This window comes from Lynx canadensis, chromosome B3, assembly GCF_007474595.2.
Source record: "Lynx canadensis isolate LIC74 chromosome B3, mLynCan4.pri.v2, whole genome shotgun sequence".
Lineage (NCBI taxonomy): Eukaryota > Metazoa > Chordata > Mammalia > Carnivora > Felidae > Lynx > Lynx canadensis.
Genome location: NC_044308.2, coordinates 144,008,433 through 144,077,466, shown reverse-complemented (window position 1 = coordinate 144,077,466; position 69,034 = coordinate 144,008,433). Strand labels below are relative to the sequence as shown.

At 55.8% G+C, this 69,034-nt stretch overlaps 2 protein-coding genes across 6 annotated transcripts; both read right to left on the bottom strand.

Moving 5' to 3' along the window:
• Positions 1–33,075: 33,075 nt before the first annotated feature.
• TNFAIP2 (TNF alpha induced protein 2) lies at positions 33,076–46,912 on the bottom strand. 3 transcript variants are annotated; one of them, XM_030320058.2, is made up of 12 exons: positions 46,879–46,912; positions 43,631–43,997; positions 42,754–43,411; positions 40,696–40,810; positions 40,413–40,535; positions 40,116–40,216; positions 39,419–39,517; positions 38,771–38,891; positions 37,766–37,888; positions 37,368–37,523; positions 37,061–37,182; positions 33,076–34,492 (listed from the first exon to the last, which is right to left on the bottom strand). In XM_030320058.2, the coding sequence occupies exons 2-12, from the start codon at positions 43,980–43,982 to the stop codon at positions 34,351–34,353; spliced, it is 2,112 nt and encodes a 703-aa protein (XP_030175918.1). In that variant the 5' UTR covers positions 43,983–43,997; positions 46,879–46,912; the 3' UTR covers positions 33,076–34,350. The 3 variants fall into 3 exon arrangements, with proteins under 3 accessions (XP_030175918.1, XP_030175920.1, XP_030175919.1); XM_030320060.2 differs by lacking the exon at positions 46,879–46,912 and adding an exon at positions 46,371–46,525; XM_030320059.2 differs by lacking the exon at positions 46,879–46,912 and adding an exon at positions 45,881–46,085.
• Positions 46,913–55,867: 8,955 nt separating this feature from the next.
• EXOC3L4 (exocyst complex component 3 like 4) lies at positions 55,868–69,001 on the bottom strand. 3 transcript variants are annotated; one of them, XM_032593463.1, is made up of 12 exons: positions 68,357–69,001; positions 64,477–64,883; positions 62,909–63,560; positions 62,036–62,147; positions 61,642–61,764; positions 61,177–61,277; positions 60,856–60,936; positions 59,228–59,342; positions 58,550–58,669; positions 58,305–58,457; positions 57,597–57,718; positions 55,868–56,450 (listed from the first exon to the last, which is right to left on the bottom strand). In XM_032593463.1, the coding sequence occupies exons 2-12, from the start codon at positions 64,865–64,867 to the stop codon at positions 56,258–56,260; spliced, it is 2,163 nt and encodes a 720-aa protein (XP_032449354.1). In that variant the 5' UTR covers positions 64,868–64,883; positions 68,357–69,001; the 3' UTR covers positions 55,868–56,257. The 3 variants fall into 3 exon arrangements, with proteins under 3 accessions (XP_032449354.1, XP_030175914.1, XP_030175913.1); XM_030320054.1 differs by lacking the exon at positions 68,357–69,001 and adding an exon at positions 65,390–65,881 and having other exon boundaries at positions 64,477–64,938; XM_030320053.1 differs by lacking the exon at positions 68,357–69,001 and adding an exon at positions 65,390–65,881.
• Positions 69,002–69,034: the final 33 nt, after the last annotated feature.

Sequence of the window (69,034 nt, the reverse complement as noted above, 5' to 3'; positions counted from 1 at the left end):
CAGCCAGGTCACGATCTCGCGGTCCGTGAGTTCGAGCCCCGCGTCGGGCTCTGGGCTGATGGCTCGGAGCCTGGCGCCTGTTTCCGATTCTGTGTCTCCCTCTCTCTCTGCCCCTCCCCCGTTCATGCTCTGTCTCTCTCTGTCCCCAAAAAAATAAATAAACGTTGAAAAAAAAATTTAAAAAAAAAATGGGCAAAAGACGTACAAAGGTGACAAGTAAGCACAGGAAACGATGCTTCATGTCTCACTTCATTAGGGAAATAGAAATTCAAACACTACGAGGGGCGCCCGGGGGGCTCAGTCAGTTGAGCATCCGACTGCGTCTCAGGTCATGATCTCATGGTTTGTGGGTTCAGGCCCCGTGTCGGGCTCTCTGCTGATGTCATGGAACCTGCCTGGGACTCTCTGTCCCCCTCTCCTTCTGTCCCTCCCCCGTTCTCACTTTCTCTCTCAAAACAAATAATCACAAAAAAAAAAAAAAAGAAAGAAAAGAAAATGGCTAACTCATCCCAGAGCTATTTCCACAGAGTAGTTCACAGTCTGTAAAGCTATTTCCGTACAAAGGAAAAGAAAAGAAAATATCTCTGGAATTCTACAGGAGTGGGGAGTCACCGGCTCAACACTGAGGGGAGACAGGGCCCAGTGGGCTCGGCCAGGACAAGAGGCAGGAGAGCATGAGGGTTCCGGGTGAATCAGAACCATGATTTTGATTGCCTCTTGGTTTAGGGACACGAGCCCCTGCCTGCCCAAGGTGGGCGTCCAAGGGGACCCCCTCCACGCTGTACTGTGCTGACACAGGGCCTCACCCTTAGGGTGTCACCCAGATAGACCCAAACCCGGCAGTGCACTCAGTGGTCGGTTCAATCAGAAGGACTCTGGGCAGGGCCTGGCAGAACCACATGTCAATCCTGTTCGGGGAGGCGCCCTCACCGTCGGCCTCGAATCCTCGCTGCCAATTCTTCTCAAGGACACCAAGGTCACCAAGCCCCATGACAGAAGCCAGGACAGAAGCCCCACAGACAACAGAACTGACTGGCCATAGTCTGTTCATAGTCAGACATAGTCTGTTCTCTTGTGCATTCAAGACATAAAAGAAATGTTTGCAAGTATGTGCAGAGGAGAGAAAGCTGTAAAAAGTCACCCAGAAATTCCACCTCCAATATCAGTTATTAGTGACGATACTTTTTAACTTAAAAAAATAATGTTGGGGCGCCTGGGTGGCGCAGTCGGTTAAGCGTCCGACTTCAGCCAGGTCACGATCTCGCGGTCCGTGAGTTCGAGCCCCGCGTCGGGCTCCGGGCTGATGGCTCGGAGCCTGGAGCCTGTTTCCGATTCTGTGTCTCTCTCTCTCTCTGCCCCTCGCCCGTTCGTGCTCTGTCTCTCTCTGTCCCAAAAATAAATAAACATCGAAAAAAAAATTAAAAAAAAATGTTTATTTTTGAGAGAGAGAGCGTGAGTGAACAGGGGAGGGGCAGAGAGAGAGGGAGACAGAGGATCCGAAGCAGGATCAGAGCTGTGAGCACAGAGCCCGACGCAGGGCTCGAACTCACAAGCTATAAGATCATGACCTGAGCTGAAGTCGGACGCTTAACCGACGGGGCCATCCGGGGGCCCGGAAACTTTCTGTAAATAGAATCCCAGTGCATGTCTGGGTTGTGTCTGGTGTTTTGTTCAACATTTTGCTTGTGGGATTCATCCACGTCATTGGGGGTAAATTGTTGTTTTACGGTCACTCGTGTGGCGTTCCGCTGTGTCGATTTGCCACGAGGCCTTCATTGGGAAGGGCATCTGGCTGTTGTCATGCTCTGGCCGTCATGAGTGGGACTGCTGGACCCCTCTATGACAGATCTCTTAGTGAGCGTCCTTCAGAGTAGGTCCCTTCCGGTCAGACCAGGCTGGCCCTGAACATTCTCTGTGCTCCTCAATTGGCAGAAGGGCCGAGGGGCACAGAGAATGTTCTGGGTTCCCTGTTCTGGGGCATTGATTCCCCATCTGTGAGGATTTTGCATTCAGTCCTCAACAGACAGCCATTGAGACGTAGCTTGTAGGGCACACAGCTCCCAAGAAGAGGGTCTGCACCAGGGGTCAGGAAACACAGGGTCAGTCACGAGCAGAGGGGGAGGGGAGACTTGGGCAGGATCTCACCAGAGGTTTCCACCAGAGGGAATGGGCATGGCGGGTCAGTGGGTTTAGAATTGGCTAGTTCGAATCTTTTTGGTGGGTTCTGGGGGCATGGCGACTGTCCCTAGTTGTCTGGAACCTGGCTCCGGGGTGACTAGGGCAGGAAATGGTGGCCCAGAGTGAGGGGGCCTGGTAGAGGCGGTGGTTGGGGTGCCAGCTCTGGAACCCAAGATGTGTTCCCAGGGGACTGCTTTCTTGACCCTGGGAGAGGCAGTCCCTCCAAGGTCAGGTGGGACCCTAGATGTCGAAGCATCAAATGTAGAATCTGGAAGGCCTGGTCATGACACGTCCTCAGGCCCCTCCCTTGTATTACAGCCTGAGGTTTCTGAGACAACACATGGTGGGAGTCTGAGCCACAGGCCAACATGAAGGGTCCCTGGTTTCCGAGCCTTTCTGTCCATCTAAAGCTCAGGCCAAGACAAACATCTTCCGAGAAATGTTCCTTTCATTAGGAAACCAACTAAGAATTAAAGCACTTTTGTTATATTTCATCCAAAATGTCTAAGCATTCTGAATTTTGGAGGTTTTGTGGGGACTCCCATCCATCCGAATTCTGGAAAGACAAGAGGCATCTCTTTGGGGTTTTTTTGGTTGGTTGGTTGGGTTTCTTTTTGTTTAAGCCTTTACGGTTTTAGAGCGGTTTTAGGTTCCCAACATAATTGAAAGCAGAGTAGAGATTTGTCACCCGTCTCCTGCTCCTGCAAACGTGTGGCTTCCCCTGCCAGAGGGGTGCATTTGTCCCCAACAGTGAGCCTACACTGACCCGTCATTGTCACCCAAAGCCCAAAGTTTACCTTAGAGTTCACTCTGGGTGTCGCGCATTCTATGGGTTCGGATAAAGGTGTGGTGACATAAGTCCATCATCATAATGTCATACAGAGCAAAATCCCCTGCCTGCTTGTCCCCTCCTGCCCCCAGCCCCTGGCAACCACTGATCATTCCACCGTCTCCATAGTTTTGCCTTTTCCAGAATGTTCTGTAGTTGGAATAACAGCCTTTTCAGACTGGCTTCTTTCAGTCATTCGTATGCTGCCTGACTGGCTTTATGTTTCCTCCCTGGCTTCTCACTGGCATCTGCTTTGCAACGGATGCTGCACGCACCCTATCCAGGACCGAGAGGATCTGACAGCCCATGGTGTCCCCGTCGCTAACGGTCACCGGAACCCGGCCGCCTGCACTTTCTCTCTGCAAATGCCGGCAGCTCCCTTGTTCGCTCTCCCCTGGATGGGAGTCTGAAGAATTTCGGGAATGTGCTACAAGCCACGTCTGCTTGGTAGACTAACACGGCCCCAGCCGGGATGCGACCTGGTGACTTTCCCCCGTGGTTTCCGGGACCCCAGGTAGTTCTTGTGAGCTCACCGGTCAGAGAACTCACCCGTTAGAGGAGTCTTTGGTGGAGGCTGTAACTGCTGTAGACCAGCAGTGAGCGGGGTGCAGGTGCTGGGGGACTTCTGTCGTGGTCTGGAGTCAGGGACTTAGCCTCTGAGGTCTCTGGGCTTCATGCCTGATCCATCATAGACTCACCGTGGGCAGGGCCAGGGTGTGAAAACAAGGTCCTGCTTCCCCGGCAGGGCTGTTCTGATTTCGGGGGCTGGGCCCAGGTGCTGGGCTCTGGGGGAGCCCCGGGGCGGGGGGATGCCTGCCTCAGCCGGCAGGCGGGTGTCCGGGAGGCTTCCAGGGGCTAAGGGTGCAGCCAAAGCGGATGGAGTTTTGCTCTAAGTGGTCTTTTCGAAGTGGTCTCCCAGACTCCCGGCCCCCAGAGAAGAGCTTGGCTTTGCAAATCTCCCCAGAACCGCGCACACCTCCCGCCACGTGACAGGTGAGGGAGTCTCGGTTCTCTGTGACTGTTCTCAGAGCCATCAAACCTGAAGGAATGGGCCGGAGCCAACCTCTCACTGTTGCTGCGGGAGTCACCAATGATTTCTGCCAATTCAGAGCTGGGCAGACTCAATTCAGATTTTAAAATCAGGCTCCCAGACTCCGCTTAAAAACATGCAAAAGGCCTTCCGGTTCTGGTCAAATGGAACAACAAGAACCAGGTTTCCCCTCTGACCTAAACACCTAAAAACCTGACAGAAATACACGGGAGGACAGTGGTCAAGACCCCGCTCCCTGTCCGTGGGCTTCAGGCAATGCCAGACCGTGGGAACAAGTGAGGGGGCCTGTGTTCCCTGCTGCGCGTTGTCTGGAGCGCTTCCAGGACACGAGGCGGCGGGGGGTGGGGGGACCCAGCGTCTCCCGAGTGCAGTCCAGGGAACCCACAGGGTTAGAGCCCGCGGGGCAGAGTACCGAAGGGCACACGCAGAGAGTGCTAGAGCCCTGCAGAGGGTCTCCCTGCCGTATCCAGCTGAGAACCGGCACACGCAGGGAAACCTCCCTCCGCGGGGCAGGAACTGCCCACGGGGACCGGACACGGCAGGGACAGTTGTCCGTTCCCGTCCGCCAGAATGGGAAACTCATCCTTCACGTGACAGTGTAAGGGTGCTAACGGGGTCTTAGCGCAGGAGTAGGGAAAATTAACCCTAGACCATGTGCTTCTTGGGTCCCACCCAGTAACGGCTGCACCCCAAAACAAAGAGGGGGAATATTTACAGATACAGAAATAGCCGGTACCGGAAAGGTAATCTTCGCATCGTCTGATTTCCCATTAAAAGCACCAGGTGTGCAGGGGAAAGGAAATAGACCCGATACCAAGGAGAAAAATCAATCAAGACGGACCCACAATGGCACAGATGAAAAGCACCAGGAGATAGAACACAGTGTAACCGGGGGACACATATTTCAGAAGGTAGATGGAACCAATGTCGGAGACGATGCCATCGGAGGGTGCTGGGCAGCTTTCTATAGACAAGAAAGGAAAGAAAAAGAGCCCAATTGACATCCCATTCACCACTCTGCAGAAATATCCTTCAGAAACAGAGGCACAGGGGCGCCTGAGCGGCTCAGTCGGTTAAGGGTCCAACTCCCAGTTTCGGCTCAGGTCATGCCGTGGTTTGTGAGTTCGAGCCCCGCAACGGGCTCACTGCTGTCAGCCTGTCGTTGGTGCAGAGCCTGCTTCGGACCCTCCGTCCTCCGCTCTCTCTGCTCCTTCCCTGTTGTGCTCTCTCTCTTTGAATAAATAAATAAATAAATAAATAAGGGGTGCCTGGGTGGCTCAGTCGGTTAAGCGTCAGACTTCAACTCAGGTCATGATCTCATGGCTTGTGGGTTCAGGCCCCAAATCAGGCTCTGTGCTGATGGCTCGGCGCCTGGAGCCTGCTTCGGATTCTGTGTCTCCCTCTCTCTCTGCCCTTCCCCTGCTTGTACTCTCTGGCTCTCAAAAAATAAACATTAAAAAAAAATTTTAGTAAGTAAATAAACAAAACATAAATAGTCTAAACTCCTCCACGAAAAGGCAGAAATGGTCACATTGTTAAAAAAAAAAAAAAAAAAACCAGCAAGACACAACTATATGCTGCCTACGAGAAACACTTCAACTATAAAGACAGTAGCTTAAAAGCAAGAGGCTGGGCAAAGATATGCTGTGTTAAATCAAAGAAAGCCGGAGTATCTCTGAAAACATCAGACAAGATAGATTTCGGAGGAAAGAATAAACAGGGCAAAGGGGGTCAATTAATCAAGAGCATAACAACTCTAAATGTATATGCACCTAATAAGAAAGCTTCAAAATAAATGAAACAAAGTCTGATCGAACTACCAGGAGAAGCAGACCGCATCCACACATAAGGATAGCTGGAGAATTCTACACCCCTCTAATGCACGTGGGCGGAAATTCAGGAAGGAAACAGACTTAGACATCGCTATCAACAAACCTGACCTAACTGACATTTATAGAACACTTCACCCGACAACAACCCAGAAGGCATGTATTTGTGAGTGCACACAAAACATTTGCCAAGACAAACCATATTCTGGGCCATAAGGCAAGTCTCAGTGAATTTAAAAGTCAGACAAGTATTCAAGTCATACAAAGTATGTTTTCTAACCTCAGTGGAATTAAATTAGCAAACAATGATAGAAAGCTCTCTGAAAAAAAAATCCTCAAATATTTAGAAATGAAAACCACACTTCTAAGTAACACGTGGGTCAAAGAAGGGCTCTCAATGGAAATGTAAGAGTATTTTATTTTTCTTTAATTACTTTAAAAAATCAGAGTATGGTTGGCATACAATATTATGTTAGTTTCAGGTGTACAACGTAGTGATTCAACATTTATATACATTATGAAATGTTCGCCACAAGAAGTCTAGTTACCACCTGTCACCATACAAAGTTGTTACAATACTGCTGACTATATTCTCTAAGCTGTACTTTTCATCCCAGCGCCTTATGTATTTTGTAACTGGAAGGCTGTACCTCTTAACCTCCTTCACCTGTTTCAACCACCCTCCTCCCCACCCCACTCTGGCAATCGCCAGTTTGTTCTCTGTATTTATGAGTGTGTCTGTCTTGTCTTATTTGCTCATTTATTTTTCAGATCCCACTTTTAAATGAAAGCATACAGTGTTTGTCTCCCTCTTTCTTATTTCACCCAGCATCACACCCTCTAGTCCATCCACGGTGCTGTTCTTTTTATGACCCAGTAATATTCCATTGTGCGTCTCGACCACATCGCTTTTCTCTTTGAAATTAGCTAGTGTCTGGGGGTTAACACTTTTTTACATCTTGCAAATACGCTGTTTCTCAACAATTTCACCAAGTGCCTTTAGCGTCCTTTGGTAGATCATCGTTCTCACTTCTTTACCCCCTTCCCAGTTTTAGAATGACACCTCCATTTCCCTTGCCATGTGACTTCACAGTATCTCTCACTGGAGTACAGGAAATATATTTCCCCTTCCCATGGATCCTGGGCTCGGCCATGCGACCTACTTTAGCTAATTTAATGTTAGCAGACAGGACACGGGCAGACAGCACACAGGTAGGGGTGCCTGGGTGGTGTAGTCAGTTGAGCACCTGACTTGGGCTCTGGTCACGATTTCGAAGTTCGTGGGTTTGAGCCCTGCATCAGGCTCTCTGCTGTCAGTGCGGAGCCCGCTTCAGATCCTCTGTCCCCCTCTCTCTGCCCCTCCCCCACTTGCTCTCTCTCAAAAATAAATAAGCAAATAAAAGAGCTTGAATTAAAAAAAAAAACATGCTCGGGGCACCTGGGTGGCTCAGTCGGTTAAGCGTCCAACTTCAGCTCAGGCCATGATCTCATGGTTCGTGCATTTGAGCCCCACGTCGGGCTCTGTGTTGACAGCTGGGAGCCTGGAGCCTGCTTTTGATTCTGTGTCTCCCTCTCTTTCTCTGCCCCTCCCCTGCTCACGCTCTGTCTCTCTCTCAAAAATAAACGAACATTAAAATTTTTTAAATTAAAATATGCTTGTGAACTTGGGTTGGGCTCATGTCCCAGGGGGAGGCTGGTCCATGGAGAATAAAGAGACAAAACCGAACTTAACCCACAGCCTGGAGATGAGCCCAGCGCACAAGCATCCGTGAGAATTGCAAACCTGTGAATGAGAACCAGACGCTTCTTGTTTGGAGGCGAGGTTGCTTGCTCTGTAGCAGCCCCATCGGTGCTGTTACAGAAACCCGACGGCACATGCTCTGTGCCACAGTCGATCCTCTCATGGGAGGCTGCAGAAATGGTGATTTCGTAATCCTTACATTACTTCTGCCCACACTAGCTGGCATCCTTCCAAAACGATAAACATTCTCTGCTTTCCTTTTTACTTTTTCAGCATAACTATCAAGTCGTGGGTTTTATTTAGTGAATGGTTTACAATTGATTACAGCTGTGATTCCTTCTGACTCTAAAATAATCCTACAGCTTACTAGTAAGAGCCTTATTCAGACTAATGTCCTTTTGACATGTCCCCCCTTAAGCATTGGGCACTCTTTTGCTTCTGTAGCACTGGAGGATGTCTGCCTGTCTAGTTTATCTGTATGGTTCCTGAAATAGCCAGGATGATCAGCAGCGATGACAGACTAATGTCGCCCTAATCGAGTGGTAGCCCGGATTGCTGCCTCTGTGACAGATGCGTTATCTCTACCCAAACAGATCAACCCGGCCTCTGGCACTGAGTTTCGGCCACTGATGTGGCAAATACGATCTTTTCAATCCCCATAAGTAAAGAGGTTCAAATAATTTGCATTGACATGGAAAAGACAGCAGAACACGTTTACTGTCCCCAGGACTCTTAATCCTCCCCGTCACAACGTCCTGCACCAAGGCCTCGCGCTGAGCAGAAGCGTATGCAAACTCACTGTTTTGATAAATCACATTCACGTGTCGCCCAGGAAGTAGCAAGCACTCTGGATGCACTGTTAAGTCACACGTGTGCCAGGGAGTGGGGCACAGACCTTAAATAAATTCTGGGTCCTGCACGTTGATGATGTTTTTAGGGATCCGGTGGTCGACAGTGTGTCCGTATGTTCCCTTTGAGGTAAAAGAGAAGTCCTATACGTTGTCCCTTCAGCATGAGTAGGGCCCAGAGCTGCCCTTTCACAGTAGGTCCCACGGTACTCAAAATATCTACACTAGGTAACGATGCTGTGGGAAATCTGTGGCGAGCCTAATGGGGGAGTCACAGGGCAGAGCCCCTAGGGTTCTGGGGTGAAGGCATGACACACAGAGCAGGCTTGAGAACGAGATCCTGGCACGCCACTGGGTCCTAGTAGAGTCTGAGCACCTGGCTACAGGACGTTAGGTAACTGTGAGGACATAACTGGTGTTCTGGATGGGACATTAGAGGCACTATCAAGTCCTAGAGTCAGGTAGAGCAGCAGAAACTCATCAGACAGCGAACGATGCCAAAGTGGGATCAAGCCAATAAGCTCCCTGAGCAGGTGGTCCAGACCCACATGTGACCCAGCTCTCCCGTGCTAACACTTCTCATTCAATACACACACCTACGGCTTCATGAGACGTTTCTGAAGACTGGCTGATAGAAGAGGACAGAACCTGGCTTGATTCGTAGATAGAACTGCTTGATACTGTGGTGTAAGCTAAAGATAGATTGCTCCCGCACTCGGGATTGTCCCTAAGGGACAGTGGTGAAGTGAACCCCACCCCTGCCAGCAGGCAGAGCTATGAGAAATACACATGGCCATCTGATTTAGGGGAGGGGGAGAGGCCTGCGGTAAGGTTATACCTGATTCCTGGGCAGCGCTGAATGGTTGGCCGTTGGGTTAGGGATGAGAAGAGAGCAAGGCTGGAAGACTGGTGATCAGGGGTTCTGGGGAAGAACATGTGAACATGAGGGGGCTGGCCAGGAAGTGAGCAGATCTTTGCATCTCACCAGAGCCCTCCCTGGAGCCCCTTCCCTTAAGGAAGTGCCTGACAACCTGGCAGGCAAGATGACTTTTCCAGTAGGAGTCAGCCAGCCTCTGTCCTCCTCGACCCGAACACTTGCACAACGGGACCCTGGCCAGGAGAGCGATGCTGGCAGAGGCGGAGGCTGTGCGTGGACTCCTCACTGAGATTCCTCTCACTGGTGAAGTCGCCAAATGTTGCCCTACAGCTGAAGAGATGGCATCTTCCACGGTCGCCCTCAGTGTGGCACTGTCCCCTGAGGAGACCGACCACTCCCTTGACCATTTATTACATCAGGCCTCTTCCAACCAGGAGGGGAAGAGATTCTCCCTCAAAAGAGTCAACACCGACCCTGGATATAGATTTTTGTAGATCTTACATAACGTCACCTCAGCGTCTGTGGTGGGACAATGGGCTATGGCTGTGACCTATTCCTAATACAGACCATATCACCCTGAAGCAGCTGGCCAGACACAAGACTGGAATTTTCAGCTGAAGCACCAGATTGGGGTCCTCACCCTGCAGGGTTGCGGTTCTGTCTGCCAGGATGCAGAATAGCCACATACGGTGCCATATCCAAATAGCTAGAAGACCCTGGGTGGAGATAGGAGTGACCACACTCAACATCACTCCCAGAACCCACGTGAAGAGTCTGTGCTTTCAGTCACTGAAAACTTATGCTCTACTACATTACTGTCTGGGGGGTGAATTCTTCCTCCAGGAGCTGTAAGATTTCGAAGCCATGCTTACCGTCTCATCACTCTGAACTCTATCCTGATGGACCCACAGGTAAAAAAAAAAAAAAAAAAGGAGTTACTTTGTTGGGTAGGTAATTGACCCTAATGACCATGAGGAGCTATGGTGCTACCATACAATGAAGACAGAGAGGAATCGGTCTGGAACTCAGGATTCTCTAGGGCATCGCTTGGTGCTTATGTACTAAATGAAAATGATGATGGGCATCACGGCAAGCATATATTGACAAAGGAAAGACATCTGAAGTCTCGGACTCCTCAAGTCTGAAAGACTTGGACACGCTAGCTACCAAGCAAGAAACCTAGACCAACTAATGTTATTGTTGAAGAGGAGGGAAATCTACAGTGACTGGTGGAGAAGGAAGACAATATCAATTGCAATCGGAGATTCAGTTGCATTAACAGTTCTAGCTTATTCCCCTGGTTTTTGTGCACTAAGCCTTTAGAGGAATTGAAAGAAACTGAGAAATTGGACTCACAGGTGGCATGAGAAGACCTGAGCGATGCAAGACGCTGCTGTGGCTGACCTTTCCAATGCCCCGTGTCACAGACCATCAGCCACAAGTGCAATGGAGGAGTCCGTGCAAGCTGAGACTCACCCCAGACTCATCCCAAGTCAAGAGGGTACTTTTGAGATATTTCCACTCTACAGCAGGGCTGGAGTCAATTTTTTTTAAAAATGGCCACAAATTCTCTGAAGTTCATCCCATGAAGAGGCGTTGTCTGTCTCTACTGCTTGAATTCAGGCTTGGACACGTGAGTCCCTTTGGCCAAGGTGACATTAGCAAACATCAGCAACCGAGGCTTGAAAAGTACTTGTTCATTGAGACCTGCCTTTCCAGTCGTTCCTTAGCCTACCGAGTGCAGGCCAGTATGGTAGAAAGAGCCAAGTAAAAGCACCATCATCAAAGACTTAAAACATACAAGGGTGGTGGCCCCTCCAAAATATTCATTCGGTTCCCCTGTCTGGCCTAGGTGGGTGATGGCAGATGATCATGGACTAATGTTAACTTAAACAGGTGGTGGTTCCAGCTACAGCTGCTGTTCCAGATGTGGTATTTTCACTGGAGCAGATCAACTAAGCCTCTGGAATTTGATAAATGGTTATTGATTTAGTGAGTGGTTTTATCTCAATACCTATGAAGACAGAAGGGCAAGAGAGTTCATCTCTGCATGATAAGGATAGCAATTTACCTCTGTGTCTTGCCTCAGTGATATAGAGTCTACAGAGGTTTGATCATCTTGATGTTTTATATGACATCATGGTGGTCCGCCCTACTGATGGCATCATGCTAATTAGACCTGTTAAACAGGGGGTGCATGGATGGCTCAGTCGGTTGAGCGGCCGACTCTTGGTTTCAGCTCAGATCATGATCTCACAGTTTGTGAGTTGGAGCCCCGTGCCACGATCTACACTGACAGTGCAAATCCTACTTGGGAGTCTCTCTCCCTCTCTCTCTGACCCTCCCACCCCCAATTTCTCAAAATAAATAAATGAACTTAAAAAAAAAACCTATTAAAAAGGAAGTGGCAACTACTTTGGGTATGCTAGTAAGTCTCATATGTACAGATAATGAGAAGGGAAATCCTAAAGAATAATCAGTGAACTGCCACATCGGTGACAATTTTTAGGGGTTCAATGGTATGGACCTTCTGAACCATGTCTCCTAAGGTAAAGTACAAGTTGCTACTTCTTGCTTCTCCTACCACTGAAAAAGAGGTACAGCTAGGTAGCTACGTAAGAGGTACAGCTATTTGAGGGGGCCCTTTGGGTTTAGGAGGTAACAAACACCGCATCTATTTATTTAGTGATCCAGAGACTTCCAGTTTTGGATAGGGCCCAGAACAAGAGAGAGAGGGAGGGAGAGCTTTGCAAAAGGTCCAGGATGCCTCTTGAGTCACAGACCCAACGGATCTAATGGAAATCGAAGTATCTGGATTGGATTTGAATACTGTTTGGATTCTCTGACAATCCCTGATCAGGGAGTTGCTACAAAGCCATCTAGCATATGGAGCATTTCTGTGCCCTTTCGAGCACCTGAGAACCAGCTGCTAGCAAGCTGTCAGGCGCTAGAAGACAAACAGCAGGGGGTCACGGGACACAAGTGACTATGCAACCAGAATTCCCCAGCGTGAGCTGTTGTTTGACCCACTGAGTCATAGCAGAGTCACAGGACAGGCACGCACAGGAGCAATCCATCATGTAATATATTTCAACATCAGGCTCAAACCAGTCCAGAAGACACGAATATACTCTCTCAGTACATGTGCCGCCTCTTCTCGGTCCACCCACACCTATGGACTCAGGAGGAGTCCAACTGACAGGAAAAGATGGACTTGGGCCAGTGACCCACCTGTGAAATTGGTGCTTCCAGCCCCTAAAAGCCTGCCAAATTATGGTCTGTAGGTCTCTCCCAGGAAAGAGCTCTTAACGCTATTGGTTTTGCTGGTTGTCACCTGGCCACGAGTTATCACTGGTGAGATTTCCTCTGAATATCGTGCAGCTTCTCATGCTAGTGAACCAACAGGCAGGAAGGTACTAGATCCTGATTACCACGAGATGCTATGGCTGCTCCCATGCGATGGGGGCAGCGAGAGATCGTCTGGAACCTGGGGATTCACCAGGACATCTAATCTTAAGACTTCCAAGAGGTAGTTACTGGCCTCCACCCTGAAAGGGAATCTGTGATCATTTGGAATGACACTATCCTGTTCTCATTACAAAGAAAAAAAAAAAAGGAGACCCCATAGTACAGTGTGGAAGCTAGATATAGGAGGAGACGAGCCCATGAAGCAACAGGAGGAGGACTGTGATGGACACAAGTGTCATGCACTTCCCCATGTGCCACTCACCTCCTAAACTCCTCTGCTGCTTGCTCGTCCTTAGCTGTCTCCACCCTCAATTGACTCCCCCAAGGCCCAGATCGATCGTTCTGGCACCCGTGACAGATTGGCTGTGTGTCCGAGGTATGCTGGACTCTCCCCCTTGGCCGCCACTTTGTGGTCAAACACACCCAACACCCATGTGGCCTGTTGGCCTCCTCTCTACTCCTCTGGATGAAGCGCCACACCCCCTGCGGTGGGATCTGTGGTCTGGCCCCTGAAGGACCAATGACGCAACTTAGAAGCTTGAAGAAGTGAGATCCTCATAGGGCAAAGTTTGACCAATGGAAAACCAAAGATGGGAAGGATCTAGGCAGATAAACTCCTTCTCCTGCCTTTCTGAAGCACTGAGGAAAATTCCTTCCAGTTTATCCAGAGAAGTCCCATGTGCTAAGCAATCTGCTTGTTTCCTTGTGGCTCCCTGGGACATGGCAGCCAGCATGGCGATGTGCCATTCTTTTACTTGGCTGCACAGTGTACATGTACACGATCTACCTTATTGATTATGTTGTTTAGATCTTCCGTCACCTGCTTTATTACTTTTGTCAATTTAACTTCTGTTGGCCCAGAGTCCAGGAGATATAAGAAGACATAGAAAAGAAAAATCAGGTATAATTGGATGGATGGCGGTGGGGAGCAGAAGACAAGGGCACCCTGGAGAAGAGCCAGCAGCGCCCCCTAGAGCGAAGCATGTGGGCACCCAGGCCAGCATGTCACTCCTGGTTGGGTGTATGTGTGACTAACAAAATTAGGGCTCTCGTCCCACGAGGCATGTGTGAGAATGTTCATAGCTGCTTTATTCACAATTGCCCCAAACTGGAAACCAAATGCCCATCAATAGTAGAATGAATAAATTGTGGTGTAGTCATATAATGGAATAATCTGCAACAGTGGAAAAAAATTAAGTGCAGATACAAGGGACAAAGGGATACATCTCACAGACACAGTTCTAGTGGAAGAAGTGGGACATAAGAGAGAACACGATGTAGGATTCCAGTTTTATGATCAAAACCAGTCAATCTATGATAGAAGCCATGAGGACTGCCCTTCAGTGGTGGGTAGGGACATATTGCCTGGATGGGGGCACAAAGGAATACTGGGGTCAGGAAACTGTCCACGTCTTGATCTGGTTCTGCCAGCCAAACAGATGTAAAAATGACACTCCACATCCATGCACTCTGCTGCACTTAAGTTACAGCTCCATAAATCACTGAGATATTTATTTATTTTTTATTTTTTTTTAACGTTTATTTATTTTTGGGACAGAGAGAGACAGAGCATGAACAGGGGAGGGGCAGAGAGAGAGGGAGACACAGAATCGGAAACAGGCTCCAGGCTCTGAGCCATCAGCCCAGAGCCTGACGCGGGGCTCGAACTCCCGGACCGCGAGATCGTGACCTGGCTGAAGTCGGATGCCTAACCGACTGCGCCACCCAGGCGCCCCTCACTGAGATATTTAGATTCAGTTAGATACATTTAGGAGAGTGACATGACTGTTTTACTTTAAGGTGTCAATGTTGGCACCATCCCAGAAATCACATCCCTAGAAACAATTTAAACTCATGTTTAAAAAGGTTGTATATTCACATTTAAAAAAATGTGAGTTCAACGGGTTTCAAAATTGTTTCAGCGAGTACTTTAGCAACAGGTGTCAAAGTCTACTCCATGCTTTCCCTTGGACTGACCTTCTACGCCATTGGGTGCTGATGAGAGCTGCCTTGACCTTGTAGTGAGAACTGGGTCATAAATCCCTAACTCAAGGGGAGTAACCAACGTGCCCCATGAAGGGGGAGGGATGTGTCCAGGAGAGGCACCGTCCCAGCTGCCAACACGAGGGGGCAGAACCAGCACGGCTTCCACGTCAGGGTATCGGGCCAGGGCCTGCCATCCCCAGACAGCTTCCTGCAAAACCTAGATGGCTTGTCTTCTCTCGGCCAGGGGACCCTGCTCTCGGGGACTCCCCTGGGGGAGGGGGAGAGGGCTCTTGGAAATCCCCTCAGCACCCCCCCCCCACCAGCTTTCTCTACAGCCACAGTTTCCTCAGCGTCCAGAGGCACCTGCTCTATGAAGCTGAGTGTCCCACAGTCCGGGGCAGTCCCTGGGGCCACTGCCTGACTGACACCCTCCTCCTGGTGGCCGCAATTTCCCTGGAGATGCCTGCCCGAGGCGGGAACCTGGGCTGCCCTCTGCCCAGGGCAGCACATGGACACACAGGAAAGGTGGCACTGTCCAGGTCCGTGCCTTGACCCAAGGGCCACGGATCTGAGGGCTGAGTGATGCAAACAGAGTGGATGTGGACCATGATGTTGTCAGGACAACACCCTCAGACAACAGCCTGAGGAACCCAGAGTGACGATGGCCCTGGCCAGCCGGGAGCTGGCCCACCCATCGTCCCCACAGACTATTGGAGAGGTGGTTTTACATATTTGCATCTGACCAGTGAGGAAACTACCAAAGGGAGGCCAGGGAGGCTCCCAGCCCAGCATCCACGATCCCTGGGCGTCCCCATGGGTGACCCAGCCTCTTCTCTGTCCCTGGGACTAGGGGCCCCTCCCCACGAGCGCAGGAGGGAGGGGCTGCTAATGGCTCCGGTGGCCTCCTCTTTCTGGGGTTCATTGGGCCCCTCTGCCCACCTGGTTTTGCTCGGTCCAGCCATGGTGCCCTCTTTCCTTGGGAATCCCAACACTGCTTCGTCTCTAAGTCAGTCTAGATGCTTACAAGGCAGCTCAGCCCTTGCTAAACAATTCTGAAGCAATTCATGGATACTTTGGAAAAAATGAGTTCCCCTTTCTCCTGTTCCTCCAAGTTCCACATGGATTGCTGTACTCACTGCACTCGGGCACCTGACAGAGCTGCCCTCTCCTCCCTGTGGGGCTGGGGGACTTGAGGCAGAGGCCCTCTTGGCTAAAGTGGAACTCTCACGCCTCTGGTCGAGCTGGAGGAGGACCCAAGGGCTCCTGCACACGGTAGGGCTGTGTCTCTACTTCTCAGGGAGCTGGATGACGGCCAGCGCAACAGGCCGGCAGGGGTGGGTTGATGGGGCTGGTCCTGGGAGAACGTTCTTGCCCTTCAAGGTCCAGACCTTGCCCATCCCTGAGAAACAGACACCCTGCCAGTCCAGGAGCTCAACTGTTGGCCACACTTGACCCAAGTCCCCTTTCACTCCACGGCCGATGACACCTTCCTGGGCAAGAACCACCCCTCCCCCTCACCTTTTTTTCCTAGTTTCAAAAGCACATCGTTGGAGAAAGTGTCCAAACCCAATAAAATATCAAAATAGGGAATTTAAATTACTCACAAATCCCAAAAGACTCAAGCACTAAACATAGGTCTTAAACGCCTTCCCCGGCCCCTCTGTTTGTACAAAATACTGTTTTCAAAAATCTGAACAAGGAAGACTCTCCTAGGCTGAAAGTCTTGGTTCACCTTAAACAAGATCTTCTTCTAGGGAATGTATGTTTCAGAAATAACAGATTCTAAGGAATTATGTACAGCATACACTGGATGTCATCCTTCCCCTCAGTCCGTGCAATGCCCAATGCCCGCACCCCAGGCGTAGGCCGTGTTGGCGTTTTGGTACAAACGCATCCATATTTATGTAGCCATTCTGCTATCGACATTGGTCTGCAAATTTGAACTTTGACTGAATGCCTTGTCACGGACCTTTTCCCCACCAGTGACAATGGACCCAGCCTGTCATCTGAATGGCCACACTGTCATATGTGGTGTAATTGTTTGGCTCTCTCCCTCTTGCTGGATAGTTGGGGATTTTCCAGTTTTCTCTACAATGAAAATCTTGTATCTGTATGACACGTTTGTCCTATTGTTTTGAAACATATATTCCCTAGGAGTAGAATTAGTACGTCAAGGATCTCATTTAAGGTGAGCCAAGACTCAATGTCTTTATTACGGTAAGAAATGTAGCAGGGATGCAAACTGTCTTCTGTTGGAGAAATCTGCCAGGTACTTGCACTGTGTAGGAATCCAGAAACATGACTGCACACATTTCCAGGACAACAGTTACCAAGTAAGACAAGTGGGCAGAGTTCCAGCTTTCTGTCTGAAGGCATCTTCTTAGAAATATTGCAAGACCCTTTTCTTTATTTTTTTATGTTTATTTATTTTTGAGAGACAGAGCATGAGCAGGGGAGGGCAGAGAGAGAGAGGGAGACCCAGAACCCGAAGCAGGCTCCAGGCTCCGAGCTGTCAGCACAGAGCCTGACATGGGGCTCGAGCTCACGTACCGGGAGATCATGACCTGAGCTGAAGTCAGATGCTTAACTGACTGAGCAACCCAGGCGCCCCTAAAATCCTTTTCTTTAAATGACAGATTGAAACTGAGAAATGAGCAGGTTGGTAACAGTTATGAATGTGCAGACAGGTCCCAGTTTTGTAGGAAAACAAGATTTATACACTTGTAAGTGACCTGATTCAACACCTTACCAAATCAAATTCTTTGAGTTTTATAATTCAGAATGGTATCTTTCCCTCCATGTTTTCAGGGGGAAAGAGACATCTTTAACATTTAGGTCCTTTTTTTAAAGTTTTTAATGTATTATTTATGTTTGAGAAAGACAGAGTACGCACCGGGGAGGAGCAGAGAGAGAGGGAGACTCTCAAACAGTCTCCATACTGTCAGTGCAGAGCCCGACGTGGGCCTCGAACTCACGAAACTGTGAGATAATGACCTGAGCCGAAATCAAGAGTCAGATGGACATTTAAGTGACTGAGTCGTGCAGGCGCCTTCCTTGCCTTTTGTTAATTACGTAGACTTTCATTTTTTAAAGCCAGGCTCTGGGGGGGCATCTAGGTGGCTCAGTCAGTTAAGTGTCTGACTTCAGCTCAGGTCATGATCTCACGGTTCATGAGTTCGAGCCCCGCATCGGGCTCTGTGCCGACAGCTCAGAGCCTGGAGTCTGGTTCGGATTCTGTGTCTCCTTCTCTCTGCCCCTCCCCTGCTCTCACTCTATCTCTCTCTCTTTCAAAAATAAATAAACTTAAAAAAAATTAAAAAGCATAGATTAAAGGAAAAAAAAGCCAGGCTCCGGAAATTCATTACTTGCCCTTACAGCCTGTGGAATTCAAATTTACTGAGACAAAAAAGAAATAAATGAATAGGATCTTAATAAGAGCTTATAATATTTTTTCTTCCCCAAAGAATAGAAACGCAAAAATTCATTCCAAAAAGACTTATGCCAAATCATTTTTCCACGGGTAGGGAAGCCAGTTTCCTCACAGCTTTGCCAGACCTGGAGGCAATTATCTTGTTTCTTTTTTGACAATCTAATAAGACAAAAAAAAATTATTATGTCTTTGCATTTACAGAGATATAATTGGCATACAATAAACTGCACATATTTAAAGTATATTAATAAGTTTTTATATGTGCATATACCCATGAAACTATCACAATGATAAAGACAATTAACATGTCCATTATTACTGAAAGTTGCCCCTGGCCCTCCCTGCTCACCCGTGCACAGACACGGACCCATCTGCTTTCTTAACTAGATCAGTTAACATTTTCTAGTGGCGAGGCTGACGGCCACCAGAGCTCTCCCTCGCTGCTCCGGGAGTGTAATTTTGCACGTCCCCTGTGGAGGGCCATTTGGCCATATCAGTCCCTCTGACAAAGACTCCTGCGAGCCAGCCATCCCTCTTCTAGGAATTTACCCTATCAATACTCTAACATTTATGTGGAATGACACAGGTATCACATCAGTTACTTTGGTTGTAGCAGCACAATATTGGAAACTCCCTAAACGTCCGTCAGCAAAAACCAGGGACATAATCGCAGGGCACCAGACAATGGAGTTCTATACAGCTGTAAAAAGAATGAGGAAGTTCTCTGTTCTGATGTGGAAACTGCTCCAAGAAACAAGGTAAGGGGAAGTGTGCGTGCAGAGGCATTCGGGAGGCATCCATGAGAGCCATGACCCTGACCTCGCCTCTTTAGCCTCCCCTCTCCCTCACCTCAAGAGAAGGAGAAAGCACTCACAACTGGCTGTCGGGTGGAGGCACTGAGTCTCTCTATCTCCGCCTTTATTTGTTAAATTTGTTCTGCTTTTCTCTTTCTGTCTTTGCATGGAATCATACAGTCTTCCTCTTTCTGTGACTTAGCATAATGCCCTTGAGTTTTGTCCACGTTGTAGCATATTGCAAAATAATTAAGACTGAATGATTAATTCTATTTGTAGATTTCTAAAAGTCCCGGGGCGCCTGGGTGGCTCAGTCAGTTGAGTGTCTGACTTTGGCTCGGGTCATGATCTCAAAGTTCATGAGTTTGAGCCCCGTGTTGAGCTGAGTGATTAATTCTATTTTAATTCAATGACATTCCATTTAATTCCATTTAATGTATATACTGAATTTTGCTTATCCATTCATCCATCCATGGACACTTTGGCTGCTTCCGCATTTTAGCTATTGTGAATACTGCTGCTCTGAACGTAAGGGTGCAAATCTCCCCCTGAGATCCTGCTTCCTCCTCTTTAAGGTACACACCCAGAAATGGGATTGCTGGATCATATTCCATTTAATTTTTTGACGGACCACCATTCTGCTTTCCACAGCAGCTGTGCCGTTTTGCATTCCTACCAACAGTGCCCAGGGTTCCAATTTCTCCAAATCCTCACCAACACCTGGTTTCTGTCATTTTGCCTTTGATGGTAGCCACCCTCCTGGATAGGAACTGGTATTTCACTGCAGTTGTGGTTTGCATAGTGTGAGTACCTTTTCATGTGCTTCCTGGCCATTGATGTATCTTCTTTGCAGAAATGTCTATTCAAGTCTTTTGCCCATTTTTGAACCAAATGGTTGTGTTTCATTATTATTATTATTGAGTTTTAGAAGTTTCCTACATATTGTGGCTATTAATCCTTTATCAGATCTGTGATCTGTAAATATTTTCTCCTACTCTTTGGGCTGCATTTTTATTCTGTGGATTGTGTCTTTTAATGCACACATTTTTTAAGTTTTCATGAAGTCCAATTTGTAGATATCTTATTTTGTTACCTGTTCCTTTAGTGTCACATCCAAGAAATCACTGGCAATTCCAATGTTGTACAGCTTTTGATCTATGTTTTCTTCTAAGAGTTTGATAGTTTTAGGTCTATCATTTAGGTCCTTGATCCATTTCGAGTTAGTTTTTGTATATGGTGTGAGGTAAGGGTACAAATTCAATCTTTTGCATTAGATATCCAGTTTCCCCAGCACCATTTGTTGAGAAGACTGTCTTTTCCCCCATTTAATGGTCTTGAAGCCCTTATTAAAAATCATTTGATGAGGGGTGCCTGGCTAGCTCAGTGGAAGAACAAGCAACTCTTGATCTCAGGGTTGTGAGTTTGAGCCCCACATTAGATGTAGAGGGTACTAAAAAAAAAAAAACAACTTAAAAAAATCATTTGATGATATATGTGAGGGTTTATATCTGAGCTCTGCGTTCTATTCCATTGGTCTTTGCCTATCTTCATGCCAAAACGACACTGTTTTGATTACTGTAGTTCTGTAGTGGTTTTGAAATCGGTAAGTGTGAGTCCTCCAGTTTTGTGCTTCTTTTTCAAAAATTTTTTGACTATTCAGTGTCCCTTGAAATTCCATGTGAATTTTAGAATTTTTTTTTCTATTTCTGCAGATAATAGAATCTGTAGATTACTTTGGGTGGTACTGACATTTTAACAATATTAAGTCTTCCAATCCATGAACATCATTGTGCTTCCATTTATTTATGTCTTCTTTAATTTATTTTGGCCAACTCTTGTAGTTTACATTGTGCAAATCTTCGACCACCACCACCACCCCTGCCACTAGTTAATTCTTAAGTGTTTTCCAATTAGGATGCCTTTTATTTCTTTTTCTTGCCAATTGATCTGGCTAGAACTTCCAATACTATGTTGAAGAAAGGTAGTGAAAATAGGCATCCTTACTGCGTTCCTGATCTTGAAGGAAAAGCTTTCAGTCTTCCACCATTGAGTATGATGTTTGCTGTGGAGTTTTTACATATGGCTTTTATTATGTTGAGGTATTTTCCTTCTATTCTTATTTTGATGAGTGTTTTACCATGAAAGGGTGATGAATTTTGCCCAACGCTTTTTCTGCATCAGTTGAGATGATCATGTTGTTTTTAAACTTCATTTGTTGCTGTGGTGTACTACACTGATTGATTTGCATTTGTCAAACCACCCTTGCATTCCAGTAATAAATCCCATTTGGTCATGTGCATGATCTTTTTAATGTGCTGCTGAATTTGGTTTGTAATATTTTGTTGAGGATGTTTGCATCAATGTTTATAAGGAATACTGGTCTGTAATTTCCTGTGGTGTCTGTCTGGCTTTGGCATCAGGGTTATGCTAGCCTCACTAAATGGGTTAGGAAGTGTTCCCTCTTCTTCAACTTTTTTTTGGAAAAGTTTAACAAGAGTGGTATCGGTTCTTCTTCAAATGTTTGGTAGAATTTATCAGTGAAGTCATCAGGTCCAGACTTTTCTATGTTAGGAGATTTTTGATGACTGATACAATCTCCTTACTAGTTATTGGTCTATTCACATTTCTATTTCTTCATGACTGGGTCTTGGTAGGTTTCCTGTTTCTAGGAATTTATCCATTTCATCTAAGTTATCCAATTTTTTCCTGTACAATTGGTCATACCACTCTCTTTTAATCCTTCTTATTTCTGTAGGAATAAATAGTAATGTCTTCACTTCCATTTATGATTTTAGAAATTTGAGTCTTCTCTCTTTTTCTTCATCTATCTAGCTAACAGTTTGTCAATTTTGTTGATTTTTTTTTAAAGAACCAACTTTTAGTTTTATTGACTTTCTCTATTGCCTTTCTATTTCCTCTCTCATTTATCTCTGCTCCAATCCTTATTGTTTCCTTCTCTCTGGTACCTGGGGGTTCAGTTTGTTATTCTTTTCTTAGTTTCTTTGTTTTTTTTAAATATTTATTTATTTATTTATTTATTTATTTATTTATTTATTTTTGAGACAGAGAGAGAGAGAGAGAGCACATGCACATAACCAGGGGAGGGGCAGAGAGAGAGAGAAAGCATGCAAGCATGAGTGTACAAATCGGGGAGAGACTTACGATGAGAGAGAGAATCCCAAGCAGGCTCCGTGCTGCATAGAGCCCAATGTAGGGCTTGAACTCAAACTGTGAGATCATGACCTGAGCTGAAGTCAAGAGTCAGACACTTAGCCAACTGAGCCACCCAGGAACCCCATCTCTAGGTATTTTCTAATTTCCCTTATGATTTCTTCTTTGATCCCCTAGTTGTTTAAAAGTGTGTTATTTAATTTCCACAACGTTGTGTATTTTCTAGTTTTCCTCATCATTGATTTCTCACGTCATCCCACTATGGTTGGAGAAGATACTTTGTGTGATATTTGTCTTTTTAAATCTACTGGGACTTAATTTATGGCCTAACTTATGGTCCGTCCTGGAGAAGGCCCAGGTGCACTTGAGAAGAAGGTATGTGTTGTTGTTGGGTGGAGTGCTCTGCACGTGTGTGTGTGTCAGATCTGCTTGGTTTATTGTGTTGTCCAGATCCTGTTTCCTTACTTATCTTCTGTCTGGTTGTTCTGTCCATTATTGGGAGTGGGGTATTGAAGCCTCTGTTATTGTAGAACTGTCTGTTTTTCAATTCTGTCAATTTTTACTATATATATATATTTTTATTTATTTATTTTGAGAGAGAGAGAGAGAGTAGAGAGAGAGAGAGAGGGAGAGAGAGAGAGAATCCCAAGAAGTCTCCATGCTGCCAGCGCGGAGCCCAACACAGGGCTTGATCCCACAACCCTCGGATCATGACCTGAGCTGAAATCAAGAGTTGGACGTTGAACTGACCGAGCTACCCAGGCTCCCCTAGGTCATATATTTTGATGGTCTGTCATTAAGCGTGTAAATATTTATGATTGCCGTATCTTCTAGCCGTATTGAACTTTTTATTTATCTGTGATTCTATTTTTATTTTTTAATAAAGTTTTTTATTTGAGTAGAGTTGACACACAATGTTACATTAGTTGCAGATGTCCCATTTAGTGACTTGACAATTTTATACACGAACCTTTTATTAACGTATAAATTAGTCTTTCTTTGTCTCTTATAAACCTGATTGATTTACAGTCTATTTTGTCTGATGTCAGTAGAACCGTCCTTCTCTGTTTTGGTTATTATTTGCATGGACTATCTTTTTTCTAATTCCTTTTTATCCCTTGAAAAACCTGTTTATGTCTTTGGATCTCAGCTGAGGCTCTTGTGGGCCGTATATTGTTGGGTCGTGTGTTTTATCCTTTCCCCCCACCTCTGTCTTTTGATTGGACAGTTTAACCCTTTACATTTGAGGTAATGACTGATAAGAGACTCACTCTGTCAATGTGCTGTTTGTTTTCTATACGCCATGTAGCTGTTTCGTCCTTCATTCTCTGCATTACTATCTTCTTTTGCGATTAGGTGATTTTTTTTTTTTTTGTACTGAAATGTTTAAATTCCTTTTGTGTATATTCCATAGCTATGTTCCTTGTGATTGCCGTAAGGATTACATTTAACGTCCTAAGGTTATAATGCCCTGATTTGAATTTATAGCAGCCTAACTTCCATAACATACAGAAATGTTGCTCCTTTACAGTTCTGTCCCCACCTCTTTGGTTACTGATATCACAAAATTACATCCTTATACATTGTGGTGTCAGTCCCAGCACCGATGGTAATCCCCTCAGCTAGGAATGTCTGGGGCACTGGCCCAGACCAGTATTGCTCACAGAGAGCCCCGCAGACATCTCCCTTGAGGGGGCAAATTATAGAGCTGGGCCAGCCCTGGATTTCTTATTGTGATCCCAGGATGCAGTTCAGAAAAAAAAAAAAAATCATGAAACCTTTATTACAGGTTCTGGAGGGTACACGGCATACCCGAGGGCCAAAAAGTGAGGTCATGGGGAGACAGAGAGAGGGAGAGAGAATGTGGACCTGGGACTCTGCCTCTATCAGGGTCCCAGGGTGGGGTGTCTGGGATTTTGTGGGGTCACTCAGTATTGGCTAATTTGAAGCATATGGTTGGGAATTAAGGTGGGGAGGGTGGAGGTAGGGCCAATCAAGTGGTCAGCTATCTAGGTGCCCACAGTTTTCCACAAAGGACACTTCATGGGTGTAGGTGGCCTCATTCCTTACCTGGTTGCTATGCTGTGTCTTATAGCTGGCAATATATTTATTCAAAATGAGTGTCTTGGGGCGTCTGGGTGGCTCAGTTGGTTAAGCGTCCAACTCTTGATCTCAGCTCAAGTCATGATCTCACGGTTTGTGGGACTGAGCCCCGTATTGATTGGGCTCTGTGCTGACAGCATGGAGTGTGCTTGGAATTCTCTCTCTCCTTCTGTCTCTCTACCCCTCCCCTATGCACGCTCTCTCTCTCTTTCAAAGTAAATAAATAAACTTCAAAAAATGGTGTCTTTTGAAATGAATGTCTCAGCAATCAAAAGCTTAATGCCAGGCACTTACACTTGCATTCTCAAAAACATAAACTAATAATTCTTTTAAAGACATTAGTGTCCTAAATTATGTAGAAAACAAGACTTGGAATTGCAAACCAAGTTACAGTAATACTAGCTTGTTTTAAATTGTTTTAAATCACATAGAAAATAAGCAAATGTACAGTTATAAGCCATTGTTACAACAATACTAGCTTTTAAAATTGCCCATTATTTGCCTTTATCGAGATCTTTATTTCTCCATATGTCTTCAAGTTACTGTCTGATGTATTTTCATTTCACCTTGTAGGACTCCCCTGAATATTGTATGTATGTATGTATTACTTATTTTAAAGTTTATTTATTTTGAGAGAGAGAGGCAAAGAGAGAGAGAGAATCCAAAGCAGGCTCCGCGCTGTCAGGACAGAACCCGACACGGGGCTCAATCCAATCAACCATGAGATCATGACCTGAGCCAGATCAAGAGTCGGTTGCTTAACTGACTGAGCTCCCCAGGCGCCCCCCTGGGTATTTGTTGCAGGGCGGGCCTAGTGGTCACAAAGTCTCAATTTTTGTTTATCTGGGACTGTGTTCATTTCTCTCTCACTTTTCTCAGATGCAGGATTCTTGGCTGATGATCTTCTTTTAGCTCTTTGCATATATCAACCCACTGCCTTCTGGCCTCCAAAGTTTCTGATGCGAAATCTACTGGGATCTCGCTGAGGATCCCTCAGATGTGATGATTTCCTTCTCCGGCTGCCTTCAAGATTCTCTTTTTCTTTTGAAAGTTTGATTATAATGTGTCATGGTGTTGATCTCTTTGAGTTCATCTTACTTAAAGCTTGTTGAACCTCTTGATTGTTCATATTCATGTCTCTTATCGAATTTGGGAAGTTTTCAGCCATTAAATATTCAAATATTCTCTCTACCCCCTCTCTCTTTGTCTCTCTTTTTCTTTTCCTTCTGCAGCTCCCATGATGTGTATATCGGTCCTCTGCATACACAGGTCCCTTAGGTCCTGCTCACTTTTCTTCCACCTTTTCCATTCTGTTCCTCAGCCTTGATAATTTCTATTGTTCTATCTTCACTGATTCTTCTGACTCAAATCTGCCTTCAAATCCCTCCAGAGATTTTTCATTTCAGTTATTGGACTTTTTAGTTCCAGAATTTCTTCTTGATTTCTATTTAGGTTTCTCTCTCTTTTTGGTATTTCCATTTTGTTCACACATCACTCTCTTGATTTTCTCCATGTCTTCCTTTAGGTCTTTGAACATCTTTAAGGTAATTGTTTGAAAGATTTTGTCTAGTAGATCTGTCATCTTGTCTTTTTCAGGGACATTTTCTGTTGATTCATTTCTTTTTTTCCTTGAATAAAGCATACTTCCTGTTTCTTTTTTTTTTTAATTTTTAATGTTTATTTATTTTTGAGAGAGAGAGAGACAGAGTGATCAGGAAAAGGGCAGAGAGAGAGAGAGAGAGAGAGACACACACAGAATCCCAAACAGGCTCCAGGCTCCGAGCTGTCAGCACAGAGCCCAATGTGGGGCTCGAACCCATGGACCATGAGATCATGACCTGAGCCGAAGTCAGACGCTCAACTGACTGAGGCACCCAAGCGCCCCTTTACTTCCTGTTTCTTTGTATGTCTTATAATTTTTTGTTGAAGGGTGGGCATTTATTTATTTATTTTAGAACCATGGACATTTAAATGTAATAATGTAGTAACTCTGGAAATCAGATTCTGCCCCTTCTCCAGGGTTTGTTCTTTGTTGTTACTGTCACATTCTTAGGTACTGGGCATCAGGACATTGACATGCATTTTGGGGGACACAATCCAGCCCATAAGGGCCTCTGTCCCCAATCACCCCAGTGTTTTCTCAATCGACCCACCAACAAAGTAGCTATGGTGACAGGAATGGGAGCTATTCGTGGGCTCAACAACATGGGCGTCCTCTTCCCATGCTGCTCTGGCCACTGCGGAGTGGCTTATGTGACAACAGCACAGACCAGTGCGTACGTCTTGCCGGCATCATTCCCTGGGGAAAGCAGCCAGCCTGGTCGATTGCAGTGGAGCTCCCCCATCATGGAGGGCAATGATTCACCCTCTCTGGGATAGACGCATTCTAGACGTGGCTTTGGCTTCCTTGCCCATCACGTTGCTCCTGGAGCCACAATTCACAGACTCACAGAGCGCCTCATCCACCATCATGGTATCCACACAGCATTGCTTCTGACCGAGGAATTCGTTTCGCCGCCAGAGAAATCCAGCAGTGCGGGCTCATGGCCGAGAACTTACTGGTCCTACCACATGCCGTATCCCCCGGAAGCGGCTGGCCTGACGGAAAGGCCGAGTGACCTACTGAAGATTCAGTTATGGCGCCAGCTGGGAGACCACATTCAGGGAGGATGGGGCTCTGTTCCACAGGATTCCGTATATACTTTGAATTAGAGACCATCATATGGGCGTGTCTCCCCCCTAGACAAGTACACGGGTGCGGGGACAAAGGGATTGCTCTCCTGGCCCCGCTCCCTCAGGGGAAGCTGTGTTGCCTCCACACAGTCAGGGCAGGAGGGTCACGTCAGGAAAGCAGGGCTTCTCCGCAGCTCTTCTCGTAACTTCCGTGACCCACAGGAAAGGTTCATGGAAGGCTACCCCCTCCCCCGCACAGAAGACAGTGTAGCTGGGACTCAGACCCTTCGGGCATGAAGGTCCAGGCCATCTCATCGAGGAAAGATCCCCGACTCCTGAGGCTCTGGCTGAGGGGGGAGTTCTGGGACGAGGAGGGTCCCAGAAACAGGGGCTGCGGCAGCTTTGCTTTGTGTTCTTTGCTTGTTCAACGTGCCTGTTCGCCCATGCTGACCGTTCCCGCTCTCCTCCCCTTGACGTTTTCCCCGTGGGTGCAACGCGTCAGAGGTTAACTGTGCAAGTGAGTCTGTAGGTAACGGGACAGCCATGGACCTGACCTGAGGAGTTACGGACACCCCCAGGGACGGGTGGTTACTCTTGGGACTGCGTCTCCGCATCGTGGAGGGGCTTCACTTGTAGGAAGATGTATAGTGTTTGCTGGGCGCTTTCACAGAGGTTAAACGCGCGTAGAGGAGCGTGTCTGGAAACTGAGCCCCAAACTCATCTTTCATCCGTCTCTTGGGCATTCTGGAACTTTTCTGCCTTGCCCGCTGGCGAGGGCTAAAGTTTGTCAGTAGAGGGCACTGGAGGGACGGCAACGGAGGGAGGGGGTTTTCTTCCAGATCACTCGTGCCTGTGGGCTGGCACCGGCCACACCTCCCCAGGGACTTCTTCCACCACTTCCTCGCGGGGCTTTGCAGCAAGTCCCGGGCACGGCACCTGCCTGCACGTGGCGTACCTGGCATCCCAGGGAGTGGCTTTCCAGCCAGTTCTGCTGGCAGAAGACCTCAGTGAACTTCACCAAGGCTGCATCCAATGAGGCCTGACCGGATCCCAGTGCGGGTTTGGGGGGTGAGGAGACTCTTCCGGAGTTGCTCCTTCCTTGGAGCTCTGCCTCCGCTCTGGGGTGGCGGCCACATGTCTGCTGTTCCTGCATTTTTAGAGTTCCCCTCACCCTCCGTAGCCAACCCCTTGTTACCCCAACCCCCTGCCACAGTCCTTCTTTAAGCGTCCCGTTCCAGTGACCGGGGGGGTTTCCTCTTCTTGGTTGGACCCTGAACGATAGAAAGACTGAGGAAATTGCTCAGCTACCAAACAGGCCGTGCGTTAAGGCAAAGGAAGGCCCGGGGTGCCTGGGTGGCTCAGTCGGTTAACCATCCAACTTTGGCTCAGGTCATGATCTCATGGTTCGTGAGTTCGAGCCCCATGTCAGACTCTGTGCTGACAGCTCAGAGCCTGTTGCGGATTCTGTGTCTCGCTGTCTCTCTGCTCCTCCCTGTCTCTCACTTTCTCTCTCTCTCTCTCTCTCAAAGATAAATAAACATTAAAAAATTAAAAACAAAAAAGGCAAAGGAAGTCCCATCGGAGGGCAAAGCCGGGGAGTCTAGGGCTGCGGAGGAGACCGCGCCTCGTCTCCTGCCCCTCCCCTTCTGAGTGATGTCGCCAACGGTGGCCGTCCCGTCCCTGGGCCCACCACCGAGTGTGTCCGGCAACTGACTTGTCCTCTTAGTTCACGGCGTGTGGGTCTGGAGTTGCTGACCCAAGGAACACGCGTGAGAAGCCCGTCACCATTCGGTCCCGCACGCCTGGTCCGTCTGACCCGTAACTGGAGGAGCCTGGGAGACCTGAGGACGGCCGGAGCCTGAGTTTCACGAGGGGGAGTGTAAGTACTTGTAGTCACAACACAGATTGGAGGAGATGCCACCACGCGCTCCAGTCCCTCCCATCAGAAGGGCACCTAGTCCTCCCCTTGAACCTGGACCTGGTCGAGTGACTGGCTTTGACCACGGGGACATGAGCGAACGTGACACGAGCAGAAGCTGGAAACGCACTTGTGCACCCAGGCTCGTCTTCACTTGCTACTAGAACCTTCTGGCGGTCTGTGAACAAGCCCAGGTTAGCCTCCCGGGCTAGTTGCCCCTGACAAACCCCAGGCCCTCAGGGTGTCTCTGCAGGGACAGTAACTGTCCTTAGGGAGCACCGGCCACCTGACTCCCCCGCAGTCCTCAGGTCCACTGTCGGCACCACCCACAAGAAGGCACCGCTCCTTCCACAGGCTCAGCCTTCCCGCCCGAGCTCTGGCATCGTGATCCGTCACAAGCCCAATGCGTCCGCTCAGCCGAGGACTGTCTACTGCCCTAGGGTGAGGGACAGACGCCGGGGGGGGCTAAAGCTGATCGCGCCCCCTGCCGCTGGCAAGCTTGCGGGCTCCCCTGTCCTCCCCGCCGCTGTCCTCTGCTCACCAGCGGCGGTGTCCCTCCGTGGCACCCTCAGAGGACAGCAGCCCCCGCCCATTATCCCTTCCATGATTTCGTCAGTGTTCTTGGGGGCTTCTGCACCCACCGGTTGCCTCCTGTTCCTTGAGTCCTCAACACTGCCAATGTCAGCCACACTCTCTCAAGGTCATGCCCCCGGGGGCGTCCTCACCAGCAACTGCGTCACTGCCACGACCTCGATTGTAAGGGTCCTCCTCTGTGACCGGAGAGCCCTCTTCCCGTCACTCCCTTCCTCCTGTGACTCCACCCCAGCCCTTGGCTCCACCCCCCTCTGACCCAGCCTGATATCACAGCCCCTCCCACTTTCCCCCAGCCCCCAGGTCCCAGGCCATGACCTCCCCAGGGAGCCCTCCTCAACGCCATAGCTGTGCTCATCCCCTGATGCGACCATCTGACCAAAGCCCTGTTCTCAGTTGAATCCAACTCTGGGACTCCGGGCGGGCACCTGAGTACTGAACTTGGCTGGAGGAGGTCTCAGGCTGCTGCTGAACACACTTCAGAGGGCACTTGACATTGCTGGACAGCCCTACACCTGAGACCCCAGGTCTCATTTAGTCTCCCCTCAAACCTCCAACCACGCTGGCTTGCATTTCTCAGTTAAATGTCATATTATAACATGTTGATGTGTACCATGTTCATGTGGTTCAGTAATAAAAATTTTAAACAGGATATACAGTGAAATATCTGCCTCCCCATCTCCCTCCCCATCACCTCCCTGCCTCCTGCTCTCCCCTCCCCGTTTCCGGTGTGCAGACACACACCTGTGTGCTCACACACTCACAAGTAACCACTCTCATTAGTTCCTGGCGCATTCCTCCGGGCTGCCTCAATGCACACGTAGGCAAATGCAAATGAATATAATACATATGCATATGTATATGCATATGCATATACGTATGGTAGGTCGATATAAGATTCTACAGGTATCTTTTCCCACGTTTGTTTATTTGGAGGTAACATACCACAAATTGTTATGCAGTGTGCTTTTTTTCTCCTTGACATTATATATTGGAACAGTTCCACATCAGGACAGAGAGAACTTCCTTTTTCTGGTTGTATAGTACTCCATTGTTTGGTGCACTGCAATTATCTGCCTGGGGTTACTGATGGACATGTAGGGAGTTTCCAACATGGATAAGATATATTCCTGGAAGGGGGTGCCCGGGTGGCTCAATGTGTTGGGCAACCGACTCTTGAGATCGGCTCGGGTCAAGATCCTAGGGATCGAGCCCCACGGTGGGCTCCTCACTGAGCATGGAGCCTGCTTGGGATTCTCTCTCTTTCTCTCTCTCTCTCTCTGCCCCTCCCCCCCTTTATCTTTCTCTCTCTCTCAAAACAAAAAAAGATACATTGCTGGGAGGGGAATGATTGGTTCAGAGAGTTTTTGTTGACTTGACTGATATTGTCAAATGGCCCTCCATGGGGGTGTCAAATCGCCCTCCCAGAGTAGGGGGTGACAGCACCTGATGGCTGTCGGCCTCGCATGCTTTCGACAATCTTATGAGACATACTCTTTCTGCAGACCTCTCAAACTTAACCCCCCAGATGTCTCTCCTGGGGCCTCCCCACTCTCCCCTTCAGGCCTTCCTCGTTTGGGAGGTGGCACCATGGTCCATATGTCTGAGTCAGTGTCTTTTCAACGGTTCGGGGATTTGCTCGTCTCACACGCCACCCCAGGGCCAGCCCTGTCTCCCTTCACACCGCAGCCCTCACTGACAACATCATCTCTCTCCCAGGCAACCCCACACCCCTTAGGGGTCTCCTGGCCTCCCCTCGGCCCTCCAGTGTCCATGCAGCAGCCAGAGAGGTCTTTCCAAGTCCTACATCACATCAGCCCCAACTGCCTCTTCAAAACCCTCAGTGCTTTCCTCGTACAGCTGGAGTGAACCCCAACTCCCAGGCCCAGCTAAGGTTCTCGGACATTCGCCTGCCTCTCCGGGGGGATCCGCTCCACCTCCTACCTTCACCACCCAACCCTGGAGCTCCTCCTAGAACTGGAACCCTGCCAGCACCCCGCTCCCACCCCCACCCCACGTCCTTTGCCGGGCTGCTCCCCTCCCCTGCACTGCTCTGTCGAGGACTGTGTAAGTGGCCTTGCCAAGTTTGGGGTCCCAAACCAAGTATCGCCTCCTGCGTGAGCACTCCCCCCCACCCGCTTTAATCTCTACTGAGTCACTCCCACCCATCACCCCACTGCACTTGGACCTGAACTGTTTATTTACTGGCTCTGTGTTTCTTGTGGGCCTCGGGGAATGTCGTCAGCCCTTCTGGGCGGCCTTGGCCAGCTCTCCCCGATGCACCGCCCCCAGCAGGGATGGGGGAGGGGTGGAGGGCCCCATCAATGCTGTGCCCCTCACTCCCCGTTCACACGGGGCCCCATGTCCATGTACAGCTGAGAGCAGGTGGCCACAGAAGGCCCCCTGTCCAGGCCGCCCCTCTGTGCCCTGAGCCTGGTGACTCACTCCACCACTAGGGTCAAATTCTTCCCTTAAGGGGATTTTCCTGCGGGATGGGGAAGTTCCTCAAGTGGAACCCTTGGTGGTAGCCAGGGCCAGTGACTTGGTCCCTTCCCCACCCCTTGTGCCTCTTCTTCCTCATTCCTCCTGGAGTTCTGCTTCCTGGAGATGGGGGGTACAGGGGCGCATTGGGGCGGGAGGGGAGCTCCGTGCTGAGGACCCCCACCCATCCCAGCCGCAGCCAGGGTGGGCTTTTAGGTCCATCAGGTCGGCCTGGCCCAAGGGATTTGAAGTTTCCAGCTTGTCCCGGGTGCCGGTGCCATAGCTCCCCGCAGGCCCTATCCAGTGGGGGGCGGGCGCGCTGGTCCCAGGACCCCCTGCCCCTCCCACCCCGTGCTCCGTGGGAGCAGCGAGGTTCCAACCCACCCTCGATCTGCATGTTGTGGACCTGGGGCCCCAGCTCTGGGGAGTAGGATGTCCAGGGGCCACTGTCCCCCTCCCTCCTTGCTCCCCACTGAGAGGCTGGCTCCATCCCATCCCATCCCCACCTCCACAGGCCCCTCGCCCCTCCTCTGGAATTCACCCAAGGAGCCCCAGACTCCACACATGGCTCCCTTGGGGACCCTCCCTCAGCTATGTGGAATGGAGGGGACCCTGGTCCCAGGGACTCTGCCCCTCCCCAAATCCTGGGCCAGGTGGACTGGTGTCCAGGTGAGCTGGGGCCATCTCTGAAGGTAGATTGTGGGGCTCCCCTGATCACAGCTGCAGCTTTGTGAGATCGGTTCCAGAAATATAAGGGTGAGTCCCCACCGGGGCCTACGGGCGGGGGGGGCTGACATGACTGTCTGGGGTCCACTGCCTACCCCTGCATCCTCAGAAGGACAGTGGGGAGGCCAAACTGGTTTATGGTCCTCTATTTACAGGTAAGGAAACTGAGGCACGAGAGAGTGAAGTGACTGGTCATGCCCCACAGGCAGACCCTTCCAAAGCTCATGCTTATGGGTGAGAAGGGGGAGGGGCGCTGTAGGATCGGACACATTGGGGGTCTGACCCAGAGCCTGGGAGACGGGCTTTTCCCAGGCCCCCGGAGGCTAAGAAAGCCACCGCTGCTCCCCAATCCTGCTCCCCAAATAAATCACTCCAAGCCACTTCTGAAATCAGTTTTTTATATTAAGCTATAAAAATCCGGACCATGTCCTGAGTACATACATACAAAAGCAGTACTATCAAAAATAACATTAATGACATTATTGACACACACTAACTCCTACAAATGTACAAAGGCCTTTGTGCACCATTTACACAGGCCAGCTCCTGGCCACGGTACCTGGAAAGAGGGGACAAACCCCAACTCAGTACTGTCAGAGGCACGCGGCTGAGGCGTGCCTAAGTCTGAACTGCACTGGCTGAACTGGAGGGCCTCGTGGGTGGGCAGAGGCCGGGGGGGGGGAGGTGACAGAGGGGTAGGATAAGGTGCCTTACAGGCAAAATAGTGCCCCCCCACCCCGGAGATGCCCACATCCTGACTCCTGGAGCTGTGATTATGTCAGGGTCCACGGCCAAGGGACCTGACATAATTAAGGAATTATGGCTGCTAATCAGCTAACCTTAAAATGGGGATGATCCCAGATTATCTAGGTGGGCCAAAGGTAATCAAAAGGGTCCTTAAAGCTGGAAGACGGGAGCGGAGGCAGGAGAGAAGGTCTGAGGTCTGTGATGTGAAAAAGGTTTGACTGGCCACTGATGGCTTTCAAGATGGAAGGCAGCCACGGGCCACGATATTCAGGCAGCCTCTAAAAACTGGGAAAAGCAACAAAATCCCCTCCAGAGCCTCCAGAAGGAGCCCGCCCTGCTGGGATCTTGGTTGTAGCCCAAGAGACCTGTGTCAGACTTCTAACCTCCGGAACCGAAGGATAAGTTCCAACTGAAACTGCCACGTTTGTGGAAACGTGTTCCAGCAGCAACAGGGACACTGATACAGAGGCCAAGGGGTCAGAGGTCAGGCTTGCCCTGTCCAGACCTCAGGCTGACTTCCAGGAGGACCCATGGAGGCACCCCTGTCAGTGCATGGAGGACCCAGGAGGCCGAGTCCCCAGATAAGAGTTCATTTTTGCCTCCTTGCCTTTCCAATTCTGCCTTCGAGTCCATAGACGTGCTGAGCCCAGCTCCATGCAGCTCCCCACACTGGGTGTCCCGCCCCGAGCTGGACCGGTAAACAAATCGGGACTTATCCGATTCTAGCTGCCCAGGGGTTTGTGCCTTAGCCAAGGCTGGGCAGAAGCAGCAGCAGTAGGCCGGAAGCCTGTCGAGGAGCCAAGAAGCGGGGGCTGGTCTGAACAGCCCCCAAGTGGGTGGCTGCCCACCAAGGGGGGTGGTGCCCGATGCTCACTGTGTGCTCACAAGCAGGTCAGGTGGCAGGAAAAGCTAACCAACTTTTATAAGCGAAAATAGGGACTTGAAGGGCTCATGTGTCCCCGTGCTGACGTCCAGGATGCTTCGGATGCTCTTGACCTCACTGCTCGATAGGTTTCCCTTGATGGCCAAGATGGCACTCAAGTGGCCTTTGCTGGCAAGGAAAGCATCCTGTCAGTCCAGTCTAGTCACCAACACCCCTGCTCACCCCTCTTTCCAGCTCCCCAGACACCTGGCCCAAGCCACAGGGCCCCGCAGCCAAGCCCCTGCCCGTGAGGGGGACTCATTCGATCCTTTGCCCGCTGTACTCCAGCAACCCTGGACATCTGTCCTTCCCTGGAGTGCACCGAACTCCTGCCCACCTCAGACCTCTGCACTGGCTGTTCCTCCTGAAATATTCTTCCCCACACTCTGGAGGTGAGCGGCTCCTTCTTACTCTTCGGGTCTCAGCTAAAATGTCACCTCCCCCAAGATTTCCCATCTCTAAAGTCAGCACCTCCTGTCATTCACAACCTTGCTTAAACAATCCTTACAGCTCGTAAGTTTATTTCTGTGCCTGATCACTTCATTATGACTAACTCTCATCACACTGCAACCTACACGAGGGAGGACTGAGACTGTTCTGTCTTCTACTTCGTTGCAGAAGTAACGCATATACCTAGAACAGAGTTTGGCACTAAGCAGGAGACCACTCAATAATGGGTAGATGGAGGGAGCGAGGGAGGATGGATGGGTAGATGGATGGACATGTGGGTGGGTGGGTAGATGGATAGATGGATGGATGGGGGACAGGTGGGTAGATGGATGAGGGGATGGATGGATGAGGGGATGGGTAAGTGGGTTGGTGAGTAGACGGATGGGTAGACGGATAAATGGATGGATAGGCAGATCAGTGAATGGATGGCTGAGTAGATGGATGGATGACTAGGTAGGTGAATGGATAAATGGATGAATGAGTGGGTGGGGAGGTAGATGGATTGTTGGATAGGTAGACAGGTGGGTGACCAAATGGATGGATACCTCGATGGATGGGTAGATGAGTATATTGGTGTTTGTATGGGTGGGTGGATGGATGGGTAAGTGGATGAGTGGATGGATAGGTAGGTTAGGGGGTAGATGGATGGGATGAATGGATGCATGGGTAGACGTAGACGGGTAGATGAATAGGGAGCTAAATGGATGGATGGATGAATGAGTAGGTGGAAGGTTAGACAGTTGGAGATGGGTAGAAGGGTGGATGAGCAGATGGCTGGATAGCTACACAGATGGGTAAATGAGTAGACATGTAGATGGGTGTTTGGATGGATGGATGGATGGATGGATGGATAATTGATTGGTTGGATGACTGGATGGATGGATGGGTGGATGGGTTGATGAGTGAATGGATGGATGGGTGGATGGGTTGATGAGTGAATGGATAAATGGATGGATGGATGGATGGATGGATGGATGGATGGATGGATAATTGATTGGTTGGATGACTGGATGGATGGATGGGTGGATGGGTTGATGAGTGAATGGATGGATGGGTGGATGGGTTGATGAGTGAATGGATAAATGGATGGATGGATGGATGGATGGATGGATGGATAATCGATTGGTTGGATGACTGGATGGATGGATGGGTGGATGGGTTGATGAGTGAATGGATGGATGGGTGGATGGGTTGATGAGTGAATGGATAAATGGATGGATGGATGGATGGATGGATGGATGGATGGATAATTGATTGGTTGGATGACTGGATGGATGGATGGGTGGATGGGTTGATGAGTGAATGGATGGATGGGTGGATGGGTTGATGAGTGAATGGATAAATGGATGGATGGATGGATGGATGGATGGATGGATAATTGATTGGTTGGATGACTGGATGGATGGATGGGTGGATGGGTTGATGAGTGAATGGATAAATGGATGGATGGATGGATGGATGGATGGATGGATAATTGATTGGTTGGATGACTGGATGGATGGATGGGTGGATGGGTTGATGAGTGAATGGATGGATGGGTGGATGGGTTGATGAGTGAATGGATAAATGGTTGGATGGATGGATGGATGGATGGATGGATGGATGAGTGTACAGATGAGTAGACAGGTAGGTGGATGGATGGAGTGAATCAGCCAGAGACTAGACTAGGCTAAGCACTCCAACTCAAGACTGTGCAAACTTTCCCTGTCATGTCAGAGGACTCACCCTAGAGAAAAAACTGTCCTAGTTCACCAGACCTTCAGGCGGCGGGGGGCTGCACCTCCACTCTGAGGATCCCTAGGATGACCTCAGTGGTGGACCCCAGCTTCACTCCTGACCTGCCATGACCTCTAGCAGGTCCCTAGTCCCTCTGGTCTCAGTTTCCCCTCTGAGGGCAGTATCATATTAGGCTAGAACCATGGACTGTGGAGCCAGGCTACCTGGCTTTGCCATCTTGGCTTTACCACTGACCAGCTGTGTCACCTTAGACAAGTTCCTTAAGCTCAGACCTCACCAGCATCATAAGGTGGTCAGTGAGCTTCAGACGCATGAGCTGCTGTAAAGGTCCTGGCAGCGTCGGGTACACAGTCAGCCCTCAGCACAGGCTAACTGCTGGGACTGCATCCTCAAGGCCAGTATCTGAGCTCTACCAGCCCTGCAGGGACCGACTCCGGCCCTACCAGGCTCCGGCCGGGTCCAGCAGGGCCATGCTGACTGCCCAGGTCCCGTGGCGCCCTTGTTTCTCACCTGAAGTCAGGGTACCAGGTCGCATAAGTGGCCACCTCGATCTTGATGGCACTGGGGTCTTGCAGGCGAATGATCTCGGCAAGCTTGGGGAGGGCGTGATGCAGCCAGGTCGCTGGGGAGCCCTGCAGGCACAGGTGTGGTTGGAGGTAGGCTGCCCCTTCCCCAAAAGGCACCCAAGGGCTCAGAGAAGTTCAGGTCAGAACCGATCGGGTTTGGAGTGGCCTGGGGTCGTGCCTGGCCCTGAAGGGACTTGGGGGGAGGGGCCGCCCATCCCAGTGGCGCTTGGGAAGGGTAGACAGGAGCTTACATTCTGAGTGCAGAAACGCTGGATGAGCTCGGCATTGGCCAGGATGTGACCCGCCAGTTGCTGCTGCTGCTCTGCGGACTTGAGGACCAGGCTCCGCTTGCTGAGGCGGACGATGTACTCCTTCACCAGGTGCAGGTGTACAACCTCCATGAGCTCCTGGGAGGCGAGTGGGGGGGGGGGGACGCGTGAGCCATCACCGCTGGGGAGCTCACCGCCTTCCCTCGAAGCCTTGAAGCCAGGAGTCCGGGGAGGGGCAGAGGCCAAGCAAAAGAGTGGTACGTGTGCATGTGTGTGCGTGCGTGTGTCTTCTGAGTATGTATGTGCACGATAGCGTGTGTCCAGACTGTCCCTCCCGCCCCTCCCCGCCGGGCCCAGCCATCAGCCCGGCACCTCCTCACCTCCCGGAAACAGTCATGCAGTTCCGAAAACTCAGGCAGCCTCTCGCCCACGGTGGAGATGATTTCCTCCAGGGTCTGCGCGGGGGCGGCCCAGCGGGTCTGTGTAAACCTCTTAAACAGCGGCTGTGACAGGAGAGAGGCAGGATGTCTGGTCACGCCCTCCAGAGGAAGGGCCACCAGCCGCAGACACACGCACGCGGACACACAGGGCCCAGTGCAGGGGCAAGGGGGTCTCGAGGACTCCCCAGGGAACTCAAGTCCCCGTTCACAGACGGGAAGTGGAGACAGGCTCCGTGTACCCTTCTCCAAGGTCAACCAGCTGCAGCCCTGGAGCCACGACAACCATCTGTCTGCCTTGGGGCCTTTTCCACCGCCCCCTCTGAAATAAATAAATTCCTGCATAAACAAGGGTTTGTGCTTGGCTGAGCCTCTAAAGACCTGTGCCAAGTCACCCAGGGTCACTGCCCGGCCTTCACCACTGGCTGGCCACTCACGGCCGCCTGTCCTGAGCAGCAGAGACAAGGCGGGCTCCCACAGAAAGCAGGCAGGGAACCCTCCTCTTCATTTCCAGGGACCCCTGCCTCGCCCTCTGCTACGGGAGCCAAGGGCTTTCTGCGTATTTTTTTGCCCAGAACAGATGAGGCAGTGGCCATCAAAGGCTCTGGGCATCACAGCTGGGAGTCGGGCATGGGGACACGGCATGGGCGGGTGGGTCTGGGGGAGCTGCAGAAAAAGCGTGCAGGCTAAGGACGGGGTCTTGATGTGGGAAGGGGCACTAAAGCTCCCAGCCCTGGGCAACCCCTCTGAGGCCAAGCCCGGGCTGAAGTGATGGGGACGAGGTCAAAGCCCTCCATGGCCCCCATCGCCTGGGCAGCACGGGCCTCAACAGCTGGCCGCACAAGTGCCAGGCACTGGCTTCTGCCCTTCCTCCCCTCCCGGGCCCCCTCCGTCCCCCCCTCCAATGCTAAGCTCAGCGTGCATCCCAGGGCGGGCGGCTCCCTCTACCTTCAGGTCCCCGAACAGGCTCTGGAGCAGGGTGTCAAAGCCGTGACTCTTGAGCTCACTCAGGGGGCCCAGCAGGTGGCCGGGGAGGTCTTGTGTCTGCCATTTCTGCTGCATGGCTGTCCTGGAAGGACAGGGATGGAGGCAGGGAGGTCAACCTACAGCCCCATACCCAGAGAGCCCAATGCCCTCGGCAAATCTTCCTAAACCAGCTTTTCACTTTAGAACCTTCCGTGACTCCCCATTCCCTGTGGAAGCAAGTCCAAGTCAACCCATCTCTGTGCCCCAGGCAGCACCCAGCCCTTCTCAGCCCCTGGAAGCACCTGCACCACATGCTCTTAACCCACATCTGCTTCACAGATGTAACCACTGCGCCTACTTCACAAGGGTGTCATGAGAATAAAATAAGAAATAAATCCTCCGCAGGAGTGCTGGCCCACCAGCACTTGATAAACGTTGCTGCCGCTGCCCCTACAGACCCCAATCAACTCACAGGCCATGCTCGTTCGAATTCCACATCTTCGCTTATGCTGCACCCCCCACCCCCTCCCGAACCCCGCACCTCCTCTCCCCCTTCCAGCCGCCCTTCCCTCCAATAGGCTGGCAGGCCCAGTGATTCCCGCTCCCACAAACCCCTCCTAGCGCCCTTACCGGAAGGACAGGCAGTTGTTGATATTGGCAATGACATTGGCCCTGTAATTTCTCAGCTGCTTGCCTCTCTCCAGAAATTCATCAAAGGCTCGCTGGTAGCTGTTGAAACCGGAAGGGGCACATGCCGGACCCGCACAAACACCCGGACAATAGCAGCCTCCGGCCAGCCCAGCAGCCTCCCTGGGTCTACAGAGTGCTCTTCCGGTTGACAGGCTCCCTGCAGTCCAGGGAGGGGCTGCTGGCCCCCGAGCATCACGGAACGGGCTTCACACGCTAAAGCCAGTGGGGTCAAGGCTCCCGCTGCCCCCACTCCTCCCTCCAGATCCCTCTATAGCTGGAGGACTGGAGAGGGGGTGAGGGGTGGGGAGGGAGCAGCCAAGAGAAATGCAGGGCTGGAGACCCGGCGCGCCACCAGAAGGGAAGCCAGCAGCCTCATGGGGGGGGGGGGTCCTCTTTGCACCTGGAGGCTGCACTGCTGAGAGCTTTTTGCTGAGTGGGAGGGGGTGGGTGGTCAGATCACCTGAGGCACTCAGGGGTCCCAGGAGAGGTGTGGGGGCAGAAAGGACTCCTGCTTATAGTGACAGACACCCCAGAGGCAGGAAAGGGATACCCACCCGGGCCACAGGGGAGGGGGGACGGCTCTGAGAGGAGTGGCTAGGCAGACCCCCCCCCCCCCCCCGCCACCGCACACACCCACCTCCTCAGGAATGTGGCCAGCTCCAGGAGCAGCATCTGCTTTATCTGCGTGCCCAGGTCAAGGGTGATGCTCTCGGCCTTGGCCTGGCCCTGGGAGACGATCTGCAGGGGTGAGGGGAGAGCTGAGCAAGAGCCCACCTGGACCAGGACCGGGGAACATGCGGGAACAAGGGGCGGATGGTGCTCGGAGTGGACACGTGCGTGCGCACACGCAGGGATCCCATGGGCGTGGGCCCCGCACGGTGCACGGCTTCTCGCACGCAGCCTGTACGAGAGCACGAGGCGCCGGCTGCGCTACCTGGATGATGTCAATGGCCAGCTCGCTGTGGCAGTGGCTGTCCAGCCTCTGGGGAGCCACATCCCGGGCCCAGCGCTGACACTCTAGCTCCAGGGCACGGGCCATCAACTCCTTCACACTGGTCTGCGGGGAGGAGAGGCAGGTTAGGGTAGCACGGAGCCCATCACCCTGCCCACGTGGAAGAGTCCCTGTCAAGCTCCTTGCCTGCGTCCTGTCTCCGAACCTCCCCTAGCTTCCTTCCTGCCCCCCCCCCCCGCCGCCCCCGCCCTGGCGCTGGACTCACCATCTCATTGGACAGGAACGTGGCCTCCAGCAGCCGGATCTGCCTGGGGGGCAGGAGGCTCCCAAGGTTGAGTCTCTGCAGCTCCCCGGCCAGCTTCGGACTGTTGATGATGTCACTGCAGGCAAAGGGGGGCCAGCGTGAGGAAGCCTGCACCCCCTCGGCGCCTCGCCCGAGCGAGAGCCCGCCTTCGCAGCCTCAGTCCCTGGCGGGCCCAGAACTCGATCGCCCTCCCCCATCCCTGCTTCTCCGTCTCTGTCTGCCCAGTTTGGCTCAGGTCAGAAGCCCGCCTGATGCCCGGCCTCTACCAGCTCTCCCCCGGGTCATGGCAGAGGCCTCCTCTCCAGCCTCCTGGCTCCCACCCTCGTCCCCAGCAATCCCTCCCTCCTCCAGCCGGCAGGCGGAACTGCCTCTCGAACCCAACTCCGGCCTCCTCCCTGCCACAAGGCCTCCGTCTCATGCAGATAAAACCCGGCTCCTTTGGCGGCAGCTGTGAGACAAGCCACTCGCTCTCGGCCGCGCCCCGACCTCATCCCCTCACTGCTGGCCTCAGGCGTCCTGCCAGCCCTATTCCACCACCCCCAGGTTGGCCCTGCTGCCCCCGGAGGGTGGGTCAGTCCCGGCCGGAAGGGCTGCCCCACCCCAGCTACTCCACTCATTCTGTGGCGCCTGTGTGGGACCCCGGGTCCCCAGGGACTGCCCAGCCCTGGCACTTCCTCAGAGGCCTTTATCCGCCTGGACGCTTGCCCCTCTCCCCGGTCTGGATGTGGCTGCGTCCCTCTGCTCCCTGCATTCTGGCCACTCTGGCCACAAAGGCCCCGACGGCACCTCCTGAGACTCCCTCTCCCCTCGGCTCCACTCGGCTGGCCTCACTTTCCTGCTGCGCTGACCCCAGTGGGCCCCAGGCCAAAAGCCCCGAGGTCACTGGGACAGGAAGGCTGAGGTGCAAGTGCCCAGCGTTCCCTGGTGAGTTAGGATAAGCAAGAAGAAACTGGCTCACGACCGGCCTGTCTCTCCCACAGCTCCTGCCCTATGCCAATCTCCCTGCACCCTGCTGCCTCGCCCACTGCCCCCGCAGGGCCCTTCCTCTCGCCCCCCGCTGGAGGCCGACCCACCAGCACCAGCTGAGACCCCTGGCCACCCAGATTTATCTCCGAGACCCTCAGACACTGCTCACGCTGTCTATACCTCCAGGCTTCCTGCAGGCTTCACACTGGGGACCAGGGTCAGCCCCCATAGGAGCCCCCGGCATTCCGTGCCCTGGACCTTTCCACACGGCGCTGCCAGTCTTTCCTCACCCTGCTTGTACAAATGACAGATGCGCTCAGGGCCCCGCGGAGTCTGGGTCAATCAGAGGAGACCCGGGACACCCCGAGGCACTCTGTTAGCAGAGCCAGCCTCCCACCCAGGGAGCCCTGGGCCTCAGTGGCCAGAACCCAGCTCTGCAGTGGGCTCACGGGGTGACCCGGCTCGATGGCCACACAGCCCTGCTGCACCCCTGGGAGTGCCCCATAGCCTGCCGGGTAAATCCAAACACTGGCAAGCTCTGCACAGCTGCCGGAACGTGTCAGGGCTCAGCCTCTGGGCGGTGGAAGATGACTCCTTTTGCGGGGACATCATTCTCCAGTTTCTTCCAGGCCTGCCGTGTCCGCTCCCCTGCCTGCCTCTCTTACTTCCGGCCACGGGCAGAATTTGGTTCCCCCTCCCTTCCCTCCTCTTCCTCCTCCTCCACCACCTCCTGGACGGCTTCCTCAAGTGACTCAGGCTGGTCAGGGCCCCTGCTCCTGGTTCCCACGGTCCCTGGTCTCCTCTGCCACCGCCCTCCCTGCCCTGGATGGTCACCACCTGGCCCCCTCCTCGGGATGGGAGCTCAGGAACGAACGACGAAGTCCCTGCCGTCCTCGGCGGCTCAGCTTCCCCAGCTGTGGAAGGTGGCCGAAGCCAGGAAACGAAGGGTTCCGAGTGCAAAGCAGCGCGGGCCCTGCTCCTTTGAGTCTCTGGGGCCAGACAGACGGCAGAGAACTCGCCGAGCACCGCTCCCAGCGCGGCCTCCTCACTCACTTGGGGTAGAGGTTCTGCACCCAGACCAGCAGCATGTAGGTGTCGCGCTCGCACAGCTCGAACTGCGCCATGGCCGCCAGCTGGGCCGCGAAGTGCCGGTGGTAGCTCTCGGCGTAGGCGGCCACCACGTCCAGCTCGGCGGGGAACAGCGGCTTCAGTCGCTCCACCACGGCCTCCAGGTCCTCCTTCATGGTGCGGCCCATGTGCAGAAAGGTGCGCTCGGCCTCCGAGAGGCCCTCGGCGCCCGCGGCGGGCCGGCGGCCCAGGCGCTCCTCCGCCGCCTCCTCCACGCCGCGCCGCCACAGCTGCAGCCAGCGCCGGGGCCGCGCGGACACCAGCGCCCCGGAGCCCCCGGCCGCCGCCGCCGCCGCCGTCGCCGCCGCCGTCGCCGCCCGGCGGTCCTCGCGCTCCTGCTCCGTCAGCACCGCCAGCGCCTGGCGCAGCCGCTCGGGCGCCACGTCCAGCGGCCGCAGCAGCAGGCCGAGCACCTGGTGGCGCAGCAGCGCGTACAGCGCCTCCACCTTGCTCTGGCGCCGCACCAGCTCCTCCGCGCTCTCGCCGCCCGCCGCCGCCGCCGCCTGCAGCTCGCGCTCCAGCACCAGCAGCGGCCGCGCCGCCTCCAGCCGCCCGCGCTCCAGGTCCGCCTTGAGCTCCTCCGCTGCGGGGCCGGGGACACGCCGTCAGCGGGCGCCCGGGAGGGGGCGTCGCGCGCCCCGGGCCCGGGCGGAAGCGGGTCGGCCTCCTCCCGGCGCGGCGGGGCCCAGCCCGTCTCTCCCGCGCTCGCGCCCCGCTCGCCGGCATGCGCCCCAGCCCCGCCCGGGGCGCCCCCGCCGGCTCCGATCCCGGGTACCCACGCCGCCCGGGGCCCCGGGCCTACCTGTGGGCAGCGGGCCGCTCAGCTCAGGCTGGGACTCGGGCTGGCCCTCTGGCTCTGCTGAGCTGGGCTGACCCTTCTTCTTCCTTCCTTTGGTGAAGACGCTGAACACGTTGGCCAGTCCTTTTGGCCTCTTCTTCTTCTTCTTCTTGGTAGCCTCCTCCTCATCCCCGGCCGGGGCTCCCTTGGCCTCCTGGGGTGGCACCAGGTCCTCAGAAGAGGCCTCTGACATGGAGGCCTCTGATTCCACCTCTGAGGCGGGGGGCAACTTCTGGGAGCTTCCGGGGAGGTCGGGAACCCCTGGGACAGTCTGCTGGCCGGGCAGGCCTTGGAAGAAGGTCATCATCTTCAGCATCACCCCGACTCGGGCCTGCAGACGGGCAACAGGCGAGGGGAGAGGGAAGGTAAGAGCGGCTGCAGCAGACAGGCCCCACAGCACACATCCGCAGGGGCAGCCGTGAGCCTGCTTGGCCTGTTTTCACCGTGTGACCTTCCGGGTCTGGTGATCCCGGCCCAGAGCGGCACGAACAATTCAGCTCCCTCCCCGGACACCAGTTTCTCAGCACCTATGGTTTCTCTTCCAGGACTGCCCAGTCCCTCCCGAGATCACCAGAGGCAGGGAGGAATCTGGGCACGTCAGGTGTCCCAGGCAGAGGGGGCCTTCACTTCATTTCGGCAAATCCTCCTGGGCCAGGGGAAAGGACCGGAGGGTGCGAGTGCCGTCCTGCATCCCGTGAGACCCTGGGAGAGGGGGCAGAGCCCGGGCTGCTGTGCCTGTGCACAGAGCAAGAACTGAGGTCCACAAGGGTCACGGCACCAGCGGCCGCTCCATCTTGCCTGCTTCTTCTTGTCTGTGTGGGGTCCCAGAGGGATGCTCTGGGCAGAAACATGGCTGCTACTCCTGCTGGGACCACGAGGGGAGCAGGGCCCCACCCGCCATCCTGGCTTTGGGGCTCAGGTCTGGAAAGCGTGGTGCCCCCCAAACTTCCGGGGGTGGGAAGGGACCAGAGAGAGGCTTTCACACGCCGGCAGAGGCCAGGGGCCCGACGAGGCACCGAGCTATCTGAGGTCACCCAGCAACTCAGACCAGAAGCCAGGCTTCCTGGCTCTTGCTTTACCCCGCCGGTCCCAAACTTGGTGACATTGTCACCACAAAAGCCTCCACTTCCCACGCCCTGCCCAGGTGCCCATCACGCCTCTTCCTCATTCCCTTAAAGGAGGGGATTTATTGTCCTCATCACACAGAACTGACTCGGGGAAATGTGCCTGCGGCCGACAGCCTGGGCCTGGAACTCAGATCACCTGGTGCCGCGTCCTCCTGCCTCCCTGTCCCCCACCGCCTCGCAGGCTGCATTCAGAGAGGCAGGACCCCCTTGTGCCCAGCACCACCCCCCGCCAGCACCGTAACCATTATCAGAGCAAGGCCGGTGGAGGGGAACATGGCTGAGCCCAGGAGAGGGGAGCAAGGCAGGGCTGGGAATGGGGAGCAGATAGGATCAGGCCTCCCTGATGACTGGGGCGATCCACCACCCTGGTGCCTGCCCCACCACCCAAGAGCAAACACGACAAGTTGTGACTCATGGAACACGATGACTTTGATTCACCTCTGCGGCAACTCCGCAAGGCAGATGGAATGATCCATCGTGCGGGAGGAATTGAGGCGAGGAGGGGTGTGGGAGATGCTTGCCACAAGCCCACAGCTGTCAGACCCTTTTCACAGCCCCTGCTGCATCCCCAGCAGCCCAACTACCCCCCGCCCCACACCCCTCCAGGGCCTCATCACAAACCCCTGAGTTTGGCCAGAGCCGCTTGGGGGGCAGATGGCCTGAGTTTCTCCCAAGTGGCTTCACCAAGTGCCCTCAGCAGAGTCCAACACCGCTGGACCTCAGCTGTCTCCCTGTGCCATTTGGGCTGAGGCTTCCGCGCCAGGACCAAGCAGGGGGCGCTCCGGGGAGCCCCAAAGCCAAGGCGCAAGGCCGCCAGGCTCTCCCGCCCTTCCCACCCACTGCCCCAGCCCTCTCCCAATCCGTCCCGTTGTCACACTGCACACCCTCAGGAGCTGGTCTGGCCAGCAGGCCGGGGCTACTGGGCACCACCCTGAGTGGCCAGGCCCCACTTCTGCCCTCCCTTCCTTGTCCCACACCTCCTCGGTCCCCACACGTGCTAGGCTCTATCTGGCCTCCAGACTGGCTCCTGCGGGTCCCCACACGACATCGCTGCCTCCTTGCCTCTATGACACAAAATCTTTCTCACACCTTGAGGTCCTGCAGCAGCCCCCTTGGCTGGGTCCCGGGACTTGATTTTCAGAGGCGGCTGGTGCAGTGGAAAGTTAACGGGCTAGGGGATCAGCTGCACCACTCACTAGCATGTGGGCAATCACTCCCTTCCTTCATCGGCCTCAGTTTCCCCATCTGTGAAATGAAGATGACGACCCCCACCTCACAGGGCTGCTGAAGGAAGTGGCAAAACCCCATCGCCATGTGCTGGCCCCCAGCCAGCCTTTGTAAGGAAGGGGAGGTTGTCGTGTGTCCCCTTGTCTGTGAAGCCAACCTCAGCATTGGGGTAGAGCGGAGGAGGGCAGGAAAGGCGTCCCTTCAAGCCTGGGCTCTAGGCTAGGCACGCTGACACAAGGGACCGGCTCAGTCATATCATGTGACCACAGCCTGTGGCCCAGCAGCACCACCCCCCCCCCCACCCCATCCCGGCCTCCCAGCTTCTTCTCAGGCACCGCACACCCCTTTACCTCCTTTCTGGGTCAGGGCTGAGGCCCACGGTTTCTCACAGCCTCTGTCCCTGGCTCCTCTGTCCTGGCCCAGAGACGGAGGGCACAGCCATCCCCCCGAGTGAGGACGCCCAGACCCAGGCAGGCAGAGTGACTTGGCCTAGGTCACACAAGCCCGCCAGCCCCACCGCCTTCAGCCTCCCTACTGCAGAAGGACCAGAGGCCCCTGCGCCTTGCCCCCACACTCCTCCCCCCTGCCTCTTGCAGGACGGAGCTCTTGGCTGGGGGCACCAAATCCGGGCCCCCTGCACCCTGACGCGCCGCCGCTCAGCGCAGGGGCCTCAGTTTCCCTAGGAGTGGGGCCGCCGGAGGCCTGGGGCCCTCGGAGCCTTCTGCCCCCTCGGTCCGGACGTGCCCTGGCCGCTCCGTCGGGGGGGGGGGGGGATCGGCCGGGAACCCGGGGCGGAGGCGGGCGGGCAGCCGCGCGGAGCGGCGGGGGACAGACGCTGCGCGGGTGGAGGTCACTTACTGTGTCCGGGCCGGGCCGCCGCTGTCCCCGCAGAGCCCGGCGCCGCCTGAAATAGTCGCAGACCCCGCCCCCGCCCGCCCCCCTGCCCCGCCCGCGGCAGGCGCGGAAACCCCGCGGGCGGGGGCCCGGCCCGAGTGTCCCCGAGTCCCGAGCCGCGCGCGCCCCGCCGAGGGGAGTGGGGGCGGCACTGCTTGGCACCAGCCCGGGCGGGGTGGGGGGGCCGGCCGGGCGTCGCCGCGGCTTGGGGGCGCGGGAACCGCACCCTGGGCGGACGGGGACCCGCCAGGCGCTGGCATTGTCCGACCACGGCTTCTGATTGGCCGGCTGGAAGGGGCTCGGGACCTCTGTCCCGCGTCACAGAGCCAGCACCCGCCCCGGCTCCCGAGCTCTCTCCCCGCGGGGTCCCGGGGACCGTCCCACCCTGACTCCCTGGGCCGCGCGAGGGTTGCCCCCTCTGGGTAGAGCGTCCCCGCTCCGGGTATCCGGGAGGCAGGGGGGCGGCGCTGCTGGAGGAGGCGGGGAGGGGAAGGGGGCCGCGGGGCTGGCCAGCTACTGACACAGCGCACCGTGCTGGGGGCTTGGCATCCGCTCGTTCGCGAGCCTGGCTCGAAAGGGGGTAACGGCTCAGAAAGGTGACGTGACCTCCGAGTCGCCCGAGGTTGCACACCGTGCTGCGGACTCCCGCGGGGGCACTTTCCCTTTCCGGGATTGGGGTGGGGCCGGGACGTCTTCCGAGGCACCAGGCCCAGACCCCTGCAGCTCAGGCTTGATCCTCACGCAGTGCAGCCTTGTCCTTACTGGCCTTGGGCAGGCCAGGCCCCTTTCTGGGCCTCAGTTTCCTCATCCAAACCCAGTTTCTCCCTCTCTCGGGGTCTGGGGGAGCGGGGGTGGGGGGGGGGCGTTGCTGGTGAAGAGTAACCATTAGCGCCTCACCCCCTTCCCCATTTCTTGTTTTAGGAATTCTTGCCTTCTGGAAAGAGTGCTGTCATTGAGGAATTCCCCAGCTGGGCACCGGCTTCCTTTTTACTTCTTGCTAGAGCCTCTGCCCCTTCCAACCTTTTGTTTGCCTCTGCCCTTGGTCTCTCTCCCCCAACGTGTGGATTCCTGCTCCCCGTACCAGCTGGGCAAAGATCTCTGAGGTCAGGGAGTAGGTGGGGTAGAGGGGAGCTGGGGTGCCCTTTGCACTAAGAACTTCCTCTTCCTCCTTGGGAGTGGTGGTCAAGTACCAGGCTTGGGCTTGGCTACAGATCCTGTCCCTGGGGGGCACTTGTGGGGGGACCTCAGGAAATGGCAGTAGGACGGATTCCACACTCTCTTTCCCTAAGTGTCTGGTGGGGGGGGGCGGTGACCATTGCAGAGGAGCCAACAGAGCCACAGTGCCCCGGGGCTGGGAGGGTCATTCCATTTCCTCCCTGGTGAACAGACTGTGGGGATGAAAGGCCACTCCCCCAAGTTCATCCAGCCAGACAGGGGCCAGGAGGGTGGGAGCCAAGGGGTCCTGGCTCATTGCCTCCTGTGGCCACATTGTGCAATCCCCACACTTTCCTGCCAGCCCTCCTCTCCTCTCCCCAAACAGATTGGGAAATCACTGGAGAATCTGAAGTTTTCTGGGTCATTGTGGGTGTGTGTCCGGGGGAGGGGGTTGTCAGGCCCACACACCCCACCACCCATCAGAGCCCCGGATCCCGATCAGCAGAGACAGGACGGACACTTCACAGGGCAGGTGCTGGGCAGCCAACTTCATCCCTGGATGCCCAGGCTGCCTGGGCTCCCTCTCCATGGCCTCACCCTGGGCAGCAGCCAATCGTTGGGAAAAGTTGCCTTCTCCTTTGTGGTCGCACCACTCACTTCCCCTTTCCCTGCGTTGAGATAGGAGGTCAAGTGCTTCCTACACGGAGCCCCCAACACAAGGGAAATCCTCTGAAAACAGGGCTGCATAGACGGCCAGGGGACGACAGCCAGTGGGGCAGGTGCTGCTTTTATCCCGTCTGGAGAGATGAGGAAACCTCCCCAAGAGGCCAGACACTTCCAGAGAAGGCCAGCCAAGGATTCCACCCTCAGCAGGAAATGAGCATCAGACGCTGGTTGGGGGTGTTCCTGCCAGCTGCTGTCCCAGTGGCCACCTCCCTGAGGGATGGGTAGGGGAGAGCAGGCCAGCTCCACCCGGAAGAGAGGGGTGGACAGCAGGCAGAGCAGAGTGGCATCAGACCCCTCCAGCCTAGCCCGGAAGTCAGGTGTATCAGCCCCCGGCCAGCAGTAGCGGTCAGCTCCTCACCGGCAGCCCAGGGCTCAGAAGCCCAGGACAAAGTGAGTCGGCCTCCCTTCCCTGTGCTCAGAAATGACAGCTGGTTGGTTTGTAAAGTTGTGATGAAGCACGCATAACGTAATTTCCCATTTTGACCATCTTAAGTATACAGTTGGGTGGCGTGTACATTATTGTGCAATATTATTATTACTTCACCACCATCCCTCTCCAGAACGTTTTTCACCTTGCAAGAATGAAATTCTGTACTTCTTAAACGTTAACTCCCCGTTTCTTCTTCCCCGAGCCCCTGGCAATCACTGTTCCACTTTCTCTTTGTAAACTGGACTATTCCAAGCACCTCGTAGAAGTGGAATCATAACAGCGTTACTCCTTTTGTAACTGGCTTATGTCACTCAGCACGATGCCCCCAAGGGTCACCCATGTTGTAGCTGGGTCAGACTCTGCTTCCTTTTTCCAACTGAATATTTCATTGTTTATGCAACCCGGCCTGTCGGTGGACGCTTGGATTGCTGCTACCCTGTGGCCGTCGTGAGTGATGCTGCTTTGAACGTGGGTGTGCAAATACCTGTTTGAGACCCTGCTTTCAACTCTGAGGGTGGTCAGTTGACGTGTGTTGGCCTCCACAGGTGCCGAGCTCTGTTCTAAGTGCTTTACATGCATTTCCCTCTCCTTCACAGACGAGGGAAACAGAGGCACAGATAGGTCCAGTCATGTGCAGAAGGAGGGTGCAGCTTGGAGCAAGGGTCAGCAGGTGCAAAGGCCCAGGGAGGGGATCGCACAGGAATGAAGGGCTGGGCTTCACTGGGAAGACCCGGCCAAAGTGCCTTCGTCGCAAGGGCAGTGTTGACCGTGTGGTGGACTCCCCAGGACCGGGTGTCTAGGGCATTCCAGGATGTCACTGAGCCCTTCCCCCATGGCACAGGCCGCTTCCTTTTGCGAGAAGACTATGCATTTACCACCACCCTAAACCAGCTCTCCAGTCCTACTTCTCCCTGTCCGTCTCAGGCCATCACCCGACCTGGGACCCTTCCCTCATCCTGGGGACACCCCACTCACCAACGGCACTGGGCAGAGCCATTGTATCCCCTGTTGACAGATGAGGAAACTGAGTCTCAGAGTGTAAGTGGGCACAGAGTTTGAGGCCTTGAGTCTGTGGTCCCTGCTGCCACTGACCTTTCCCAAAAGGGGAAGTCACTTGTTCAAGGGTATCTGAAGTTGCACCAGACCTCAGCTGGAGTCTGCTGACCTCCCCAGGGACCACGGGATGGCCAGGACAGCTGACCGGGAACCTCCCTCACAGGGCATGCCCGCCCTCGCGCGCACTCACCAGGCCAAATGTTTACCAATAGATAGTGCCCCTCCCATCGCCCATGAAGCCTCTCCCCTCCCCCCTCCCCCAGAGGAAGCCGGCAGCACCATCCCTTCAGCGTCTGCCTGATGGAGAAACTGAGGCAAGGGGAAATGGCTCCTGCAGCTGTTCCATGAGACTGGCCCACCTCAAGCCCAGCACTCTTCCAAGGAGTGCAGGGCAGTGCAAGTCAAGTTCAGCTCCTGTCTCTTCTGGCCTGGGGCTGCCCTGGGGCCCTTCTCCGAGTCCGTAGGACTTCCGGGAAAACGGCCAGGAGGCTTGCTCCCCCAAAGGCCCCACCAACAGCAGAGGCAAGTCACATGGCAGGGGCTCTCTGGGAATCCCAGCACCGCACGGGCCTGGCCAGGCGGGGACGAGAGGGATGCTTCCCCGCAGCCTCTCAGGGCCTGGGTGCTGAGAACTCCCCCTCATCCGACAGGGCACTGGAAGCTGCGAGCTTCTGGATTTTGGAGAAGGCAGGCATGATGATGGGGGCTTGGGCGCGAAGACCACCTGGCCCCTGGGGAGCTGCGTCACTCACATCTGTATTTTCAGACACGTGGCTCCATCCCTCAGGCCTCAGTCTTCCCTCCTGGAAGTGGAGGGGACACACGCTCAGGAGGTTGCCAGGAAAGGCTTACGAGAGACGTGCGTGCCAAGAGCAGTAACGCTCCTCTTGGTGAGTGCAAGCCACAAGCCAGGCTCTCATCCGGCACCATATTTGCGTTTTCTCATGTAATGCTTCCGATTTTACACCGGGAGATGGAACCCAGAGAGGGAGAGTAACTTGCTCAATGTCACACAGCCAAGAAGGTGCAGAGCTGGGGTCCCAGCCCGGGGTGTCTGAATCCAGAAGCTGACTCTTGCCGCTGCCCCGAATCCACAGGAAGGGGGGAAGCCGTAAATCGCGGAGCACAGCCAGGCAGGCACCCAGTGGGTGCCCCAGAAACCACGGGGCTTTTCATGACATTCCTCTTTTCCAACATCCTGAGATTCCATGATTTGAGGATTCTGGCAATCTGACGGTGTTAGGTTCTTTGTCACTTGCTCTGTTTACAGGACTGCCCGCGTCCCCAACCGCCTCCAGCAAGAGGCTTCATGGATGCCTGACATTTCGTTATTCACGTATATTCCTCGGATGAGCATCGCTTTTTACAAATGCCAGTATCCTGTGAGGATCCCCTGGTTGCTTCTGGGGAAGGATATAGGGGATGGGAATATGGAGACATCTCACCTTATAACCTTTTTGTACGTTTACAATTCTGAGCTATGTGGGGGCGCCTGGGTGGCTCGCTCAGTTAAGCATCTGACTCTTGATTGAAATCACGATCATAATCTCACAGTTTGTGAGTTCGAGCCCCGCGTCAGGCTTTGTGCGGACAGCACCGAGCCTGCTTGGGGTTCTCTCTCTCTCCCTCTCTCTCTCAAAATCAGTAAGTAAACATTAACAAAAATTCTGAGCTGTGTGATTGTGTCACTATCCAAAATATTATGAGAGTTAAAAATGAAAACATTTCACAAATAAATGTTAAAGGCCACTAACAGGTGGGGAGCTATACTGTGCAGAGTAGGGGAATCTCGAGAGGAGGAAAGTCTTTGCAATGGACCAGTCCAGGCCCCACGGGCCCCAGGAGAGGAGTGGACCCAGGGGTGGGCTTGACTTGTCTTGGGTTTAGTCCCCTCGAACCATTTCACCAGAGGAGGGCCCGGGGCGGGGCGGGGGGGGGGGGGGTGGGCGGACTGAGACCCTGGCAGCACTTGCCCAGGGGAGCTCCCGGCACCGGGCACATCTCTCCCACAAGAGGGCCTGCACTGCCACCAGGGGGGCCTGGTCCTCCCAGACCCAGGCCTCTGTGGAGCTGGCCCTCATCAGCAGCATCCTTACGGGCCCCTCAGCACCCAGGGCTCCACAGCCAGCAGGGGAAGGGCGGGCCCTGACCTGGGAGAAGGGCCCCTCTGGCCTGCTGGAGTTCCCAAAGGGACTTGGTGGCAGCAAAGGAAGGAAGTGACAATGCGGCTGGAGGGTGACTCTGGGAACACTGCAGCCTCCTCTCCCCTCCCCTGAAGGGGTGGGGGCCCCGTAAGGACTGCCTGCTGGCCGATGAGGGTGCCGCCCTGTGTACGGGGGCTCCATGTGGTCAGGGGCCAGGAAGGAAGGGGCTGGGGTCACCAGGCAAGCAAGGAAGAGAGAGAGAGGCTGTACGGGGACAGAGGCAACACACTGTCATTCACAGCGTGCCCGGATCTGAGGACGGTCTCATCTACTCCCGCCCTCCCTCACCTGGGGGGTGCTGCAGATGAGGGGACAGAGCCTCAGGGAGGAGATGGCCCCGGGTTACCAGCGAGGAGGGCAGAGCCGAGACCCGAAAACACTGCTGCCTGGTATGGCCCCGTGGGCTTGTACGGCACAACACTCTCCAGGGGAGCTGGGCCCAGCCACGAGTCCCAGCAGGGAGAGGAGCCCACAGAAGGCACGAGTCCGAGGCTGAGCTAGGGCGAGGCTCCTAGGTGACACTCCAGTCCCCATCTGTCACCCCAGGATTGTCCTGGGGCTAGCAGGACTCTCAGGCTGTGGCACACCATGTCCTGGGACCTGGGCACTCTGCCTTGGGCAGGGTGGCCCTCCGCATATTCTCACTGCCCTCCCCAGGTTGGGCTGGGGTCCCCAAAACTTCTCAGAGCAAGCCTTGTTTCAAGAGCCCGCAGGCTCGGGGCCAGAGGCCAGAAGCAACCCCCAAGGCAGGAAGGAACCCCAAGAAACGTGAGCATCGAAGGAAGCCAGGCTGAGCTGGAGAGGAAAGAGAAGGGAGCCGTGCAGGAGAAAGAGGGTGGCCAGACAGGGACGGATCAGCTGGGAGGGCCCAGGACCCGAGTTCTAGGGGCAGATCGGATGTCCTGCCCCACCTGGGGAGTGCAGACACGGGGCAAGGCCCCTCCGTCCCCAGGCACATTCCAGGAACAGCCGTGCGCACATGCTTCCTTGTCAGCCAGACAACCTGGCCTACAAGTCCGGAAGCTGCCCTCTGAGGGCCAGCCCCTCCCCCACACTTGGCCCGGACCACAGGATGGCCAACGACATACTCCAGGCCCTCCGCAAGGCCTCATAAGACCTGGTGGGATGGGAGAGCCAGGGGGTCTGAGGCAGAACGGTCAATGGCCAGAGTCCGGTGCCCCTGGCCTGGCCCACCTCTGGGCCCCAACCGTCCTGACCACAGCCTCGGAGGAGCTGCCGTCCAGCCTCCTGCGCCTCTCAGCTTGGCCTCGGGAAGCCAGCCCCTGCCTCCGGGCGCTGCCGGGCTCACAGGAACACACACGAGGATCTGATTTCCTGTCTCCAGGCCCAGACACACTCCGGAAGATGGCCCTGGGTCTCAGCCCGAATCCTTTCCACCGCAACGGGATGCTCCTGTCAGCGAGGGGCTCCCCCACTTTGGCGCCTCCTCCCGGGCGCCCTCCCCACTCACCGACCCCACCGGCCTCAGGCTTCGCTGTCACTCAGAGGCCCCCACTCCTGCACCGGGGCCTTTTTAAGTTTTGCTTGCAGACCATGGCCTGGCCAGGCCCTGGGGATGGCATTCCAAGAGAGCCAGGCATCTGGTTTTCTGGCTGGCTCGTATGTAACCCTTCCCAGCCTGGGGGGCACAGACAGCACCCCCATTTCACAGCGAGGAAAACGGAGGCATGGAGAAGTAAAGGAACGTGCCTACGGTCTCATGACGGGAAAGTGGCAGGGCTGGGACTGCACCCTTCCCCACCTCTGCAGCCTGCCTTGGGAACCCAGCCCCAGGGCTCCCACCCTAGCCAGGGGCTCAGGGGGGCGGGGGGGAGGGGCAGGCGTGTTAGGGCCGGGGTCAGGGCAGGGGCTGCCGGTGGGGGGGCAGTTTCCGTGAGGAGACTGGGGCTCAAACATGGGGTATGGGCTCCCTAGGGAGAACCCGGCCAGGACCAGATCCAACCTTCTATGCCCCACCCCACCCAGCCTTGGACTCACCCAGGCCACTGATGGCTACTGAGGTCAAATGTGGAGTCAGGCTGGCCCGTCAGTCCCTGCCCTTCCTGGGGAAGGAGGTACCCCTCTGATACCTCCCTTCCTCCTGACTGTGAGGGTCTCAGGCTACCTGTGCTGGGGCCTGATGTGAAGCAACCTCTACCCTCTGCTGGCCTCAGTTTCCCCACAAAGGAAAGACACAGGACTGCTCGTCAGTGTCGACACTGGAACACACTGTCGCCATCCTTAGCCTGGAGCCCGGGAGCCCCAACCACTCCTGATCCCACCCCTGCTCCTCCCACCCCACCCCACCCCTCTGCATTTCCTGCTTAGGGAGGGCTGGACACCCAGGCCTCCTGCCCGCCCACCCCTGACCCCCATGTATCCACGGAGGGGCTGCCCCTGGTACCTGCTCCCGCTCCCTTCAGCACCCCAACAAGACGCAGTTCTCCAGCCTTGGTGTAGGGATTGTGGCAGACCCGCCCCTGGCTGTCCACAGTGTAGGGAGATGGGCCTGAAAGGAGCTAGGGGAGTCAGATCCCCCACCGGCCTGGCCCTGCAGCCTTTCAGAACTCTCACCTTGTCCTTGGGAGGCTCAACTTCACTGGGTTCTTAGAACCTTGGCCCACCTGCAGTTCCTTGCTCCCCACCTCTGCCAAGGTCACGGTCAGGCTCATGGGGGTCTGCTGCAGAGGGATGGGCCAGGAAGGCACCTATCGCTGTCTGCCTCAGCGTCTACCCCACCCCCTCCACACGCACACACCATCTCAGCACTCAGCCTCCCTGGCAAGCTGGAGGCTGCCAATGCAAATGGGTTTCTCAGCAGCCTTGCCAGAGGCTAGAGTCAGATTTCAGTGCTAGCTTTCCGGGAGAGAAGAACCAGGGGATGGGGGTGGATAACAGGTGCACGGTGGGGCAATCTCCTTGCAGCCCTGCCAGCCAAGCTGAGACCGACAGGATCATGACCCCACCCCCCCCCCCCCCCCCCCCCCACACACACACACTCCAGGGCTGACACTTGCCCTCTACCAGCTCTACAGCTTTCGCTGCTGGGAAGTCCCTCTCACATCTAACCCAAATACTTCAGGCTGCAGAACAAGCCTCGGCCTTTTCTTGTCTCCTAGGGGCCCAGGCCTGTTAGAACAGGACAGAACAGTGCCAACTCCTGCTGGGTGAGGCGCACTTGGCACGAGGCCAGTGCACCCAGGATTCCACCCAGGGCTGAAGACTGTTTTTCTCTGCAGCCCCAGGCACAAGCCTTCCCAGCTCTGGGCCTGCCTCAGTCTCCCCATTTGTGCAATGCACAGGAAAGGACCATCTACCAAATGGAGTCACCACAGAACCTCCCATCCCGACCCCTTGGTACCTGGAGACTCAGACCGTCAACTTGGCCCTGCCCCCTCTTTAGGGAGGCACCATTTTAATTCACCTTTATTTTAAAAATAAATACTCTCTGCTTCACTTTCAGACTGGGGGTGGTGCTGGACCGTTAGGCCGGGAGGCAGTATTGAAAGGAACCTCCGCCACCCCCAAACACTCCCCCACAAATGCCTGAAATGCCTCTCTTCGTGCTGTTCCTTCTGGTAAGCAACCACGCACAGCTGAGGACGAACGTCGTCGTGTGATTACGGGCTTCAAGGTTGGGGGCAGGGCTGAGAGCGCCTCCCTAGACTCCCAGCCTGGGGCTTAGTGTCTGGGTGATGCCTGGGTGAAGGTGCTGACCCCTCAGTTAATGCGGCCCCCCACCTGAGGCCCGCCCCCTCCGAGACCCGGAGCATTAGATGCAGGTGATCAGCAGGTCCACGGAGGTAGGCACTTGGATCTCCTCGAAGAGCACACGGCCGCCAGCAGCCCCGGAGCCCTCTGCCTTGGCCGCAGCCCTCAGCAGGCTCTGGGCATGCTGCAAGAGGCGCTGGTTCCGACGGCGGCCCAGTCTGCGCAGCGCCAGAATGGCCAGCACGTGGTCCCGCCTGCAAAGACACGCCCCTATCGCTGTAGGCCCCGCATCTCCGTGGCACTTCCAGCCTTGAGCGAGGCGAGCCCCTGGGCCCAAGTGCGGGTGCCCCAGCATTCCCGGAAGCTGGCCCGAGAAAGGCTGCGAATGAGGGAAGCAGGAGGGGCAGGGCCCTGGACAGGGTGGCTGGGCCTCGAAGGGGGCTGAGCTGGGTGGGGAGGGGAAAGGGCATGCCCGTGGGGGAACACAGTCTAAGCAGAGGTTCAAAGATCAGTGGAGTGAGAGACGTGATAAGGCCTCAAGGACAGCAGGTCCGGGCCCAGAGGTGTCTGAGGCCTCTTCCTGCGAGCACTGTGCCGGGAGCCACAGACAGGCAGCGAGGAGAGAGGCCCAGGCACAGCACTAGAAGTGCCGCCTCCAGGAATGGGGGTGGGGAGGGGGTGGGGGGAGGCAGACAGGGGCAGGCAGCCAAGAGTAGACAAGCCCCAGGGACCAGGGGGGAACCCCGCAGCGCTGTGGGGGAAGTAGTCACTCCGGGCCAAAGGCGGAGACAGTCCGAGCTGGGGAAAAGGGCTTTGTCCCAGGCTCTCTGCGACCTCCCCATCCCGGAATCTCCAAGGCTATGGAGAGATTCGGGCTGGAATTTCCACGGGTTCGATGACTCACCATCCCCCCCACCTCCCCTCCAAACCCCGGAATCAAAGCCTCTTTCCTCTTGGCCAGGTCTCAGGAGTCCTGGGCTGCCAATAGGGCTTTCTCGTAGAGGGGGCGTCTCCCCTTCAGACTCCGGGACGGGTACCTGTCCCCATCCTCGGACGCATGAGGAGGGGCCCCCACCCCCTCACACTCTAGAGGCCTCGGGACCCCAGGCACCGAACGCCAAATCCGAGAACAGCTGTAGAAGGAGGGGCCGCCCCGGCTCTCACGCCCCGACCCCGCCCCGCGCCTGAAGGTCAAGGGTCACCCCGCACGCCCCGGACCTCACGCACCTGCGCACGAGCCCGCGCCCGGTGCCGGCCTCGCTCCGTAGGGGACGCGCTGCACCTCCCTCTGGTTCCTCCCCTGCCCCCCCCCGCCAGAGCCACAGGGACCCTTCTGAAGGCCCCGGTCCCCCGACCCCGGGGCCGGCGGCGCCCAGTGAGGGAGCAGGTGGGAAACGGACCTGATGTCTGGGTAGCTCCCGATGAGTGTCTCCAGGTGCCGCCCGATGTCGTCCTTGTAAGTCTCGCCGAGAATGTCAGCGACGCATGGGATAGCCTGGCCCAGCCACGTGGCCTCTGAGCCCTGCGGGGACAGGGAGCCTCCTAGGGCACGGGCCGCCTCCCGCGGGAACCCCCTTGCCACCCCTGCCTGCAGTCCCAACACTAATGCACCGACACCCGCTGTGACTGCACGGGCGGCGTTAGGGGACTCGGGTCTTGGCGCTGTGGACGGAGCCGCAGCACTTTCAGAGAGGTCTTCCGGTCTCTGCGCAGGTGGGTAAACCGAGACCCAGGCCCGGAAGTCCTGCCGGGAATCCTACAGCGCATCCGCGCCGGCGTAAGGAACAGGTGCCCAGGCTCCAAAGGCTGGGTCAGGGATGCTGGAGGGGCCTCCCGGAGGCCCCGCCCCTTGGCTGCTCACTTCGCCCGCCCGTATGCAAATATATGGAAATGATCCCACCTGGCCCCGCCCCCGCTGTGCCAGCGCTCCCAAACCCTCTCCCGGTTGCTGCAGAGTGGTGACAACCACCTCTGCCAAAGCCCGCCCCAGGGGGCTCTTGCGGAGCCCCCCCTCCCGGAAATGAGAATAGGGGGTGCCAGGGGAGGCTCCTCGCGCCAGAGGCCCTAGGAGGAGGCGGGCACTGGGGGCAGTCAGTCAGTGCTCCTACCAAGCCCTGGAAGGTGTTGCCAATGGCCTGGGCGTCGAGGCCCATCTTCTGGGAGCCAGTCACGCGATCGACACCGCGGAACCGCTCACGAGGCCTCAGCACCTGTGCCAGGTATTCACGGACCACGTATCGGTGTGCCTCCTGCAGAGTCTCCTGGGCCGTCGGGGGATCAGGGCCAGGGTCAGAGTCAGAGTCACAGGCCCCAGCCCAGGGCACGGCCCCACCAGAGCCCTGTCCCGAAATACCTGTGCCCGCAGTGGGGCCACGTGCTCCAGGTGATGGGCGAAGGCCACCACTTTGTCCATGAGGGGCTGCAGCACGTCGTGTGTCAGCCAGGCCTTGGTACACAGGACCCTGAAAAGCGGCTGGGGGCAGAGGGGGACAGGAGTCTTCTAACCCTCCTCAAACCGTCTCCTCCTCATCCCCTAGACCCTCTCCTCAGAGCCAGTGCGTGGTTCCTAACAGGGGTGTTTCAGGCCGATGGACAATCTGTCGCCAGGAAGAAACTTTGGGGGGACTGACCCCCTTCTAATGTCACCCGAGTAACATCTCTCTCAGCCATGAATGTCATTAAGCCTCTTGCAAGGATGACTCCTCCAAGCCCTGAGCTCCAGGGGACAGGGTTTGAGTTTGAGCCTCTAGGCAGGCCCTGCTTAGGGGAGCCTGGGGAGGCCTTGAGGGGCGGGGTGAGGGGTCTGGTTCCTTGAACACACCCTCTCTGAGAGTCTCAAGTAGGTAGGCGTTTCCTGACCTCCCTGCCCAACTAGGAATTTATCTGGGTCCCTTGCCCACCCCCCAACGCACCACCCCCGAAACTGCCCCTGAGGTGAGGGAATGCTGGGTCTTGGGGGCCCCAGGCTCCAGGGCACAGGAAGCAGCCGCTGGGTGTGGAAAGTGGGGAGAGAAGGGCCTGTCCCACTCACTTGCACATCATACTGCAAGCCTTGGAGCAGCCGCTTTTGGAAGACACAGACGGCAGCCACTAGAGGTTTCTCCAGCTCTTCAAAGGTTCCTGGGAACCTGGCCAGAAGACTGGTCCTGGGGAGGGGCCAGGACAGGAGATGGAGTGGGCAAGGAGGAGAGGCTGTGGAACAAGCTCCGGTAGACAGCCGCGGAGGCCAGGTGCCATTCACTTAGACTATAATGTGAAGGGCAGCCCCTGGGGCTGTACAGCATAGTATCCCCGAAGGCACAGTCGGGTGAGAAGATGGCTCCAAAGCCCCAGGAGCTGATCCCAGAGGGTAGGTCAGCAGGGTGATGGTGGTGTCCCCACTGCATCGCAGAACGCCCCTGTGGTGTCTCTGGGTCAAACCTCCAACCGTCTTGGTGATGAGACAGGGCAGCCTGGCCATGACTGGCACAGAGGCCCTCCCCTGAGCCTCATAACTGCCTCTCTGAAGGTGACAATGTCCGCCCCCTTGAAACCCACCCCGTCACACACTTTCGAGGAGACTGAGGGCCAGGCTATGCCCAGTCCTCAGAACAGGGACACAGAAAGGCAGGCTAAAAAGTTCCATCAGGGGCTGGGTCAGAGGCTGCCTACCAAGGGGCAGAGAATGTTTCCTGGGGCTGAAGGGGACGGACCAGCCTGGCATCGATCAGGGTTGAGAGAGTGTTAGACAAGTGGTCCTCATCATGGTGGTGCTTGGATTCAGACAAGTGTGGTTCAGGTCCCAGGTCCAGCACATACTGGACGGTGCATGATGGCGGGCCGGTGGCACTCCTTTTCTGAGCCTCCACTTGTCCCAGTACATGGGGACACTGCCCTCGGGACGAAATACATCAGGCGGGTAAAGCTCCAGCTCAGTGCCTGGATCTCAAGCGCTCACAAAAAGTGAATACGAAATGATTCCCTCTAGGGCGTGGAGCCCCACGTCTCCATCTGACAGATGACAAAAGGAGGCACAGAAGGGGGAAGTGACTTATCTCTGGGCACACAGGGAGCAGGTGGCAGAGCTGGGATCAGAACCCAGACTGCCCGGCTCAAAGTCCATGGCCGTACCTGCTGCAGCTGGTGCATCCATAATGTGGGGTACACCGGAGGCCCAGGAAGGGGGGCAGCCACTGCCTGCAGAAAGGGGAGGCATCTGCCTTCTGGGGGCAGAGGGACCCAGGGTAGTGGGGAAGAGGAGGGAGTGTCTTTAAAAAGGAAGCCGGCCAACTTGGGTGAAGGGAGGAAAGAAAGGAGCCCAGGGTGGCGTGGGGGGGGGGGAGGGTTGGGGGGGTTGGGACACACTGGGCAGACAACAGGCGATAACTGGGGTGGCTGGAATTTGTTAGCCTCTGCTCAGCGTTGAAACTCCCTGCATCCCTTCCAGGGCCTCACCCCTGCGGGGAGGAGGGAGGACCTTCCAGCGGGGGCGGGAGCTGCAGGCGGGTGCCCTCCTGGGAGGCTTTCCGGGAAGTCCCTCCAACGCCGGGCGCATGGTCCAGACTGTTCAATGCGCGCCGGCCGCCACGGGAGCCTACGGCTTCCCGGTTCCCCGAGCTCGCGCGCCCCCTGCTGGCCGCGCCAGGCACCTCCCTGCGGAGGAGCAGGGTCGAGACCCACCTGAGCTCCTCGCAGGCGTTGATGCTGGCGCCCAGATGAGGTTCGCTCACCGCCTCCGACTGTAGAAAAGCCTTTTCAAACCTGGGGGCGAAGTACGCAAAAGCCTTAGGGACCCTTGCCCGTGGCGCGATGACCTGGGGTCTGCCCTCCCCCTCAGGTCCCTACCCAGACCCGGGGCCTTATAAGAAGGCTCCTCTCTCCCATCTGTCCCTGGATCTCGGACTCTGAGCAAACAGGGTGGCCCTTCCCCAGGGACGACCACCATCCTTACCCTGGTCCCTCCACCCCCCCCCCCACCCTGGGCCAAGGATATGCCTGCACCTGGGCAGAAAGAGGCCGAGTGCCCGCGCGCAGATGCGCAGGGTGGTGGCCTCCAGCTCTGCAGAGATGGCACCAGCCGCCTTCACGTGCTCAGCCACGAGCTGTAAGAGATGCCACGTGCTGAACCCACGTCGAAGCCCAGGTCCCACCTGATGCCCCCTGTCCCTCACCTGTGGCCCAATGACGTCTCCAACCTGCCCCGCTCCAGTGGTCTCGGCTTTAGCTTCCAGCAGCCTCCCGGCACCCCCACATCCACGGGCCACTTGCTAAGCTGGGCGCTGTGCCCTGGCACTCCCAGCCTGGCTGGCGACCCAGGGTCCCTGATTCCACCCAGGTGGGGCCTCAGGCTCTCGCCTACTGGGGAAGGGAGGTCGGGACTGGATTGTATAGCTCTGGGTGTCCCCACCTGGAAGGGGACAGACACCACCTGAGGCCCAAACATACATCCCCCCTCCCAAGACTCACCATGTGGATGTCGATGGACAGAGGCGTGTGGTAGAGGCCCTGGAGCACATCGGGGGCCTCAGCGGCCACCCAGCGGCTCTGTTCCAGCTGCAGGATGCCGTCGAAGCAGCTTGTGATCTTGGTCTGTGCGAGGTAGGGGTGGGGGCACAGTGAGCCCCTCCCAAGAGGGAGGCGTGGGTCCCCCTACCTTCGGAGCCCTGTCCTGGGCCCTGGGAGAAACTGACCCACCCTGCTGGGGCCCAGGCCCGTGCTGAAGGCCACAGGGTGAGGAGTGGCTCTCCCCTGAGCGAGGCCACACACCCAGGGTGATTCTGGGCTGCACGCTTCCCCACGGCGAGGCAGCCACATTCAGCCTGGATGGCGCCCCTCAGGCCCTGCCCCTCGAGGGCCTCACCTCTAGGAAGCTGGTGTAGTCGCTCTCCAGGCGCGCCCACACACTGGGTGCCAGGAGTGGGGGCAGCGGCTCCGTGGACAGAGTCAGGTCCGGGGCACCGAGGAAGTCAGGACTGGAAGGCAGGGTAGGGGCTGAGGGTCTGGGCCCGGCTCCGATGCACTAGCGGCTGCCCCAATTTCCCCCTGGCCAAAACCTAGGCACCCAAGCACCACACAGCTCGGGGACCCGCCGCTATCCAAGCCGCGCCAGGGAGGCCCAGGTAGCTGTCCGAGGCCACACAGCAAATTAATGAGCCCCGGAGCTTAGGCACCCTCCTCCCACCCGCTCTCTGGCCTTCGGAGCTGAGGAGGGCTCAGCAGCGAAGGAAACCCAGCCCGTCCCGCGGCGCGGGGCTGGAGCTGGGAGCTGTCAGAGCGCCGGCCCCGTACCCAGGTGCCCATCCAAGGGGAAGAGTGCGGGTGAAGTCCAACCCGCGCCGGGCATCTGTGAGCCACGGTTGTGTCCCGCCTGGGTGGGGGGCCCTTTTCTAACCGCTCAACAGCGTCCTGGGGACTAGCAAAGGCCTCCATCTGGGCTCCCTGTCAGGGAAGCAACCTCCCCTCAGATGCTGTCCCGCTCGCGGGACCGGGTGCCTGGGTAGCACGTAGGAAAACCCCGGCGGCAGAGTACCGCGGCCCAGAGGAGGGGAAAGAAAAGAACGTCAAAGTCCCCGGGATCTCTGCCGCCCACCCACCAGCCCTCTCCCGGGAAGAAAGAGAGAAAAGGTGCCCGGGGCTCCTCGGGGCGGGCGCCCAAAGGCCTCCGGGTGGGCAGGGCCGGGTGGGCGATACCGGCCTCCCCTCGCCCGGCTCGGCGCTCTGGCTGGGGCCTCACCTGCCGTAGACATTGGCGGTCCAGTCCAGCAGGACGTAGAGCTGCTCGCAGCCCCGGGCGTCGCGCGCGAGCTCCTGGAGGCGCTGGGCCACCGCGCCGTGGAAGGCGCGCAGGTAGGCCTCCCACGCCGGGAGGCCGGCGGCCGAGTAGGCGGGCTGCACCTGCAGCCGCACCTGGCGCAGGTCGCGGCGAACCGAGCCGCCGAGCTCGGCCAGAAGCCGGGCCAGGCCCGACGCGCCCTCGGCCGCCCCCGCGGCGTCCCCGGCGCCCGCCTGCCGCACGCGCTCCTGCGCGCTCCGCGTCACCGCGTCCTCCCAGTGCCGCCGCCAGCGGCGCGGCGTGAGCAGGAAGTCGCCGTCGGCGGGGGGCACCGGGTGGGCCTCCTCCTCGGCGCGCACCACGCGGGCCAGCTCGGCGAGCGCGGCCGCGTCCACGCCGCCCGGGCCCAGCGTCTCGCGCACGATGGCGCGGATCTCCGCCGCCAGCCCGTCGTAGAGCAGGCACACGTCCATGGCGCGCCGCGCGAAGCCGGTGGGGTCCTGCTCGAAGGTGCCCGAGGCTTTCTGCGCCAGGAGCCGCGTCTCCAGCTGCCGCAGCTGCTCGAAGGCCGCCAGCAGCTGCCGCTCCGTGATGAGGTCCGCCACAGATTTGCCTTTGGCAAGGACGGGCAGGGAGAGGGCGGTGGGGGGTGCCGCGCCGGAACCTCGGGCCCCCAACCAAGGCCTGTGGGCCCCGTTCTCGCCCACCGGGAGCTGGGCCGCCTGGCCCCAGCGCTCCCCTAAGGTCTGCTCCAGGAGCAACGGCCCCCACCTGCGGGGAATCGTCCCTCGGGATCACTCTGGAAGAGGGGTAACCCCAAGCCCCGAGCCTGGCTGAAAGCAGCAGTTGGGATCAGGCCCTGCCCTCCCCGCTTTCGGTCCCTACCTTCTCCCCTGCTCCCAGCTCTGCTGAGCTGGGCCTGGTGGCCTCATGTTGCTGTCTTGACTGCAGGTCTGTTGGGGTCAGAGCTCAGCCTGACAGGCGCGTCCCGTCCCTGTGCCCAGCTCCCACGCTTCCTGCTGTTCCCTGCTCTGGGCCAGCCCCCAGCCCCCAGCAGCCCTCTACTTCCACCTGCAGCCCCCCCTTTGGAGCCCAGCGCCAATGCATCCCGCGCCCGCAGCCCTCCTGAGCTCCCCTCCAGGCCCATTACTGCCACGCACCCCCTGCGGCCCTGTGCTCTGAGAGGACCAGCGCCTTCTCCATCACTCTAGCTTGGCCAGGGGCCAGGCTGTGGAAGTCTGTGGAGAGGTGAGGGTTCTGGAGTCCTACAGATGTGGGTTCAACTCCCACGTATCCACTTCCTGGCCGTGGGACGTGAGGCAGATCACTAACCTCTCTGAGCCTCACTTAGCTCACCCTGGCCCCTCTGAGCTGCCGAGTGGATGCTCCCCTGCTTGAAAGGCTGGGAGAATGTAAAATGCAGTTGTGCATGGGGGTGTTTGGGGGAGCTGTCGGGAAGCCTGGGCCGTGCTGCTCCCTCTTTGGCCTCAGTTTCCTCCCATGCTTGGTATCCTTTGTGAAGCTCTCACCTTCCTCCTGTCCTGGTTCCTCAGGCCCCACCCCAGTGGTTGACGGCCGGCCGCCACCATCCGTGACGCCTGGGGGCCCCTCTGGGCCGCGGGCCCCCCCTGGTGCAGCAGCCGGGCCATCATCCCGGGGGCGCCGTAAGGATCGCAGGAAGTGGGAGCTGCGTCGGAGCAGGCCAGTGTCCTCCCCGGGGGCCTGGCCCAAGGCCCGCCGGCTTGCCCTGGAGAAGGCCCTCCGAAGGGTGCCCAGGCCGGGCCGAGTGTCCTCACGGTGGGTGCTGGGCACGTCCCCACTGCTTGCCTGCTGAGTGTCCTGCTCTGGGGTCTGCAGCTTATCAGACTCCTCAGGGCTGTGCGGTTCTGGCCAGGAGGTCACTGTCGGTGATAACGACATCTTGGCAGCAGGAAAGCTGGGGATGAAAAGGAGTCTCAGGAGGCCTGGGGTGGGGTGGGGGGGGGGCAGCCCTGGGGAATGGGCACAGAAACCTCGTGAGAGCCCTGTGAGACCTGGAGGGGCCCAGTGGCTCGGCTTGGTCAGAGAAGCTTCTCCCAGAGATGACCCCCAAGCTGTCACCGGGCAGCTCTCACGGCCGGAGCTCTCTCCGTGCCACACCGCAGCTGGCACTGAGATGTAGACAGACAGGTACTTCCTTCGGGAAAACTTCCCTGATACCATCTTCCGAAGGGTACCTGCCCACCCTCTCTGGCTCTGCCAGGCCATCATCAGAGTTGGAGAGGGGGGTTAAACAGGCAGATTCTGGGGGCACAGCCGAGACGGCAGCCCGCGGTCCCCAGGGCTGGGCCCAGCAACCACATCCAGGATTTCCTGGACTTTAGGTCCTGAGGCCTAACTGCCCAATCTCCCCACCACCTAGCATTCACTGCCCCCCCCACCCCCGCCAAGCCCTCAGCTCACCCCCATTCAGCCCATCAGGTCCAACTATTTCTGCTCAGAGGGAGGCTCAGGGATCCCTCCCTGGAAGAGGCTCCCGTTTAGACCAGGAGGGAGGCAGGGTCAGGCTTGAGGTCTGTGGCCACCCCTGGCTGCCCCCAGGGGCTTATCTGCTTATCCCAGCCTTGCAGCCCTGTGGGCGGGGGTGGTGGGAGGGGCCCCGGGTCTATATTTAACCAGGGGCTGGGGCTCCCCGAGGCTGTTCCTCACCGGTGCATCTCCCCACCACCCACCCCTCGTGCGCTCCGGCCACTCCCCTGTAAGGGGTGGGGCGGGGGTCCCTACGGCATGGAGGTGCAAAGCAGGGGCTGCCTAGGTCCCACCCTGGGCTCCAGGCCCTCCCCAGGCTGCACCCACTCTCCTTTTAAGCACAGCCCAGTGGTGTTTGATTTTCTGGCTTTAGGTTAAGCTCGGGTGGGAGAGAGGAGAGAGATTTCATAGCCTGCTGGGACCTCCCACCCACCCCATCGTGAGGGTGTTGTGTGGGGGTGGGGGGGGTGCTGTGTTAGATCAGCAAGATCTTACTTAAGCCTTGGAGAGAGCAGCCAAGAGGAGGGCTGGACCTACTGAAGTCACTGGCCAACCAGAGGCCAGAACCCCGAGACCTCTCCAGGCTGCCCCCATCCCTGGGACAAAGGTCAGGCTGGAGCCGGCACCTGACCCTTAGGTGACATCAGGTGGAATCCCTCTCCCCAGGCCCCCATTTTGCCTGCCTATTGGGATAGGCAGGGCCCAGACCCTCATCCACCCCTCTATGCCCTCCGGCGATGTCTGTCCAGGGGTCAGACATTTGAGGGGTCGGCTGAGGCCTACCTTCCTCTTCCCAGATGCCACGTGACAGCTGGACAGAGGCCTCACCGAGAGAGGGGCAGGCCCAGATGATTGATGAGGCCTTATCTGCCCTGCCCAGGCCACAGGTCTTTGTCGTCTCCTGGTGCCAGGACTCACTTTGTCCTCTCCAGGCACCTCTCCTGCCCTGACTCAGACTGACCCATGCACACACAGAACATTGTCGCAAGAGCTCTTTGCACCCTGCCCCTCCCCGACTCCCCTCTCCCTGGCGCCCCTCAGCATCCAGCAGGCTCTGAGTGATGATGAGAATCATCTGGGCCTGTGCTGTGCCCAGATGCAGTTCAAGCTCTATCACCAGGGGGACGTGGGGACAGGACAAGTGGGCCCTGCCTTGGTTGAGTAGAGCTCACACTTAGTAAGCACCTACTGTGTGCCCAGCCCACGGCCTGGCACACATCAGATGCCCGTAACAACAGAGTTGTAGGGTGTCATTCCATTTCATAGATGAGAAAACAGGCTCAGAAAGGGGCAGGGCCTTGCCTCTAGTCACACAGCCCCCCACGGGGAGCCTCAGCCAGCTCAGGCCTGTGTGGAAAGGGGAGCAGAGGCTGGGCTCCCACATCTTCCAGCCCCGGGAAGCCAGGTGCTGCCCCAGGAACCGTTTCTCCCGGCCGAGGGCCCGCGGTGGGGGCAGCTCTCAGATGCCAGGACTGGGGTCTAGAGGCAGACTCTGGGGGAAGGAGGAGCAGCTGGCAGTTGGGTCTTATTGAGGCCACACAAGCAGACGGGTCCCCCCAGCCTGCTCAACCACCCTCGTCCAGAACTAGACCTGTACTGAAGGCCCACCGAGGCCCCCGGACGGTCTCGCTGCCCCCTTGACCCTGCTCCCCCAGTTTCCCAAGCCATTTCCCAGACTTTCACTTTCAGAAAGGCTCTTACTGACCTTCCTACAGCACAAGCCAGCCAGGTCACCCCCTTGCTTTAAATCCTTCCGTGGCTCCCCGTAGCCCCGCACTGGAAGCCTTCCAGTCCGGGACAGAACTTTCTCCAGCCTCGCCTCCTCGACCTGCGCTCACCCAGCCTCCTGGGCACCTCCCTGTCCCTAGAATGTCCAGCTTTCCAGCTTCCTCGCAGGCTGCTTCTGCTCCCAGCCTCCCTGTCTCTGCTCCCCCAAAACTGACCTGGATTTCAGGGCCCAGGGGCATGGGTGCCCCCACCTCCAAGGTGTCCTTGGGCCAGGCTGCACCACTGTCCCTGTGGGGATGGGGACACTTCCTTACTGGCCTGGGAGCCTCTGCCCATCTGCTCCTCCCCATCATCCCAGAGCCAGCCTGAAGGAGGAGTGACCGTCAGGATCAGGGTCGCCCCTCGCCACACGGGTACCTGCGGGACTGGATGTCCTGCTGACTCTACCTCGGCCCCTGCCCCGTCCGTACCTGCCTCCCCATTCCCGTGACGACTCTCTCTGGCTCTTTCTCTCTCTGGCCCTCTGGCCCCATCGCCCTGAATGTTCAGAGGCACTGGCGGCCGCACCTGGGGCTCAGGCCTGGTGTCTGTTCCGTCATTCTATTCGACATTTGCCAGGAAGGATTAGTCAAGGCAATAAGGCAAGAGAATAAATGAGGTTTGAATATTGGGAAGGACCTGGGAAATTTGTCGTTATTCATAGGCGATATGAGACCTGCTTACAAGGGCTTTCCTGTGTATTACGAAAGCCTACTAGAAAAAGGCACTAAATGGGGCGCCTGGGTGGCGCAGTCGGTTAAGCGTCCGACTTCAGCCAGGTCACGATCTCGCGGTCTGGGAGTTCGAGCCCCGCGTCGGGCTCTGGGCTGATGGCTCAGAGTCTGGAGCCTGTTTCCGATTCTGTGTCTCCCTCTCTCTCTGCCCCTCCCCCGTTCATGCTCTGTCTGTCTCCCCAAAAAAAATAAATGTTGAAAAAAAAAATTAAAAAAAAAAAAGAAAAAGGCACTAAAAAGTTTCCTCTTCTCAGTAGTGACAAAGCATAGCCCTCCTGGGGTGCCATCAGGAAAAGCAGACTCCTCCTTAGCTGGGCACTCGAGGCCCTTCCTAACCCACCCCTCAGCTCCTTCCCCCCTCGCTCACCACCCGCCCAACCGCCTCGCCTCTCCTCCATACCTTTGTACAGGCTGTTCCTTCTGCCAGCAGTGACCTCACCCCCACCTTCTCGAGCCGCCTTCGAGCCTCAGTACCAAGCAGCCTTTCCTGACCATCGTCAGCTCCTCTCTCTCCGGGCTTGGCCCCAGCACTGGGTGTACCTTCTCCCCTGACTGAGGGACAGTTGCACGGTCTGGGGCATCTGCCGCTTGACCAGGAGCCCACCAGGCCAGGGCCGGCACCCAGGGAAAAAAGATAAGCAATCTAATGTGAGAGTGTAGCCTGGGGGTATGTTGCCGCACTGGGGTGCGTATGGGCTTTGTGCGTTGACCTGAGTGTGTTTCCCTGTATGTGTGCAAGCCGCTCTCTCCATGAGTCCGCGTCCGTGTGTCTGTGCCCGCGTGCGTGTCTTGATGTCCGCATCTGTCTGCTTTCTGCATGTTTGTGTACGAACGCTGTGATTGGAGCTGGCAGTCCGGCCTGGGCTCCGAGCTGAGGCCCTTGGCCCGGAAAGCCACTGGCAGAACCGGAATTACCCTGGGCCCTTTGAATTCCCGCCCACTGTCCACAGCACCCCAGTGCCCACCTGCACCCCAACATACCTGCTGAGCGAGTAGATCGGGCCCCAGGCAGGTCGGGGCCGCCAGGGGAAGCCGGGCCCTCGGAGCTGGGCCTCCGTGGTGGGGCCCCCGGGTCAGC

Bases quoted from the DNA above. Each gene is read 5' to 3' on its own strand.
- TNFAIP2 (XM_030320058.2), bottom strand. From the start codon at position 43,982: ATGCTGAAGATGATGACCTTCTTCCAAGGCCTGCCCGGCCAGCAGACT. The intron at 38,892-39,418 runs GTAAGGGCGCTA...CTGTCCTTCCAG, and splicing joins AACAACTGCCTGTCCTTCCG to GACAGCCATGCAGCAGAAAT. The intron at 37,524-37,765 runs GTGAGGAGGTGC...CTCGCCTCCCAG, and splicing joins TGCATGACTGTTTCCGGGAG to GAGCTCATGGAGGTTGTACA.
- EXOC3L4 (XM_032593463.1), bottom strand. From the start codon at position 64,867: ATGTCGTTATCACCGACAGTGACCTCCTGGCCAGAACCGCACAGCCCT. The intron at 60,937-61,176 runs GTGCAGGCATAT...CTTCGCCCCCAG, and splicing joins CTCGGCCTCTTTCTGCCCAG to GTTTGAAAAGGCTTTTCTAC. The intron at 57,719-58,304 runs GTAGGAGCACTG...CTGTCCCCGCAG, and splicing joins GCAACACCTTCCAGGGCTTG to GGCTCAGAGGCCACGTGGCT.